At 67.7% G+C, this 66,491-nt stretch overlaps 4 protein-coding genes across 4 annotated transcripts; 2 read left to right on the forward strand and 2 right to left on the reverse strand.

The window, feature by feature from the left end:
• Nucleotides 1-27,459: 27,459 nt before the first annotated feature.
• On the forward strand, nt 27,460-28,143 carry BHLHE23 (basic helix-loop-helix family member e23). Its single transcript, XM_054577489.1, has one exon. The coding sequence runs from the start codon at nt 27,463-27,465 to the stop codon at nt 28,141-28,143; it is 681 nt and encodes a 226-aa protein (XP_054433464.1). The 5' UTR covers nt 27,460-27,462.
• A 12,706-nt stretch (nt 28,144-40,849) lies between these two features.
• On the reverse strand, nt 40,850-53,020 carry SLC17A9 (solute carrier family 17 member 9). The gene is made up of 13 exons (XM_054577490.1): nt 52,912-53,020; nt 48,631-48,828; nt 48,170-48,309; nt 46,345-46,444; nt 45,228-45,358; nt 44,651-44,747; nt 44,405-44,501; nt 44,120-44,207; nt 43,538-43,572; nt 43,105-43,220; nt 42,400-42,455; nt 42,210-42,239; nt 40,850-41,730 (listed from the first exon to the last, which is right to left on the reverse strand). The coding sequence occupies exons 1-13, from the start codon at nt 52,977-52,979 to the stop codon at nt 41,567-41,569; spliced, it is 1,320 nt and encodes a 439-aa protein (XP_054433465.1). The 5' UTR covers nt 52,980-53,020; the 3' UTR covers nt 40,850-41,566.
• A 2,693-nt stretch (nt 53,021-55,713) lies between these two features.
• On the reverse strand, nt 55,714-61,579 carry GID8 (GID complex subunit 8 homolog). The gene is made up of 5 exons (XM_054577491.1): nt 61,382-61,579; nt 58,918-59,048; nt 57,897-58,093; nt 57,454-57,651; nt 55,714-56,515 (listed from the first exon to the last, which is right to left on the reverse strand). Exons 2-5 carry the CDS (start codon nt 59,033-59,035, stop codon nt 56,342-56,344), a joined length of 687 nt encoding a protein of 228 aa, XP_054433466.1. The 5' UTR covers nt 59,036-59,048; nt 61,382-61,579; the 3' UTR covers nt 55,714-56,341.
• LOC129073877 (uncharacterized) lies at nt 61,104-64,629 on the forward strand. The gene is made up of 3 exons (XM_054577555.1): nt 61,104-61,160; nt 61,992-62,301; nt 62,431-64,629. Exons 1-3 carry the CDS (start codon nt 61,104-61,106, stop codon nt 62,958-62,960), a joined length of 897 nt encoding a protein of 298 aa, XP_054433530.1. The 3' UTR covers nt 62,961-64,629.
• The last annotated feature ends 1,862 nt before the right edge of the window (nt 64,630-66,491 follow it).

Here is a 66,491-nt window from a genome sequence, read left to right on the forward strand (position 1 = left end):
ACGAGGCTGACCGGGGCTTCCAGGGCCTGATTGGTGTGGCTCAGCGGGTTGGGTGTCATCCTGCAAAGCAAAAAGTCGCCGGTTCGATTCCCAGTCAGGGCCCAGGCCTGGGTTGCGGGCCAGGTCCCCAGCAGGGGGCACATGAGAGGCAACTGCACACGGATGTGTCTCTCCCTCCCTTTCTCCCTCCCTCCCCTCTGTCTAAAAATAAATAAGATCTTAAGAAAAAAAAGGAATGCATGTAAGGACATGACACCCACCAGAGCACATGGGGCCCAGCCCCCCACAGGCCGCCCCCTGCTGCCGGGACCCCACGCAGGCCACCCCGTGCCTGTGTCCATCCCAGGTGGCCCCATGAAGAGGGAGACGCCCTCCCAGGCGGGGGTGCCAGGCTCGGCTGAGACGTGTGTTTTGCAGGTGATAAAAGAGCCCTCAGGTTTATTTTTTCCAAAACAGGGGTGCGGACGGTGGAGGTGTCAAGAGACCCGGGGCTGCGTGTCTCCGGCACGTCTGGGTGTGTGTGACTTGCAGGGGCCGCCTTCGGTCTTCGGGGGCGGAGCTCGAGCCCTGTCCCCGGGAGTCGGGGTTGGTCCTCGCCCGGGACCTGCCAGCGCCTGGGAGGAAGCAGGAGTACCAGCCGGGGCTCAGGGCGGCGGGAGCGGCTGCCTGCGCCCCGGGTGGGCGTGGGGGCCGCGCTCTGCATTTCAGTGAGTTCTATGAATCCGCCTGCTCCCACACGCAAACCCCCTTCCGAGCTGCAAGGGACTCATTTAAGCCACGTCGGAAAGAAAAGAGAACAAGTGTTATTGTTGCTCTCAATTTACAGATGTTTGCCCCCCGCCCCCCCCAGTCTCACTGCTGTCTAGTCTGTGACGACGTAAATAGGACGTGTCTCCCGAGCCTTTGTGTTCTGGGACAGCAGCCTATTATGATGTCACACGGTGGGACAGTAATAACCAGCCCCCCACCCGACAGCCTTAACGCAGACTATGAAGGGAGCGCGGGGTGGGGGCAGGGGGCGGGAGCGGGTCCCGTGGGGGGAGAGCCCTGGGCCGCTGGTGTGGGCCCCGCCCCGAGCCCTCAGGACAGGCGGGGGCTCCGTGGCCACTCAGGGGGGTGCTGACACACCCCCTCATGCCCTTTAATTAAATTGCCCCCGATAAGCAGCAGCCGTTCTCAGAGAGGCTGCCCCCCCCGCCCCCTCCCCGGGCAGGAAGGCGCTGGCCGGGCGGTCCCCGCACTTCGGCTTCCAGAGCCCCAGCCTCTGCCCGCCCGCGGCTGCTGTCCCTGGCCGGGCTCCGCTGCAGAGCGCCCGCACGGCCACGTCGGTGCCTCAGCCCCCCATCGGTTCGGACCGGGGTCCGGGCGCGTGGGGCGCGGGAGGGGAGGCGGGCGCCAGGCCTGGGTGCCAGGCCTCGGGTGCCCCCGGGTCTGCTGTCCCCATTGCCAAGCCTCCTGGCTGTTCTCACCGGGGGCGGGGGGCCCTTGAGGACACCTACTCCCCCTTCCCCCCACCAGGGACGGTCCCTGAGCGTGGCCAGGAGCCGGGAAGAGGACAGTGGGTGCCAGGGACAGCTTTGCAATTGGGAGGCTGGACTTTGCGCCCGTGGTGCAGGGGGTGTGATAAGGAAACCGGAGCCACAATCTTTGGCTCCTTTTGTTCTCTTTGTTCTGAGCGGTGACAAGGGCCCCCAGGGGACGCAGAGTGCAGGCCGGCAGAGCCCCCACGCCCCGAGCCCAGGGCCGTGCCCGGCCCGGGAGACGGGGCCGCGGGCCGCGGGGCAGGTCAGGGCGCCGGGCCTGAGGGAAACAGAGAGATGGAGACAGAGACAGAGGCGGCAGGGGTCAGGGGGTGGAGAACCTGTATCCCCTTCCTCTCTGCCCCGGCCCCGTGGTGATCAGGGCCCTGAAGCGGGGCTTGCCCTGAGGGCCCCTCGGAAACGGGCAGCTCCCAGACACAGGCCCTGAGCCCACAGCTCAGGGTCCCCCACCCGGCCCCGGGCCCCACCCTCCAAGGGGCTCTGCCCCCACCCCCCACCCCACGTGCCCTCCCCCGCACCCCACGCCCGCATACCCCACCGCCGCGTGGTGGCGGCCCTCCCCCGGGGCGGATCAGCAGGGCCGGGCTGGGCGCAGCGCTCGGGCACGGCGGCGGGGCCTGGGAGGATGCCTGTCGGGGGCAGTGGAGGACCCCGCGTGGCGGAGGGTGCCCTGGGCGGAACAGTGGTGCCCAAAAGCTTGGCCCAGAGCCTGACCCCCAGAACCTGTGAACGGGACCTTATTTGGAAAAAGAGTCGCTCCAGACGGGCTCGCCCTGGGGTCAGGGCGGCCCCCACCTAGTGACCGTGTCCTTCTAAGAGACAGACAGGGGGACACGGAAGGACGGCCACGCGAGGATGGGCCAGCGGCGGGGGCGCCGGGTCCGCCGGGTCTGCAAGCCCAGGGTGGCCCTGGCCGTCAGGAGCTGGGAGAGGCCTGGAGCTGACTTTCGGGAGGAACCAACACCGCCCACACGTTGACCTTGCACTTCTGGCCTCCGAACGGAGGGACAATAAGTTCCTGTTTGCAGCCCCCAGGCTGCGGCCCTCGTCATGGCTGCTGCAGAGACCTGAGCCAGGCGCCAGGAGCGCGTGGGGGCGTGGGTGCTGGGGGACGTCACGCGAAGAACACAGACGGCCCTTCGGCTAGACACCACTCTGCGCCGCTAGCTCCTCGCCCCTTGAGAATTCCCAGCCACGGGAGCCCGTCCCAAAATGCTCCGAACGCCGTCCACCACGCACCATCGGAGGCGCCCTTGGCGGGCAGCCACGGGCCAGCCTGCTCCCGCCTGGCTCGCCCCAGCCCGTGGGAAGGACCCGTGGTTGGCGAGGTCCCCGATGCCACGGACAGCCTAACACCCCAGAGGTTTGTTTCCTTTTCTCTTTTTGCATTTAAATGGGATTCTGCTGGCACCCACGCAAGCCAGGTTACAGGAAGGGGGGCACCTTCTTTTCGTTCGATCCACGATCATTTATTAGCTCCTACTGCACCCCAACTCGGAGATTTGGGGTGAATGGCTGGTGTGGGTGTAGAGAGAGGCAAAAACAGGCTCCTGAGCAGACAGAGAAGACACCAGAAGGTGAACCGATGGCTCAGAGCAGGAAACGGCTGAGGACCCCGAGAAGCCTGCCCCGGTCCACGCCCAGGGGTGGGGGGAGCCAGCTCGGGTGTGGGCGCTCTGAGGGGCTCAAGCGGGCATGCTGGCCCCAGGAAAACCGCATCGGCTGCTGCTTTGTGCCACCCCCTCCCGTCTCTAACCTCCGACCCCCAAGAAAACAGCACACACACAGGGGACATGGCGGGCGCTGTCCGGGGTGCTGAACGGCGCCTCTCGGGAGCCCGCCCCGCGGGCCCCACGCCCGGCCTCCCTGGCCGCAGCCTCGCGGGGCCCTGGCCTGCCTCACTGCCCCCGTGCAGCCGCCTGCTCCCCCAGGCGCGCCCAGCAGGGCCGTGGGTTCCGCCCAGCGGGCTCCAGGAAACTTGCCAATTATTCTGCCCCCCGGGATGTGTGGGCACCGGCCCTTCACCGCACAGATGGAAACGGGAGGTGCACGGCCAAGGGCTGGAGGTTGGTGTGCGGCTGAAGTCTGCCTGGCTGTGGGCTACATGGAGGCTCAGGGGGAACCCCAGGGTTGGCCCCCACCCTTTGGAGCTCAGGGTGTCGTGGGACAGACAGATCTGCTGTTACATGAATGGGCACGACCACACCTACGGGGAAAGGGCACAGACGGGGCGCCTGGCCGGGCCCCTGTGCGGGGCCCCCTTGAGCAGGTGGCCTGGAGCTGAGGGGGCAGCCCCTTCCGGCACCTCCGTGGCGGCTGGGGGTGGACGGGGCGGGCGAGGCGCCGCCCGGCCCTGGGGAGGCGCTGCGGGCGCTGCTTTTTCACCATCGTTCTGAGAGCCTGGCTGGGCCAGCCCCGCGATTCCCGTTTCACAGACAACGGGGAGGGGTCCTCGGGGGTCCCATCGCTTCTGAGCAGCGTTGAGACCACGCCAGGTCCAGCCTGATGCTAAACCATTCATGGTGACCACCCGGCTGCGCCCCCCGTGCGCGTCAGTGTGCGTCTGTGCGACGCGTGAGCACGTGTGTGTAGAGCGGGAGGGCCCGGCCCGGCCGGCGCTGCGGAGGAGCTGGGTGGGGCGCTCCTGCTGGGCTTCGCCGGGGCCCCACCCCTCCGCGCTCGGACGTCTGCCGGGCGGTCCTGCCTGGAGGACCTGGGGCCTCGCGCCAAACCCCAACCCATGGCTTGCTGCTCGCCCAGGCTCTGCAGGGGCGTCACCGCAGCGAGGCTCGCTCCCCCGATGCCCCGCGAACAGCGTCCCGACGCCCGTGACTGAGGCCGACCGTGGCGGGAAGAAGAGACCGGAGTCCCCACAGAGGCAGGACCGCGCGCCAGCCTGCGGCCGCCGACCCCAGCACCTCCGCGGTGGACGCAGAGCCCCCTCGCTGCGCCCTGTGCGATGGCAGATGCTCACCTGCCGGCCGGCTCGGTGTCGCTGCTCCAGCGCTGCCCGCCCCCCGTCGCCGGCAGCCGCACCGGGACTCTCTCTGCCCCGGGGCGCTGGCGGGGCTCCCCCCTGACCGCGCCACCTCACTTGCCGGCCCCCACGTCCCCACACCCAACCAGATTTCCTAAGGTCGCCCCCAGGTAGCCGTGTGCGTGTGAGCGTGTGTCTGGGTGCGCAGGTTGCTGGGGACCCACAGTGGGAGGCAGGTCACAGGCGTCAGTCCCAAACGGGGTGGCGGGCCCTCTCCCAAAGCCTCGTCCCCGCTTTGAAAGCCCGGCCTCCCTAAACAAAGTGTCTCAGAGGTGAGCGGGCACCTTGTTTTATCCACTGGAAGGAAGGAAGGAGGGAAGGAGGGAGGGAGGGAGGGAAAGAGAGAGGGAGGAATAAGTCCGGGGGGAAGAGACGTGGACATTCACCTTGAAATTGTCAGCTCATTAATTACAATAAAACCCCTAGATCTACCTCTCCTGCGATGATTTTTGAAAAGAAGACTTTTTAGAGCCATTTTCGGTGCCCAGGTGGTTACTTTTGAGAGCAGCTTGGGGGGAGGAGGGACAAGCCACGGCATTCAAGTCAAACCGGACAGAGAGGGCGCTGGGGGGAGGTGGGGGCCGCAGCTCAGGGACCGGCAAAGCGAGGCTGAGCGCGGGGCGATTATGCCAAGCGTTTGCGGGGCCCCCACAGACCCCCGCCTGATGCACACTGGTGCAGTCGCGCCCATCTGGGGCCCGGCAGCTGCTGTCCATCCCGGGAGGGCGGGGTCCCCCCGGGCTCAGCAGCGCGGCCGCACAGGGGTCGCCGGTCGTGCCGTGAGTCTGCGGCGATGCCCAGGACACACCAGCTGGGGGCGCGTTGCCTCCCCGGCTCCCGGAGGCCCTGCTCGGCCGGTGTGACGGCCCGACTGTCTTTAGCACAAGAATGTCACAGCCTGTCCCCCGGTCTGCGGTGTGCACCCTGCTCCCCAGAAAGTGGGCTTCCCCGACACCGTATCCGTGCAGCATCGGGGGTCCGAGAAACCCCCAAGAGCCCCTGGAAGGCCCGCTTACGGGCAGCCAAGGGCCTCGCGCTGAAACGTGCACAGGTGCTGGCTGCGGGCCCTGCACTGGGCGTGCGCACGCTCGGCCGACCTGGAAGCCCTGGCTGTCCCGGCACCCACCCTGGGCTGGGCGCCGGGGGCCTGGCGGACACGCTGCCTTTGAGAACCGCTCCGTGCGGAGCCGAGCCCAGTCACCGGGGCAGAAATCAGCGTGACGGTGCTCGGAGAACACACCCCTCCGCCACGGGTCTGGGAGGAGACCGCCGCCGAGAATTGCTGTGCCCAGGGCTTCCAACGGCGGTGGCCCTGTGACTCTGGTTTATGGGGCTCAGGTTGGCCAGGGGGCATTTTTTGAGCCTCAAATTAACTTATTCAAAGACACAAAGGAGCCCTGGCCAGGTGGCCCCATTGGTTGGAGTGTCATCTTGTTCACCAAGAGGCTGTGGGTTCGCTCTCCAGTCAGGCTTGTGCAGAAGGCAACTGACCATTGTTTCTCATATTGATGTTTTTCTTTCTCTCCCTCTCTCTCCTCTCTCTAAAATAAATAAACATCCTTAGGTGAGGATTTTAAAAATAAGTAAATAAGTACAAAGACAGCCCTGGCTGGCGTGGCTCGGTGGATGGAGCACCAGCCTGTGAACCAAAGGGTCGCGGGTTCGATCCCCAGTCAGGGCACAGGCCTGGGTTGCGGGCTGGGTCCCCAGTGGGGGCACAAGAGAAGCAACCACACACTGATGTTTCTCTCCCTCTCTTTCTTCTTCCCTTCCCTTCTCTAAAGATAAATAAATGAAATCTAAACTAAAAATGAAAATAAATAAAGACACAAAGGGCTGGACACAAATAAACTAAGTATTCAACTCAAACACACCTATGGAAATTTGAAGGAAGAAAATAAATCAAGAGTTTATTGAGCAGAAAGCAAAGGAGCAACAGAGGGGAGGCAGGGGTTTCAGGAGCAGGTGTGGGAGTCGCGACGGCGCCTGTTGGCAGTTGCAGCCGAGGTTTTAAAAACCGAGAATCGCACCGAGCACGTCTATGCCGATGTATCTGGAAATGTGGATGAAATAATTTTACAGAGAAATGCTGGCAAAACCGACATGAAAATACAAAAGAAACTAACAAACCTATTCCCATTAAATACATTAAACCCGTGATGGAGCCGCCCGCCCCCCGCACCTCTGGACCCGAGTTTCACAGGCATAGCAAACGTTTCAGGAATAGCAAGTAGCCGTTTTAAAAAGCAGGTCGTGAAAAGGTAAGAAAATCACCCCCGTAGTTTTATGACATAGATAATCTTGATTTCAGAACAGGGCAAGGACCAGCAAAAGTGCCAGCAGGTCAAATGCACCAGCGTAAAACAGCCGGAATGCAGGGCTGGCTCGGCCCCTGGAAGCCTCCGGCGGAAGCGCGTGGACTGCAGAACAGAGAACCGCCGAGCGGCCGCGTCCACCCACGCGCAGCCCCCAGACCCGGCCTCCACGTCCCGCCGGCCAGCCGGGAAGACAGTGCGGGAAGACACAGCACATGTCCCGGGTTAGGAAAGGCGCCTCGGAGGCCTTGCCACCCTTCAAAATACCTGTTCCCACACTTCTGCTGGGTCTGTGTCGGCGATCCAAGCCAGAGAGCCAACGTAACAGGACAAAAGAAATTAGGAAAGAGACAAACAGCCCTGATTTGCATAAAACGCAACGCACAGAAGCTCAGCGAGCTGGGCACCTAAACGGAGGGCCCCGCCGGCCAGGCCGCAGGGGTGCCCGGCAGCCCAGGGGCCGCGGGAGGAGAGGGCCCGGGTCCCAGCTGCACCGGGCGGCGCCGCTGGTGACCCTGCAATTAAAGCCCGGCGCTGCCGCCTCGCGGAGAAGACGATTTACATAATTTAAAATTGAGGAAAATCTCTAAATACTTTAATTTTGATAGAAACTGTTTCCACGGCTGACATGTGTCTACACCTATAATTTCAGTTGATAAATTGCTGTAATTTCTCCTCCGTTTCGTGTTCTTTTGAACATTAATTGTCAGTTGCAGAGTCAGACGCTGCAGCCAAGACGGGGAGAGAACGGAGCCACGCCAGGCGCGCGCGCGCCCGAGACACCGCCGGGCCAGGCGGCGCCCGCAGATGCCCGTGGGGCGCCCGGCTCGCACGGAGCTGCGTGGTCGCCCCGCACAGAGATGCCGCGGTGGGCGCTGAGGTCCGGGCTCCGAGCCGCAGCCGCTGCCGCCCTGGCCCAGGGGTGGGGACTGACGTGCGTACACACACTGAGTCACGCTCGCTCACACGGGGGCCTGTGTGCGTGTGCAGAAGACACTGCCCGTCATCCAGGTGGGGATGGCCTGGCTGGCCCCGGCTGGGGGTGGCGGGGACCGCAGACAGCGGGCAGGGGCGCCCGCCCCCGCTCTCCGTGGGGGCCACGCCTGGGCCCTGGGTGCGGGCCCTGGGCTCCCGGCCGCCTGCCTGCCGGCCGAGGCCCCGCTGAGACCTGAGCGAGAACCCGTCTGCACACTCCGGCAGCAGGCGGTCCCTCCACCTTCCAGGTCAGCCTCCCATCGTACCCGTGCCCCCTGCGGCGGCGCCCGCCGGGCCACACTTGGGCCCCGAGGGGACCCCTGGCCCACGCTACGCCAGGCGGGGTCTCCACCCAGGATGATTGGACTCAGCAGGACGACCCCCGCGCGTGTATCCCTGTGACCTGCCTCCCTGGGGTTTCCCCACAGGCGGGGGCGGGACCGCTGTCAGAGCAGCAGAGGCTCCGCCCCCTGTCCCCCCCCCCCCCGCCCAGAGAGGCTTCCTCGCTCTTTAATGGACCCCTGTGCTCAGCCAGACAGCGCCTCTGGGCCTTGGGTGACTTGAAAGTTCCTGATTTCTGCCGGGGAGAGGAAGGCATGGGGGGAATTTGGAAATTAGGAAAATGAACGACATGCCCCTTCCTGGGGGGCGCAGGCTGTGAGCTCTGCCCCTCTTCCCGCTTGTGGGACAAATGGGCCGGCCAGGCAGGGCCAGGCCCCGCCTGCCGCTCTGGAGCTCCTCGGGGTTCGGTCCCCAGCCCCGCCCTCCGCCCACGAGGGCCCGGGAGCCCCTCGCCCCTGCAGACGGCTCTCCCCTGAACGGCGGTCCCGCCCTGTGCCCTGTGCCCTCCGCCCTCCGCCCTGACCCGTCGCCTCTGCCTCCTGCTGCGACCGCAAAGCCCACTCTCACCCGCGATGCCACATGGCGCCACCAAAGTATTCTATTAATTTATTATTCATGATGAAAAATTATTCTAATAACATTTTCCATGCTATTAATATTCCAAAGGCAAGCCGCTTCCAGCCCCTTCCTGCGGTCTGTTCCTGGCGAGCGCCCATCTATTTTTGACAACGTGTATTGAAATTAAAGAATTAAAATCTGCCCACGTGCCACGGGCTGAGTTTCAAAGCAGGTTTTAGGAGGAGGCAGGACGGGTGGGGGGAGGTGGCCGCAGGTTCTAAGGTCGGGGGTCCCTGTCCTCGGCGGGGGCTCGACCCAGCGCAGGCGCCAAGGGCCTGGCCTCACGGTTGGGCGGCCGAGCTGAGCAGGTGGAGACGCGGGGCTCCGGTCCGGCAGGGCCTCAGACGAGCGACGACGCCTGTTCCGGGGAAAGCAGATGTGGCAGAGCCTGCCCTGCGTTTCGGGGCCCCCTCAGCACCGTGCCCGCTCCTGACTGACACGGTGCGAAGAGGAGTTTCCCGCCAGAGAGAGGAGGGCGCGATGCCACCCTGCAGCCGGAGCGCGTGTGGTCCGTCCCCGAGGGGTTCGACGGATGAATGGACCCCAATGGCAGATGTGGCAGGTCCCTGCCGACCAGCGACTCGGACGCGCGTGTGCCCTGAGGACATGGGTCCCTCCAGCCCCGGGCTCGGAGCCTGCCCTTCGCCCTTGACTGAGACAGGCGACGCGGAGGGGACGCGGCCGCCCCGGGGTCCGGGAGGGGCTCTGAGCCTGGCGGCTCCTCCTCCCCGACAGGTCCCAGCGTCTGCGTTGACCTAGCGCTGCGAGGCCGGCCTGGGACAGCACCCCCATCCCGGCCCCCAGGCCGCCCCACCCCCACGCCTGGCTGTCGCACCTCCCAGCATGCGCCGCGCCCGCCGCTGGCCTCCTCCTGCCGCTGACGGGCCCAGGGCCAGCCGGCCAGGCGATGGCCCGCGCTTCCCGGGCCGAAGTGGAGAAGCGAGCGCGAGGCTGGCCCTGTCGGCTCCGAGCCCGGGTCCCTCCTGAGGGGGAGGATGGCGTGAGCCGCGCGGCCGCCATAACCACGGGGCCTGCCTGTCCCCCACAGCTGGTCCGTGTCACGGAATCGCCCAGAGGAGACGAGGGGCAGCGGAGAGCGGCCACCCTGCCTCTGCGCGTGGCTCGCCCAGCCTGGCGGCTCCCGAATGTTCCCAACGGAACTCCAGCAGAGCTCCGGCGCGTCCCCCACAGGGGACAGACACCGCAGCACCCTCGCCTGTACACGGTGGGTCCCCTCCCGCCGACCCGCAGGGTTTTCCCAAGAAGCGTCTTTGGCCCCCGATCCCCTAAGGAGTATCTGTGGGCGTTGTCCCCGCCAGGGACCCGCTGGGCCGCGCGGCTCGGAGTACAGCGTGGGGGCGCCTTCCCGGAGAACCGCGTCCCCCAAACTCTGCCCCTCGTGCAGGTTCAGTGAGCAATTAGGATTACTTTCTTCAGCAAGAGAGCAGAGCTATTTTTAAATTGTACGCCTGACGCATTAACAAAACGTTAGACAACTAACAGGCCACTTTTTAATTTTCTTCTGTCCTTTAAAATGCAGATTGAATCTCATTTGTTCCCCATGTGTCCTCATCGTCAGTGAAGGGACCGAGGCCGGGGGACCGGGTCGGGGAAGGGGACAGGGCGCAGGGACAGGGCACCGAACTGGAGGCGGCCCGCCCACGTCCAAGGCCGCCCGCAGCTGGCTCGCCCTGCTCACAGCAGCTTGCGGTTCAGGGAGAGGCCCCGTGCACCGCCCACGTCTCCCCCACAGCTGCCCTGCATTCCAGCGTTGCTGCGGCTGAGCCTCCGCCCTCCTGCCCAGCGGGACACCGTCTGCTCCTCTGGGACAGGGGACAGGGGACGGAGGACAAGGGGCCTTGGTTCTGGTTCTGTCTGCAGGTGGGAAAGGCCAGGCCTGGGGAGCTGAGGGGCCCAGACCTTCCGACCCTCAGGGCAGCGCTGGCTGCAGGGCTCGCGGGAGCCCCGGAGCCAGGCCGGCCGGGCCGCTGACCTGACCCCTCCTATCGGGACGCTTGTCATTGGATGTAGGGCCCACCCCAGTCCAGGGCCCAGACCCTTCACTATGTCTACAAAGACCTTTCCCCAAATAAAGCCCCCTCACGGGCTCCATGGGACGCACCTTCTGGGGGGGCCCCTCAACCCACCACGGGCTCAAATTCGGGGGCGAACACCACAACAAGAATCAGGCTAAATATTTTTTTAAGTATTTTTTAATTTTTATTTTTAGAGAGAGGGGAAGGGAGGGATGAAGAGTGGAGAGGAACATCCATGGGGTGGTTGCCTCTCGCACAACCCCCACTGGGGACCTGGCCCGCAGCCCAGGCCTGGGCCCTGACGGGGGATCAAACCCCCGACCCCTTGGTTCACAGGCTGGAGCTCAGTCCCCCGAGCCTCACCAGCCGGGGCAGAATTACGCTAAATGTTGTCAGAGCATTGGGAACGTGAACCAAACAGGACTCAGCACGCGCGGGCGCGGCCGGGACCCGGGGGAGCCGCCTTCACCGGCGAGGATGCACCGCGCTCGGGGGGACCCCAAAACACCCCCCAGCTGCTCGGCACCCTCCCCAGAAACCAGTCCCCTTCACGTGATGAAGGACAGAAAGAGAACAGTGCGGGGAGGCTCAGGTCAAGGGAAGGCAGAGCGTGAGAATCAGCCGGGGACGGGACAGGGCTCAGTCCGTGCCGCCTGACCCTGGCGACAGGGTCGCGGCCTGGAGACAGAGGGCAGCCTCTGCCCCTGCTGGTGGAAACCCCGCAGCCGGCCTGGGCCGGGGGCAGCGGGGGCGGGGGCGGGGGCGGGGCGCTGCCTCCCACCCCACGGGCCATGGAGGTGCCAGACGTCCGTCCTAGTCTCCTGACGGGACTTTCAAAACCTCAGCCATTAAAAAATGATGTATTGGGGCCAAATCCACATGATATAAAACGAAGCGTTTTAGGGTGTGCGGTTCAGTAGCATTTAGCACGGTCACGAAGCTGTGTGGTCGCCGCTGCTGTCTGGTTCGCAGACACCGAGACCCCGCCCCCGCCCCCGCTGGAGGCTCACGCGCTCCCGAGAGCGGAGCCTGAGCCTTGCGCGCGCGCGCACGGCTCCCGGAACCTGCCTGCTTGGACCGCCCCTCCGCCCACCCCCACCTTTCCATTTTCTCCAGCTGCTACACGGAGCCTCTCCCGTGTCCCTGGTGTGAAGGAAGGAGGTGGTTCGTCTCATTTAGGACAATAGTGATCTTTCCTTCTTGTCCTTTTCCTTGTGACTAAATTACAAGGTGCGGCTGGATGCGCCTTTCCCGGCGCAGTGCCTGGGGCCCCCGCCGTCGCCCACCTCGCCTCTGCCGCGAGTTTGATCATCGGCAGCCTGGCTGCTCGGGCCCAGGAGGGCGGGCCCGACATGGGTCTGTCCCCGGGACAAGCGGGTAGGGCTGCCCTGGGCCCCGACTGTCTGTCCACGCTGTTCCCCGGAGGCTGGGCGGGAGGGGCTGCGGGCCCCAGGGCAGCCCCCCAGCCCTGCTCCCCACTCCAGCCCCTGTGCTGGGGGCCGCTGACCCCACTGAGGACCCCACCGAGGACCCCCCTGTGTGCCCCCTCGGCCATGGCCCCGCTGTCCTCCCACGGAGTCCCCGAGCATGTCCAGGCTTGGGGCACACCCAGGGGTCCCCCCGGGGGCGACGCAGGCCAGCCGGACAGCCTGCCTCGGCTCAGGCTTTTCTGCTCCAGCCCTTGATGGGTGCCAGGTGTTCTCGCCCACTGATCAGCCCCCGCCCATCCGCCAGGTGAAAGCCTTGGAGACAGGATCCGCCTGGGGGAAGGGGCCCCCGCGCGGATGCGGCCTCCCCGAGGCCGGGCCGTGACGCCGGCTGCCAGCAGGACACACAGGTGCCGAGCCATGGGAGTGGGATCGAGCTTCCGGCCCCGTAAGCACAGTCGCCACGTCTTTAATCGGGGAGCTTCCTCTTCCGCCCTCTGGTGATGTCGCAGGGGCTGGACGAGCCCCCCGAAGGGCCCGGCCTGGCTGGGGGGCCCCGCTGAGTGGGCAGCGCCACAGCTGTGCTCCTAGGCCCTGCGCCGGGAGGCGTTTCCGGCGTTGGCGTCTCCAGGAAATGGAGCTGCTGAGCGGGCTCCCCCGGCCCGGCCCGAAACCCATAAATGCAGCAAAATTCAGAAAATTCAGCCCCTGAGCTAGCCCTGGAAGGTCATGTTCCCGTGTCTGCTGACTGCGGGGGTACAGCACCCACCGGGTGACCCCCTTTTCCGGTTGCGCTCAGGACGCCTTGGCCTGGAGATACGCAGCACTCTCGGGGCACCGCTGCGCACCCCGGGGCCACAGGCGGGGCCTGTGTGGCTGTCTGGAGGGGCACGGGGTTGGGCCTGGTGCCCCGTTCCAGTGTGAGCAGGCTGCAGAAGCATCTCCCCAAATGACAAAGGTCCCCCTGGCCGGCCTGCGAGGGGGCGGGCGCCCTGGGAAGGACTTCAGCCGCAGCGGAGAGGTGCCCTGTCCTGCCAGAGGAGGGACAGGGAGCAGGCCCTTCGTGTCTGTGGCCTCGAAGTCCTCAGAGGAGCCGGGAGAGGAGAGGGCAGGGCCTGCTGGGACAGGCCCCGGTGGCGTCCCTGGCTGAAAGGGCCCCTCGGAGACACAGCTCCTTGCTCAGTGCCCCCCCCCCCGCCGGAGTGCCGGCCGAGCAGGATGGCCGCGCGGGCCGCTCCTGGGGGTGCAGAGCTGCAGGCAGGGGGACCGGAGGCCCGGCACCCCAGTTCTCAGTGGCTGCCGGCTGCTGTGTCGTTCTCGTCACGGTCACTGTTGTCACCCACAGCCGCCCTGAAGAAGGTGACGTGGCAGAAGTGATCGACTTCCAGAGATCCAAGGGCCCGAGTCCTGTCCCGGCCCCCCGGGCTCCGGACGTGGACCAGGGACCATCCCCTCCGGCTTTAGGATGAGGTGCTTGTGGCCCTGAGGACCTGCGTTCTTTAAAATAACAGGCGAGCGCATGGGCTTGGAGCAGGACAGGGCACAAGGTGCGGCTTTTTCCTCCCCGTCTGCAAAGCCTTTGTCTAAAGTAGAGACAGGGGGAATGCTCGAAGCGTCGCGTCGCCTCCGAGTTCCTTCGACTCAGAACTGCCCACCTGACTTCCGCAGGTGGAGCCAAGACGAAACAGAAGCGCCGTTTTAATTTGGGTTTGAGCCAGGTGTGCGCACACGCCAGCCACCCCGCGATGCGGCCGCTGCGCCCGCCCGGCGGGAATGCACGCGGCTCATTCCGGGGCCTCCCCTGCAGGCTCTGCACATGCCCAGGGGCGCCCCTGCTGCCAGGGGGGCCTCACACCACCAAGCCCCCTCTCAGGTGGGACCGGAGCAGTGGCAGCCTCTTCTCCTGGAGATCCGGGCGCCCCCTCCCACTGCGGTGGTATCTCCGACCCTCGGCCCTCCGCCCCCAGATAGGGCCCCCCTACATCTCGTGGGCCTGCCCCCCCAGTCCCCACGGCAGCCCCTGCCCCCGGGCCCAGGACCCCCGGAGCCCCTGGGTGGTCCCGGCTCAGAGCCTCTTGCGAAGGACAGAAGACGGGGGCAGGGCCGCCGGGGCGGGAGCGCGTGTGGCCCGGGTGATCGGCAGCAACGCTGCCGTCATCGTGCCGCTAATTAATTCCCAGCTTCATTGCATTTCCTGCAGCTCATTTGGGCTCCGGCTGATTTGATTAAACTCATCTCTATGCTAATAACCGCGTCTCCATTTGTCTTCGCGGCTGAAGGAACCGGGTCCCCTATTTACATATTTTGACGTTTATGGGAGAAACCGGAGCATCCGAGCTGATTCCTTGGTTCCTAAGTTTGTGGGGAGGATCGGGGGTCGGGTGCTTCCCGCGGGAGGGCCGTCCTGCGGTGGCCAGGCCCGGGGCCCCGTGGGGCCTCCCCACCCCCGTCCCCACCGCCGCCTCTGTGGGGAGTCGAGGTGCCCCCATGTCTCCACTGCCGAGCAGTGTGTTTCCGGGGACAGGACGACCCCGGGTCTCGCACCCCCGACCCCGGGCGGGGAACCGGGAGTGGCCCCATTTCCCTTCACTGGCCTCCTCTCCACTCCGGCCCCGTGGCCCCCAGCTCCCCCCGCCCCCTGGCCTCCGTGGGCCGCCGCACAGCCCCGTGTGCGCCCTCACATCGCCAGCACCTCCGGCGCCCACGCGGCCCCTCCTGGCGCTGCCCCGCACCGGCGGGGGGTCCCACGGGGCTGACGAGGCCCGGAGCTGAGCGGGCACGGGGGCCGGGGGAGAAGTGGCGCCTCCCTGTGGTCATTCCCGCCAGGACCCATGGGAGAGCCCTGCCCGGCTTCAGGCTCATCGGTGGCTCAGGGCCAAGGGACAAGCCGTGGACTCCGGATGCCGTGTCCCCGCCCTGCCCCCCGAGTCTCGGGAAATGCCACCAGGGCCCCTGCACCCCGTCCCTCTCTCACGGGCGGATGTCCCCGCCCGCCTCTGAGAAGGGCACAGAGGCCGCCCCCTTTCCTGATGGGAGGTGGACCCCGCCCCCCAAGGGCGCTGTGGCCCCGCCCCCGCCCTGCGCCGCGGCTCTGCAAGGGCTACGAGAGGGCGCACAGTGCCCCTCGTCCTCGTGCCCGGACACGCGCTCCCCGCTGAGGTTGCCCTCGCGCCCCGGCCCGGGGGCCGGAGCTGAGAGCAACGCGTCCTGGTCCTGTGGCCACTTCACAGACAGAGACACTGAGAACCCGCTCGGACCCAGGCAGCCCGCCCCACAGTGCGCCTGTCCCCTCCGTAACAGGGACGGCGGCGGGAAGCCGTGACGGCCGAGGGCTGGGCTCAGGCACACGCTCGGCACACGTGCAGGACCGGCCAGGCGGCAGAACCCATCGCCGGCAGAGCCGGTCTCTCTGCCCTCGGGCCGCGGGGGAAGCCCCGGGTCTAGGCGAGTGGCCTTGTGTCGGCTCCCAAACATGTGCAAATAGTTGCTCAGCTAAGAATTTTGCTTCATTACGTGGGACATGGGTGAGGGGATGGGTCTACCCCCGAGGCTCCGATCGCAGCCTGACTTCAGCGCCAGGCCCGTCAATGGGCCAGGGACGCGGGCTTCCTCCTCGAGTCGGCGCTTGGGGGTCCGAGTGCCCCGGGGCATCCGCTCTGCCCGCCTGCCTGAGCCCCAGCTGTCAGGCTTAGGAGGAACTGGAAACTTCCAAATCACTTTCTCAAGGGACCGAGCAAGGGAAGGGTGTCCTTCCCTGTCCCCTCGGGTCACTGCTGTGAGGAGGGAGAGGAGAGAGGAGGCGGGACAGGAGGGGAGGAAGGGAGGGGCCGAGTCGGGGGCGAGGTGAGAAGATTCAAGGTCCGGTCGAGGTTAATGAACAGACTCGGGTCCCCAAGACACGCGGGCAGGATGGTCCCTCACGGTGGGCGGGAGGGCAGCCCCCGGAGCGTCCGCAGCGCCGTGTCTTCAGCACCGCGGAGAGCGCCCAGGCCCGGGAGAGCCTGACCGGGCCGCGCACCGCGGGCCAGGGGCCGGGCCCCTCCGCACCGGCCCGTGGGCACTGCCGCCCTCGCCAGGCGGGGCTGAGGCAGGCTTTGCCCACGGCCAGGCAAGGACAGGCCTGCCCTCCAAGCTGCCGGCCGAGCTGCGGTGGCTCAGCTCCCTTGGGGTGACCAGGGGCCTCCCGGGCCAGGCGTTTAAATTGGCCTCGCACCAGGGGTTGTCCAGGTGCCGCTGCCTCGGGGTGCGGGGCGGGAGGAGCACAGGGAGGACACGGCACTGTGAACGCGGGTGTCCTTGCGGAGCCTCCCTGCCCTTCTCGCCGGCACACGACCGTCCCCGGCCCCGGACGAGGCCTGTCAGCGCACAGCTGCTTCAGCCGCGTGAGCAGCGATTCCCCAAAATACATGAGCGCGAGAGGAGGGGAAACAAGGGGCATCCGAGGAAAAACAGGCGCCTCGCAGATGAGCAGCGCGCGCCACGCAGGCGGCCCCTCCAGGAGGAATGGGGGAGTCAGGAGGCAAAGCTGCCTGCCAGGGCCGCGGGGGCATGAGATCTGGGGGAGCCCCCTCGTCCTGACCCCAGACCCGCCCCGTGCAGGTGCACCCCCAGATGGGGCCCCAGTGGGAAGGGAACCCCGGAGTCAGGCGACCGGGAACAGGAGTGAGCAGGGCACCCCGGCCGTCAGAGGAGCAACAGAATGGGCAGCGGGGGGCCCCACGTTAAACGCCAGCGCGAGGAGAGCCCTCCTGTGCCCCCGCCCACCTCCCGGGGGTCTCACTGCTCCCCAGGCCCAAAGAAAGCCTCCGACCCCACAGAGGGGGCGCGACGAGGTCGGGGCGGCTGCCTCAGGAGCGCGGGGGCCGCCCTGCGGAGCGGGCGCCGCGGGGTCCGGTCCCGGGTCTATTTCTGTCCGTCCCTGCCGTCCGCTGGCGGAGTTATTTTCGCATCTCTGACGACGGTTCAGGGCTTGTTTTTAACCAGGAGCGGCAGAGCTGGCGATGAACAATAGCTTCTAAAATTATTTCCGTGCCGGCAGTCTGCGGAGGAGCGGCCGCCCCGGAGGAGACACAAAGGCACCCAGACCCGCGTTTCCTCGTCTTCGCTTCGAGCCGCCGCTGATCTCCCCGGAGACACCCGCGGCGCCCCTGGCGGAGGCCCGGCCAGGCCCTGCCCTCCCACAGTCTGAGCCGTGTGCGCGCCGGCAGGCGGCTCAGCAGCAGGACAGCGGCCACGTCCACACAGGTGCCAGACGCGGGTGGCCACGCCCAAGGGCGGCAGGAAGTGGCCTCGCCCAGCGCACACTGAAACCTGGGTCAAGCTCCCCAGGGGCCCCTCGGGTCCCGCCGAGCGGGGGACCAGCGGGGGGACCCGCTCTTCTCTCGCGCACCCCCTATGTCTGGGAGCTGATGTGGACGGTCCCTCCCACCGACGTAGCTGCTTTGACGTCCTTTCTAAAGGGCCATTTTAATTCTCACAAACGGCATTGCGCACCCCCCCCCGCGCCCCCGCCCCCGTGACCGCGCACCTGCCTCCGAGGGCAGACAGGATGAGGGGCGGCTTCTAAGCCACACCTGACGCGGAAGCAGCTCCCGGACAGGAGCTGACGCGAGGCGCCCCCGGCCTCCCGTTTGAGGAGACACTGAGAGTGTTGCAGCCCCTCTCCCGCGCCCGCGCGGAGGCGGAGAGGGGAGTCCGGGCGGGCGCTCACAGGCGCGTCCGGACGAGGTGAACAGCACACGGGCTGTGTCGGCCTCCGGCAGGAAACCCCGCGGACGCGCGAGGGGCACGTGCCCCCACAGGGGCGCGGCGCCTGCCCGGGGCCCACGCCTGCCCTCACAGGAAGACGGGGACGTGGCGAGAGCGTGTCTCTGGGAGGCACCTGTCTCCCAGGGCTGGGCTAGGCACGGTCCCCAAACCAGCCCCACCTGCGCTGGCTTCCAGAAGCTTCCCGCCCGGGCCCCACCCCCAGGGCGCGGCCGCTGTGACCTCCAGCCCTCGCGCAGGGCCCGGCCTCTCAGCTCTGAGGGCTGAGGGGTCCCAGGCCGCAGCTCCATGCAGGTCAGGCCACCAACGCCGGGCACAGCCTCCAGTTCTGAAGGCGCCGCTCCCAGCTGAGCCCCAGGCCTGCGGCCTCCGCGGGGAGCTCGGCCCAGCCTGCACCACCCCCGCCGAGCTGGGGCGGGCCAGGGTAGGAGGCCCCGCCCAGCGCTCGGCCCAACAGTCCCGCCCCGGGTCCGGTCCCGGGCTCCTTCGCGGGAGGGCAGGCGGCAACTCGGCCTCGCACCTGCATCTCCCCGCTCCCCTCTGCCCCCCAGACCCAGGGCAGGGTTGGGGGCTGTCGTCTGGACCCCAGCCGCCGGGGAGGCGGGCGGTTGGCCCTGTGCTGCCCCCGCCCCCACCCCGTGGCTCCGCTGGGGCTGCTAGAATGTTCTCCAGGTGCCTGCGGTCCCCCGGGGGAGGGTGGGCCTGCAGCCCCGGACTGCTGAGTGGGTCCCCTTCCTTCCGGCAATTTCTCCCCTTTCAGGGCCGGATGGGTGCCTTCAGGTGGAGGGAGCCTCGCAGGAAGGCTTCTCTCCCTGTAGCTAAGGTGTGAGACTAGCCGCCCGCAGGCGGGGCGGGCGCTGGCTCTGCCCGGAGGGAAGGCCCCCGGCATGGCCAAGAAGGGAGCGGCGAACGGACAGGCGAGGCCGGGAGTGAGGGCAAGCGCCGGCCGGGGGCCCCGCGGGGCGGGCCGTAAAGGCGGACACGCCCGCTAAAGGCTGCCCCCGGCCTGCGGTGCCCTCTGCAGGGCGCCGGCCTGCAGCCTTTGCGGGGAACACGGGGACCCCGAATGGCAGGGCCCATGCCCAGCGAGGCCCGCCCTCTGCGCCCAGCCGAGCGCCGACCCGCCGCTGCCCTCTGCTGGCCGCACCGCTCCCCGCGCTCCCAGCTGGGGGCGGGGAAAAAACGAGGGGCGGGTGTCAGCTCCCGGCGGCGGCACCGAGCCCTGGTTGCCGTGGCGACAGGAGGGTGGGGGTGGAGGGGCTGCGGAGAGCCGTCTGGAAAGCAGGGAATGTGCCGTCCCCAGCTAGAGCCAAATTCCTCACACTCTGCCTCCCCATCGCGGCCCACGTGACCACCCAGGCCCGGGGCGGGGGCGGGGGCGGGGACGCCGACGGCCCCCACCCCGGGGCAGCACCAGGCGCCCCAGCAGCCTGGCCCTGCTTGGGACACGGTCACCCTCACGCTTCTTCCTCCTCTCCGGGTGGCCCGTGTCCCCTGAGCATCCTTGAAGGCCACATCCCCTCCAGCGGCCCTGGAGGACGTTGGGGTGGTCACCTGCAGGGGTCACTTAGGACCCCCACCCCGGCCCAGTCACCAGGAGGATCGGGGCCTCGGCCGGAAGCAGAGCGGAGGAGGCGGGCGCGGAGCGGGGCCCCTGACCCCGGCCTTTCCCTGAGGCGGCTGCAGGGCACCCTCAGAGAGGCGGCCGTGGCAGCCGGGACCCGGGGAGGGTGCCTGCCCCACGCATGGGCCACACAGCCGCCTTCGGGCATCACGGGCACCGAACCCACCAGCCAGGAGCAGGGGCCAGGCCGCGGAGCTTGGGGCTGGCGTCTGTGTGGCCCGGAAGCCGCGACCCTGGGCACCGCCTAGGGTGCCCGCGTCCCCCACGGTTCTGCCGCAGGAGGTGGCGCCCGGCTCCCTGGTTTCCCAGTCAACAAGCAGGACTTCCTGGCCCCAGTGAAGGTATTTGTGCAAATTAATATATCACATTCTCTCCTGCAACCGAGTGACAGCCTCCGGAGGCTTCACGTGGGACCCACGTAGGGTAGAACTGTCATTTGCATATGCAGATATGTCTAATTATTCAACCTGCAATTAAAGGCTTGTGTGTCAGCAAATGAGACTAATTAGATACATTTATCTGTGATAATCAGCTTTTTACAAACAAAATAGATCCCTCTTCTCAGCCTTCCCAGGGCAGTGGGGCCGGGGCCCTGGCCGGCGGCCAAAGGAGGGGCCTGCCACACCCTCTGCCCAGCTGGCCTGGGACGCAGGCCCGCCGGCTGCCTGGCCTTGGTCGCAGAGGGTCCCGGGGATGCAGTGTGAACGGAGGGGGAGGCGAAGGTCCCAGCCTTGCAGGGCTGGGGGGCCGGGCGGGCAGAGAGGGCAGCCTCCGGGCCGGAGGAGGTCAGGGGACGTCCAGAGAGACACTTGGTCCGGGGGCGGGAGGGGGGGGGCTTCTGTGCCCTGGAAGGAAAGGCAGGTGCGTCCCCATGGGAGGGGGCGGGCCCGCAGGGGTGCTGTGGGCGTGGCGTCCTGGGGTCTGGAACCTCACACCCGGCCGTGTCCGGGGCCCTGACTTTGATCCCTGAGATCTTTCTGGACTCGGGGAGGGTCCCTCTCGAGGGGCCAACAGGCAGGGCCTGCCGTGCTGGGACCAGAACCCCCGCCCCCTGCCCCGCCCCAGCCCCCCATTGTGGGTGGGGCTCATCAGAGCCTCAGCCACCAGCAGCAGCACAGCGCGGACGGCAGCCAACCCCCAAGTCACAGGCACGCACCGCGCAGCCCCCCGACTGCCACATGCCCGTGCACCTCCCCTGGCTCCCAGCCGCCTGTCTGCCTGCCTCCTGTCCCCGCTGAACACGGGCTACAAGCAGGACGGGACCCGGGACTGGAGAGCCGCCCTTTGGGCCCAGGTTCGGGGTGAAGGAGGCCCGCATAGGCGCGGCTCTGCCAGGCCGTGTCCGGTGTCCAGTGTCCGGTGTCCGGTGGGGCACCAGGCCCCGCGCGGAGGCACCGCCCCGCAGGCTCCTGGGACGGGAGCTACGCCGTTGACGCCCGGAGGACCCCCGGGAGCTCTCGCCGCCTCCCTTTCCTGGTGCCTCTTCAGAGCCGTTCACCTCAGAGCAACGGAAACCTTGATTTGGAAAAGACACGACACCCGGTTTCCTCAGCTGAGTGGCTTTTTAAGCTGCAAATTACCAGCAGTTGTGAGAGGAGCCATGAGAGTGTCTCGGCCCAGCCCGAAGGTGGGCCTCCCTTCTCCACCTCTTGCCCAGGGCACCGGGGCGGGGGGCGGGTGCACAGACGCTGGGTCCCCGACGGCCCCACCCACCTGCCTCCCTGCAAACCCCAGCTCGGCCCCCGGTTCAGCGGCTGCGGCTGTGGCGGGCTAGACGCTGCCTCAGCAGGCCCCCTGGGGCTGGCGGAGATCTAATTAGGCGGCGGCCTGGCGCTGAGTGTCCTCATTTCCCCAGTGCCGAGGGACGCGAGCGTCTCTTCACTGCTGGGGCTCCCAGGCCCGCCGGCCGCGCACCCTTGTTTTCCAAGCCGACCTGTGGTCACGTCAGGGATGATGCCCACGGGAACCCCTAATTGTTTTCAGGACCCCTGATTAATTAGGCATCGTGGAAGGCGCTCACAGCAGAGCCTGGCAGAGCAAACCCAGGGCCTTCCCCGCCCACGCCCTGCGCCCAGGATGGGAGACGCTCCTCTCCGGAGAGCAAATCCCGCGACACCCAGCAAAGCGGCGGGAGCGCGGCCACCCAGGGGACAGTGCGGAGCACCCACGGCCCCGCCAGGGTGGGGCTCGGCTTCCCAGCGGCCGATCCCCCATCGCAAAGGCCTCGTGAAGCAGGGCTCCTGCCCTCCCACGGCCATGGCGCAGAGGGAGGGGGTCTGGCCTGTGAGTTATATCATTGCTTTTTGGCACTGCAGCCACCGGTTTTTCTGTTTTGATGCTAAATGTGGTAAAACTTTAAATTGGGGTCATGCAAGAATTTGCTGTAAGATGACGCAGTAGCAAACACCTCCCACTCCACTCCCTGCCCCCGCGAGGCCCAGTCGGGGTCCTGTGTGGACTCTGTCGTGGGGAGAGTGCGTTGTGCCGGCGCGAGCCGAGCCGCAGCCCTGCCCTCGGGCCTCTGGTCTCCAAGTCCCACGTCAGCCGGGCTCAGCCCTGGGGTCGGGCCGGCGGCTGCTTCACTCCGCCCAGCAGAGCAGAGCCTGGCGGGCCGGGGCTTCCCGCGCTGGGAGCCTTGGCAGGTGCCGGTGCCAAGGGGGTGGGATGGGAGCCAAGCTGCACGTCTCTGCTCGTCCCTTCTCAGGGACCCCCAGCCTGCGGGGACAGCCACGCCCGGAGTTCAGGCTGAAGGGGCTGCACACGCCCCCTCTCTCTCCCTGCTTCCCCTCCTGCGTCACCCCCCCCCCCCCCCCCGCTCAGGCACAGTCTCTGGATGTCCCTCCTCTCTCCTGGCAGCTAAATGCCCTGGTCCGGAGCTTTCAGACGGCGAGAGCCCCCAGGAAAACCCACCGAGGGGCAGAGGAGCGACCAAGAGCAGCCCAGGGAACAGAGGAGAGCCCCCCAGAATTAACTGGTGGCAAACAGGCACCCAGGCCTCCTGATCCGCCTCCCAAAGGCAGCTCCACCTGTGGCCTGGGCCGTGGGCGCAGGTGGAGCCTCCCGCGCCCGCCGGGTCCAGCTGGGAGCACAGAACTCAGCCCTGACCATCCAGTTAGGAAGTGGTGTCGGCGGAGCTGGACGAGCTGCAGAGACAAATGGGGTCGGGGGCGGGGGGGAGGGAGCCACACCCCCACCCCCGCCTGGGGCTGAGGGCCAGGGACACCGGCTCCCCACAGGAGTGGCGCGGCCTGCGGATGGCATGCGGCCCTCAGCTGGGCAGGGCCCCGGTGGGGCCGTGCAGGCGCTCCTTGTCCTGGGCTGCGTCCAGGGCTGAGAGCCGAGGGGGGTGCCCCTCGGAGGGAAGGCCGCCCAGCCTCCAAGGGGCCTGTCCCCGCTGCGCCCGTGCTCCACGCCCCGGCTGCTCCTCACGCGGCCCCCGGGGCCACACAGGGCAGCGCCGGGAGCCCTGGGGGTCCTGCCTGGCCCGCACGGCTGAGGTGGCCTCTGGGGGATGTGCGATCTTTTTGGGGTCCCTTTGGAGGCCATGATCACGGAGGTGCTGGCAGGCAGCTGGAAGCCCCCCGGGGAGGTAGGGACAGTGCGAAGGGCCGGACCACAGGAGGAGCCGGCCGGAGGGGCAGGCCCTGGTCCAGCTCCACACCTGAGGGGGCGCTGCCGTGCCATCTGGATTGGACCAGCCGCTCACCCGGCCACAGCCCAGCCGGTCTGACCCAGGAGGGGCAGGGAGGCCCCAAAGCCGCACGCAGCCGGTCGCCGCGGCTCCTCCAGCAGAGGTTCCCGGCCTGTGGCCCCTTCCCGGGACCAGGAAGGATGGTGGAGGCCTCGGTGGTTTGCACACATGTCCCGCTCGTGGCGCCCCGTGTTCGCACGTGTTGCTGGCTGCCCCGTCGGCCCTCGGGGTCTCACTCCGGGCATGGGGGCTGGCGGCCTTCCCCCAGGGCTTTGCTTCTTTCTTCTCTGTCATTTCTCAGGGCAGGATCTTAGTGTCAAAACAAAAGTTGCTCAAAACAATGCCAGGCACCACGGCACAAAATCCGGCACCTGACCCCAAACCACACCCCACGCTCTGGGCTCTTGGGTTTCACGACTGAGCCTCCTTTCTGCCCGAGTCCACATGCAGAAACGGCGTCTGTCCTGGCAGATGTGCACTGCTGTCTGCCTCTGCCTGGACGTGGTCTGATTCCTGAGGCCCGTGTGGGGCACGGGGCAGGCTGTGACCAGACATGGCTGTCACCGCGGGACACTCCCTGCCTGGAATGAGGACAAGCCAACCCTCTGGGCCAGAGCATCGCCTGTCCAGCCTTCCCAGCCCCCCACCCTGGCCGCCCCGGAGAGACGGGGAGGTGGGCGAGGGGCGTTTATTTTGCCCTTTTCCCTGCTAGGAAACACGTGCAGTTTATAAGCCACGTTTGCACTTTCCGCCTGCTGCCTGCAATGACTCTGCTGGGACGCATGTCCCAAATACCAACGTGACATTTCATGGCTGGGCGTCTGATTGGCTAACCATTCTCAGCAGCCTGAGGCTGTGGGCAGCAGAGGTTGCTGAACACAAGACAATTCCACGGGGCCCTCAGGGACCAGGCATCGGGGCTGCCCGGCCACACTGTGCCCCCCCCCCCGCCTGCCCTGTGGACAGCGTGGACGGTCCGAGCGGCCGGGTGGCCTCAGCCTCCCCTTCCTCACACTCGCCCCCCCCCCCAGTACACAGCAGGTCCACCCCTCCTCGGAGGACTTCCATTCGTGGCTGGGGATGCTCAGAGCACCTCATTCTGGAGCCACAGCCTCTGCAGAACACGTGACAGAATTCTGCTTCCCACCGTTTTTAAATCCTCACATTTGCCTAATTTGGAAACTCGGGGCAGAGTCGACTGTAACTGCCTGGCATTCCCACCTGGTGGCGTCAGCGCTGCCTGCTGCCCGGGGTCCCCGCCGCCCCCCCGGCCCCCGGGCCACACCTGCTGGGGCCGCACCTCCTCCTGGCGGCCCTGCCGGCTCCACGTTGGAAGGTTCCAGCCCTCTCGTGCACACACGTGTACAGCCCTCACTCCTCGCTGAGCAGAACTTGGGTTGACAGAGTGTTTGTCTGGTCGGCACTATTCCATCCACTGGGACGGACCAGGGGAAGGGCGGGCACAACAGAAAAGTCCCCAGTGCCAGCGGGACGGAGGCGAAAGAGAGAGGCATTGAGCCCAGATGCGGAGTGGGGCTCAGCCCAGCCCCGTCCCTGAGGTGGCCCAGGGTGCGGGGGGTGCGTCGAGGGGGACGGGGAGCTGGAGGCGCGGCAGAGCCCACGCAAACCTGGCTGAATGGCACCTCCAGTCCCTGCCAGGTCTGACGGAAGACGGGGGCGAGCCTGTGCCACTCTGGCCCCCTGGAAGTGGGAGACATGGCGGCAAGACGGCAGCCGCTGGCTCCGGCAGATGCCGCCCAGAGCAGCCTCCCCCAGAGCCTTCCAGAAGGCAGCCCACCTGGTTCCCCCCACCCCCCACTACCCGCCCGGATTGGCCTGAGGGGCCTGCAGAGAGAGGGGGAACCCCCAGGTAGATGAGGGTATTCGAGGGACCAGCCTCTTGTGGGAGGTGGAGGCGCTTCTGATGTCGGGGTGCCTGTCCGTGGAGTCGGGGGGTGGCCACCCAAACCACAAGGGCCAAGAGTCAAGCCTGCGACCCAGGACAGAAATTTCCAGGCTGAGAGAGTGCAGGTGCTGGGGGGAACTGAGGTGCCTGCCTCCTCGGGGGAGCCGAGCTGCCAGGACGCACGCCTGTGTCAGGCTGGGGCAGCCCAGGACGCAGCCGAGCCGAGGGATGGAGGCGCGCCAGTCCCCACACCGCCCCCAGGCGCCAGGTCCAGCTGTGCCTGACGCCGTCCTGGGGTCACGTCACCGAAGGCTCTGGCGGTGCCTCTCCTTTCAGATGAGTGTGACGCAGTCAGGATTCCTTCTGCACGTGGGGCCCCAGCAGGTCGCGGCTCCAAGGAAGCCAGGCGGACAAGGAGTCGTCGCTGGGGAGCAGGGTCCCCGCCGAGGCACTGCCCTGAACACCGGTCCCTGGGCCTGGCACCCCCACGTGGCTCCGCAGCGGGAGTGGAGGAGGGGCAGCGAGTGCTGTCGGGGGCCGAACCTCAGGCTGGAGGCTCCGGCGGGAGCAGGGACCTTTGGTCCACCTGCCCTTGATCAACAAAAACGCCAGCAGGGCCATCCCTCCTCCAGACCCGCAGGAGTCCAGCCCACAAGGAGGCTCCTAGCCGGCGTCACTCACGTCTCTTAACGTTGCCACGGCCGTCGTTCAGGGCCTGGAGCACCTCCTTTTAAATTTTATATGCACTCGTCTTTTCATCAAAACCGTGAACACAGCCGTTTGTGCAGGGACGCGAGCCGCAGCCGAATGAGGACCCGCAGCAGGCAGGCTCCGTGCGCTCTCCCTGCGCCCCCGGGGTCCCCGGGACACCGCGCGCGCGGGCGGCCGTCATCTCGCCGGCAGCCAGCAGGGGGCGGCATCCGACCGCAAACCGCGTTCCCCGGCCGGTGCCGGGTTCCCACCCACAGCGGCCCCCGCGCCCACCGCGCCGCGCGCCAGCCCTGCTCGGAGGCGATGAAGGCCGTTCGGTTCGGGAGCTGGTCCCGGCTTTTGCTCACGGCCCGGAGCTTAGACATCCCCGTGGCCAGGCCCGCCCCACGCTGACCGTCGCTGGGCTGAGCGCCACAAACTGGATTGATTTAATCTCCGCGGAGTGACGCTGGGGCTCTGCTCCGGCGGCGCATCGTGCCTGTGACCCCCGACATCTCCAAGTCCCCACGAACGGCGCCGCACGCCTCGCTCCCGGGGTGGTCCAAGTGCCCCTGCTCAGTGTGACCACAGCGTGCCCTCCCCTCAACCCTCGCGCGAGGCCACTGGACCGCAGCCCCCCGGCAGCCCCAGCAGCCCGTGCTGCCCGGGGCACCCGCGGCGTTGTCCCACCGCTCGCCACGCCCCCTCCCACCCCCGCGGCTCGACCAGGTCCGCAGGTGCCTCCAGGAGGGACCGCCCCCAGCCCCGGCCCCCCCATAGAAAGTCCTTCCCTCCGAGGGTGAAGGGCCTCGCGGGGGGCGGGGGGAGGGGAGGCGCAGGGTCAGGGGCGCGCGGTTCGCCCCTCGGGTTACCTGGCTGTGCAGCCGCTGGGCGCCCAAGACCGCGGAGAGGATCTCCGTTGGGCGCCCCGCCCACGCTTGCGCCTGGAGGTCGGATGTCCTCGGTGCGCCGCGCGAGGCCGGAGGCGGCTCCCGCCGGAGGGACCGAGGGCCGGACGGACTGAAGAGGGTGTCCACAGAAGAGCGCTTCAGGGTGGCACCCCCAGGGTGGCAGGAGGCAGCAGAAGGCGCGCAGCCGAGAAGCCAGCAACGCGCTGGCGGGTCCCCCGCCCCCACCCCATCTCCGTCCAGACCCCCAGCCCCTCCGCCCCTGCGCTGCCCCCGCCCCTGCCCGTCGGTCTGCGGCGCCGGCGGAGCCGGGCTTGGAAGGGACGGTCGCTAGGCCCGCTCTGATTGGACGGCCGCGAAGTCCCCGCGGGCGCCCCACACCTTAAAGCGCGAGTGAGGCGCGTGGGCGCTGGAGCCCGCCTCCGGGCCCGCGGCGCGGAGCGGGAGGCGGGGCGGGGGCGGGCCGGGGGCGGGCTGGAGAGGCCCCGTGCGCGGAGGCTCAGGGACCTACAGGCAGCCGGACGGACGCGTGCAGCCGGGAGCAGCACTGCGGCAGCGGCCGGCTCGGGCGGGCCTCGGCGCGGCCATGGCCGAACTTAGGTCGCTGTCGGGGGACGCGTACCTGGCGCTGCGCCAAGGCTACGCGGCCGCGGCCGCTGGCCTCGCCCTCGGGGCGGCCCGGGGGCCCGAGGCGGCCCGCGGCTACAGCGCGCCCGACCTGAGCGGCGACCTCCCCGCGGGGCCCGCGCCCCGCATCCCGGTCGCCGCGGCCGAGAGCAGCGGCGAGCAGAGCGGAGACGAGGACGACGCCTTCGAGCAACGGCGGCGGCGCGCCGGGCCGGGGGGCGCGGCGGACGGGCGGCGGCGGCCCCGGGAGCAGCGCTCGCTGCGGCTCAGCATCAACGCGCGCGAGCGGCGGCGCATGCACGACCTCAACGACGCGCTGGACGGGCTGCGCGCCGTCATCCCCTACGCGCACAGCCCGTCGGTGCGCAAGCTCTCCAAGATCGCCACGCTGCTGCTGGCCAAGAACTACATCCTCATGCAGGCGCAGGCCCTGGACGAGATGCGGCGCCTCGTGGCCTACCTCCACCAGGGCCAGGGCCAGGGCCCGGCCGTGCCCGTGGCCGCCGCGCCCCTCACGCCCTTCGGCCAGGCCGCCGGGTACCCCTTCCCCGCCGCCGCGGCGCTGCCATGCCCGGACAAGTGCGCCGCCTTCTCGGGGCCGCCCTCCGCGCTTTGCAAACACTGTCACGAGAAGCCCTAAAGGCCCGGGGCCGCCCCCTCCCTCCGCGCTCGACCTGGATTTCCCGACGCCGGCGATGGCTGTGTCACCCGCTTCGGCCCGACCCCCACCTGGCTCCCAGCCCGTGCACGCTGAACAGCTTGGAGCCACGGGGGAGGCACCACCCGTCCGGACCCGGGATTGAGCTTTGAGGGCGGCCTGGAATCCTCACCCGGGAGCCCGAAGCGCCCTCCGGGCACCTTCCCAACGCCCCCAGCCGCGGAGTATGGGGGCGGGGGCGGGGTGGTCTGCAGTGCCTTGGGGGCGGCGCTGCTCACCTTCAGAAAGAGAACCAGGGCCACGGCGGGAGGGGCACTGCCGCGACCCTGCGCGGATGGTCCCTCCGGGCAGCTGCCCGCCGACTGGCGGAGCGCAGGGACGTAGCGCAGCCCGCTTAGCGGGTGGTGGCGCTCGCGTTGGGGAGCGTCCTCGTCCCCGTCTGCCGCTCTTACCCGGCTGCGGGGCTGCGCTCTGCCGGGCGGGGGGCGGGGGGGTGTCACGGGCTCCCGAAGCCGCGGGGCTCCCGGCACCACCCACCCTTGCCGGCTGCACGGCCCTGAGCCTCCGGAACCCATGCACCCCGGCTTGGCCCAGCAACCAGCAACTGTCGCTTGCTGGACAAGGAGCTGGACGTCGGAGGCAAGGAGCCGGTCCGGCTTTTGGGCTCTCCCAGGCCTGAGTGTGTGTTTTCTGCCTAATGGGAGGCGCTAACCTCTAGAGCCTCGGGGACACTGGCGCCCGCTACCTCCAAACCGGCGGGGTCTGTGCGCTCGGCAGGCAGGGGCGGCCCCGGGGCAGTTAAATGGACACTGTGGGGCCCCCCCTGCACCCAGGCGGCTGCTCGGAGCAGGGCCCGCCCCACCTGCCCTCGCACTCGGCCGCGGGGAGTCGAGGGAGGGACCGGCAGAGCCTCCTCCCCACCAACACCCGCTGGCTTTGGGGGGAAGGGGAAGGGCGAGGCGTGAGTACCTGGGGGGCCTGCCCCCGCAGTGAATGAGGAGCGGGGTCTGTCTCTTTCAGTCGGTGTGCAGCGCAAAATCCTGGCCCCTTCGGCGTCCAGGCGGGCACCCAACCGGCCCGCCGGCGCCTGCGGCAGCAGGGGTTGCGCGGCGGAGCGGCTGCTCTGCTGCAGTCTCCTCTGCCTGTATTACCCCGCTCCCGGCTGTCGCTAACGCTGTGCAGACTGAGGGGCCGGCGCCCTCAGGAGCACCCTGTCTATAGCATTTACCTTTAATCAATACATTGCAGAGGCCCTTTGGTATTTGCAAAACGCAGCGTGTGGTTAGGTTTCCTTCGTAAAGACGTTTGCCTGCTACCGTTCTCCGCGCTCCTGTTCTCATCTTTTCACGGTCTTTCCCCCCAGCAGGCTCGTCTGTCGGTTTAGCGCATTCACAGAGCTGAGGGTTGGAAACTGTTCCAAATCCCCTCCGGAGAGGGGCAGACTCAAGGTCGTTCCGGGGGGGGGGGGAGCCCCGTCAAAGGGGCCCTGACCTGCTTCCGGTCTCCCACGGTCGGAACCGGGGCTGCGAATCCTGGGGCCGGCCACTCGTGTTCACCGCCCCGTTTGTATTCAGAATAAAGTATTTGATTTCAACGTATCTGTTTAAATATGATTACATTGTCCTATCAAGCCGCTGTGTGTTTGTGACAGCTCTTCGTTGCAGACATGCTTCCAAACCAGAGTCTCGAACGTTCCTGAGGTGTGGACGTGGACCCGTAAACAACAAATATGTGAGATAATCAGGAAAAGCAAAGGGGGAAAAAAAGTCTGTTGGGTGAAAAATAATTGTTAAGAAAACTGTTTGATCAGAAAGCCTTCTAATAACTTCCTTCAAGTAAAAGTTAAATTAAAACAAAAGGCTTTTTCCGTTGCCGAGCTGTGTACCTACGCCCCCAGAGGCGGCGTGCCCTTCCCTGGGGTTCCGCCGGGCGCCTCCCCACAGTGAAACCGGGCGGGCTTCTCCGCGGCGCCGCTCACCAAGCAGGCGGGTGCGTCCACTAAGTGTCACGTGGCCTGTCCCAGGCCAGCTCCCCCATTGTGCGTTCTCAGACAACGCAGGCGTCGGAGCACTCTCAGCACCAAAGGCCTGTCCGGGAAGCCACCGTTGTCCTGGGTTCATGGCTGCGTGCGTGCGACTGAAGTGCCCCACCGAGCCGCTCAGCCCCCGCGCCGCCGGCCACAGCCCCCGGCGGAGCCACCCCGGGACCGGGAGGCGCTCCTGACCCCCAGTGGCAGCTCAGCGATCAGCCCGGTGCTGAGGACACCTCTCGGATGAGGCTGTGATTACATTTCCTCATATAATGACCCTAAGTCACTCTTGGCAATTTTCCTTTTGCAGAGATTTAATATCAATCATGGCCCTGGCGTTGGCTCCCGCTTTAATCCACAGTCGCTCGCTGAGGGGAGACGAGCAGACGTGGGCGGGCGAGGCCTGTGGGCTGAGCTGCGGGCTGGACAGCCCGCCCGCGGCCCAGATGGACGGGGCCGGCCTCGTTCTCTGATGGGCTAAGCAGGGGTCCTGACCTGCTTCTCTGCAAGCTGGTGCATTGGAGCCACCAGAACCCTGGGCATGGCAAAGCCCACAGACCCCCTCCCCAGAAGCCTCGGCACCCAGAGCCGGCCGGGGGTGGATGCGGTGACCCTGTGCCCTCCTGTCCGTCCCCCCACGGAAGCGGCCACACCCCAGGTTCGCCGCGGCCACAGCCGGGCCGTGCCCACTGACAGATCCCACCCGGAAACCGCTAGGCTCCCCCGCCCGCCCAGCAGACACTCCCAGCTGGTGTTGCCAAGCCTGCGCTGATTGGACGGCCACGAAGTCCCACCAGGCACCTTCAAGCGGAAAGAAAGAAGAAAAAAAAAGCTGCCAGTATGGCTCTGCCCCAAATATTGCAAAGGACGTATTTACACCGAGGACGTGTTTGCTGTCTGTGTGAAATTCCGATTTAACAGCGTCCCGTGTCATCATTTGCTGAATGTGGCCGCCGTCCCCAGCCCCTGCGCCCTTAGTGGCTGTGGACCCCGTCCTGGGAACCCTTCCCCCCAAGACCCCACGGGTTTCCGGGGCACAGGACTGGCTGTAGGATTTGGAGTCCCAAAGTAGAAGGAAAGCATGGGTCCTCGTTCAAAGGAACAGAGAGTGACAGCCCAGCATTGGGCCAAGCGCAGGGCCGTGAAGCCAGGAGGAGGGTGGGGCCTGGCCCCCGGCGGCCAGGACAGCCCCCCTTCCCACAGTCCCCCTCCTCCTCCTCCTCCTCCTCCTCCTCCGTCCCTCGAGGCACCGCCCCTCCCCCCACACCCGGTCCCCCAGCGCCTGAGACAGCACACCGGAGTGTGCCACCCGGCCTCAGACCCTGGCCTCCTGAACGCCGGCAGAAAGTTTGTTGCCTCAGCCCCAGCTCATGGATACAAAGTATCAAAGTGTGGCACTTCTCCTGTACATTCTATTTGTCCTAAAACTTTAGAGCCTGGTAGATACAAAGTATCAAGGCCCCCACCGGCCTCCCCAGGCAGGTTCCTTCCTGCTTTGGGCCCCTCAAGTCTCCCCTGTGAGTTTGTTTTCAGGAGGGACAAAGGACAGGGTCTCCACTCCCAAAGACAGCACAGCCTTGGAGCGGGGGGCAGCTTCCGGCTCAGACCTGCCAGGGTCCTGCTTCCGGCTCCCGGGCGCTGTCTTCAGGTGCTCCTGTCCCCGCATCCTCCCCCGGCGGCCGCCAGGAGCCGGTCTCTGGACAGTGCAGGCCGCCCTGGCTCTAGCCACCAGTGAGTCGCAAATGCACCCCAGACGCTGGTCTGTGTGGCAAGGAACCGTGTCCTGCCGTCCACAACGGCGCCATCACTGGGAATGGATCCTCCATCCACTGCCAAGGGACCCCAAGCGGGTCATCAGCAGGAGGCGCTGCACCTGCCTGCGTGTCTGCTGAGCCCAAAGGTGGCAGGTGCGCATGTCGCCTACAAGCTGGGAGTCTCAACGCCTGTCCCACAGAGCAGCACCCTGGGGTTTGGGGTGGTCGGTGGCTTGTCCGGGCCTCTGGCCGCCGCAATGCCAGCGGAGGCCGGGCACCGGGCTGGGGTCTGAGTGCCTTTCCAGCACCCAAGGGCAGCTCGGGTGGGAGGCCCCTGGAATGTTCTAGCACGACCCCCGCTCCCTTTCAGAGTAATGGAAACTTAATGGAAAAGCCACAGAGGCAATTTTATTATTGAGGTTTTATGTGGGACCCAGGGTGGCGAAGTCCTCGCTGCTGCTGACCCCACCCCATTGACGAGCAAGGGCATTTTTGGGGGTGGCATCGGCGGGCTGCCGGGGCCCTTGTGCCTGCACGTTCCGCTCCGGAGGGCTCGGCAGGGACGACTCGGCCAGATGCCGCACTGAAGGTGGGGAAGGGCGGCCTCCCCACTCCCCAGGGCCACCTCTACCCGGCGCTGGAGACGCGGCCACATCGGGGGGCCTCGGGGGACCGGTGTGGCCCAGGGGCCAGAGGTCACCGTCCTCGAGGACAGCCAGCAAAGACCCACAGAGGGAGGGACCAGTTTGCTCTTGAAATGGGGGCGCCCCCTACGGACGCTGTGAGGACACCTGCCTGGGGCTGAGCGGGGGGCCCAGCGCTCGGCTCTCAGGAGCCCGCGTCGGAGGCTGCATTCAGCCCCGGGACCCCGTGATGGTTTGTGGGGATGCTTTTTAAATAAATTTTTTAAAAATATCTTATTTGTTTATTTTTAGAGAGAGGAGAAGGGAGGGGGAAGGAGAGGGAGAGAAACGTCCATGTGCGGTTGCCTCTCGCGCGCCCTCTGCTGGGGGCCTGGCCCGCACCCCAGGCCTGGGCCCTGCCTGGGGACCGAACTGGAGACCCTTTGGTTTGCAGGCCGGCGCTCGATCCACTGAGCTGCACCAGCCGGGGCATGTTTGTGGGGACACTTTTATATGTAAGAGGGGTATCTTTGGGGGACTGCCTTTTAACCCCTGCAAGCAAATCCCCTTAGTGTGGTGGCTTTAAACGTACCTGAGGCCGGGCTTTCGGCTAATTCCGACAGGTCTCCTGCCTGCATGTCCTCAGCTCGCCCCCCCGCCACACACACACACTCCCCCGCTCCAGGCCTCCTCTCCCGCTCAGTCTGGAGAGAGGCCAGCCTTCCCGGGGGCCTGGCTGACCTGTCCCTCAGCCCAGGTGAGCACCCTGGCCTCTGGGTCCCTGCATGGGTCCCTGTGTGGCTCCCAGATGCGCCCGCAGCCTCGGGAGGCAGAGTCGGCCAGGAAACAGCCAGACTCCAGCCGCCAAAGCGGAGAGCCGCGGCTGCCGCTGCCTGCAAGCCAGCGGCCCAGCCGTGGATGCGGACAGCGCCTCCTTTGTGACTGGCCGCTGCGGAGCGGCGCGTTCAGAGGCCCCCCAGCTTTGCTGAGCGTCGGGACGCACGGCGGCGCCAGATGGACGCGCGCTGCCCAGCCTCCAAGCCCACGGCCGCACAAAGGAGCCCGGGAGGGTTTTTGCTCGCCTCGAGGCGCTGGCTTTTCATCAGCCAGATGCCTTAAGCACTCTGTCAACTTGGACATCTGGTTGCACATTTGAAATATTTTTATTTGCTGAAATATTTAACAGTGTGGCAGGGGCTTTGCTGGAGAGCCGGGCGCCCACGGCACACACGGATGGACACCCGCCGCTCCCACGAAGAGCCACAGACGCGGCTCTCGGGGCGGACTGGGTGGCCGCAGTCGCCAGGCACTGTCCTGGCAGAGCAGCTGAGTCCTGGCGGGGGGTTAGAACGTGCCCCTCTTGGGACCAGGGAGCACTTGGCTGTCACCCTCCCCAGGCCGTGACCACTGGGGGCCGGGGGAGGGTCCGTGGTCGCCTAAGACAGACGCGGAGCCTTGCCCGCCCCGCCCGCAGCTGCCCCGTGCTGCTGGGCGGGCAACTCCGTGCTGTTCAACTCTGAAGAGCCACAGAGGTGGAAATGACCCCCCGTCGCCAGCTAGTGAAGGGTCCACACACCGGGGTCTGTCCGCACTGGAGTGTCACTCGTCCGTGACAAGGAGAGACGCGCCGGCCTTCACTGGGGCATGGACAAACCCCGAGCACAGGGTCAGGGAGGGCGGCCCCTGGCGAAGCCTTTGCAGCCCCCGGGGGCAGAGCCCGAGCCTGGCCCACAGCTCCTGTCTGGGCCCCGAGGAGCCCCCTCCCAGGGGGGTGGGAGGCAGCAGCCTGCCAGGCGAGGACCCTGGGACGGCCCCCCGGGGGGCCCCGCGGCAGGTTGGCTGCAGCGCCTCTGCCTCCCCGATGTCTCCCCGGCCCCATGCCAGGGCTCTCTGGGGAGCTGGGGGAGTGAGGGACAGGAGATTCTGGAACCTTCCATGGAGCCAACGTGCCCCAAAGATCGCTCCCTAGCCCTGGCGGGTGCGGCTCAGTGGACTGAGCGCCAGCCTGCGAACCAAAGGGTCGCCGGTTCGATTCCCAGTCGGGGCGCAGGCCTGGGTTGCAGGCCAGGTCCCCAGTAGGAGGCGCGCGAGAGGCAGCCGCACAGGGATGTTTCTACCCCTCTCTTTCTCCCTCCCTTCCCCACTGTCTAAAAATAAATAAAATCTTAAAAAAAAATAAGATCGCTCCCAGACTGGTTCCCAGAGCCCAAACAGCGACGAGGTCACCGGCAGCCCCACTCGCGCAGGCCTTGGCACAGCTGGTCCCAGAGCCCCGAGTGCCCATCACCCATTTCTCCCGTCTCGCCCACCTGATCCCTGTCGGATGCCACCTCCTCCAGGAAGCCGCCCTGACTTCCCCTGGCCCAGCCAGCCCCATGTCTCCATCCCACCAGAATTCCCAGCCTCCTCCCTGAGCTGGGCAAGACTGAGTCGGGTGATGCCACAGGTCAGCACCTCGGACGGGGCCCAAGAGCCCAGCCAGGATACCGGGGGGTCCTGCAGTTGTCGCCCCAACTGCTCGTGGAGACAGCAGCCCGATGTGACTTACCCACCCACGGAGCGGGGAGGCCCCACGTGGCTGGGCCAGAGGGAGAGACAGGGAGGCGGGCCGGGGTCACCGGCATCACGGCCCCGCGAGAGGCTGCGTCCCCGTCATCGGCTCTTCAAAGGGAGCACGTGGTTCCTCTGGTGGAGGCCGGCTCTCCTTCCCCATCTTCCGCGGGAGCTTTTATGTCCCTGCAGAGGCGCCGAGTTGACATGAAACGCGCCTGCCTGCCACCCACCTTCCCGCTCTCCTGTGGCTGTGTCTCGGGCTGGCCCTGGTCACCTGCGTCGCCCCACCTGTCTGCCCGCCTGGTGCCTGGGCCCCCTCCCAGCAGCCCCCTGTGGGCCTGGGCCCCGAGGCCGCCACCGCAGCCGCAACGCCAGGACCCGAGATTCTGTTGTTCCTCTTACCTTTAGATGTGCAACAGCATGAATATTCTTATTTTTTATTTAAAACTAATTTGGAGTTCTCGCTCTCCAAGGGGCTTCTAATCACCACCAAGCGCCTCCGGCAAGAGCTGATTGACAGGCAGCCGTGGCCTCTTCTGAAGAACAAATTGGCCATCGTTGGGGCCGCAGACAAAGGGAAGCGCCAGGGGCTGGTTATTTATGAGCCGTTGGGGGGTGCTGTTAGCACCTGCTCCCCACGCAGCCAAACACCTGTCAGACGTCAGGAGGTGGCCGCGTGTGCCCGCTTGAGAGTCACTTTGTTTTAAAAGTCATTAGAACGGGGTGTCAGCTAAAACTTAGGGAAGCGTGTATTCGTGAAACACTTTGGAATCTCGCTGTTAGGGAGGCACCACTGCTCTGCCTGAGACAAAGGCGCGAGTTTGTAAACAAGGAGAGGGCGGCCCAGAGAGAGTGCGCCCAAGGGGAAGGGCATGGTCAGGACCCCGGGTGGTGCCCGCCCGGGCTGGGTGGGGGTGGCCCTCCCGCCTTGGGGACCTGGGCCCTGTCCCGCCCTTCGCTCTTCTGCAAATGAACTGGATGCTCTCGCCAAGCCTAGACAGCAGCAGCCTGTCCCCAGGGTGTGCCCACCGGCCCGACAATGTCCCCACCGCACACTGACCACAGATGAGGCCGCCCCCCCGCCCGTCCGGAGGAGGCAGCTGCGGGCCCTTGTGTTCATCTCGCGGAGAGCGGCTGGGAAGATGCCAATTAGGGCTGATCCCGGAGGCGGGTCCATGATGGGAGCCTACGGGCCAGATGGGGCCAGGGCAGGGTGCTAATTAGGGAGTCCGAGCAGGGCCAGGGCCCTCGGAGGGGTCCCCTGCTTCCCAAGTCCCCCTGCTCCCAAACAACAGACGCACCCAGGCACGAAGTCGGCTCTGGCCGCGTGCGGCCCCACCCCGGGTGCAGGCAGACAGGGCGTGGAGGGCGCAGGAAGTCCGCCTCCCCGGTGGACCTCAGGGCCGGGGCTCCCCGCTGAGGCCGGTGCCGGCAGAAACGGGAGCCGCACTACCGTGGCTGAGCTGTGCCCCCCGCCTCCGTGCGCTGAAGTGCCCAGGCCCCCAGAGTGCGGCTGGGTTTGGAACCAGGGCCTTTCCAGAGGGAACGAAGGCAGAACTTGCCACTGTGTCAGCGCCCTTGTCAGAAGAGATGAGGACACAGGCACACACAGAGCGACCACGCGTAGACACAGGGCGAAGGGGCCGGCGGTCAGAGCTGGGGGGACGCTGCGGGGAGAGCCGGCCTGCCGGCCCCTTGACCTGGGGCTCCCGGCCCCTCGCCCGGGAGACAACCTGCTTCGGTGGTTCAAGCTGCCTGGGCACCCGCACTTCATCCCCACAGCCCTGGAAGTGGAGGCACCTGTGTCGGACCCCTCGCGAGGGCACGGGCTGGTCGTAAAGCTGCTGGATTCTCCTTCGAAGTGCTCCTGGGGGCTAAACAGAAGGGGGACCCAAAACTATGCCATGGCTCCGCTGGGTGCGGCGGGCGCTGGGTGGGGGCAGCCTGCAGGCTGGCCCGTGGGGACCCAGCCCCCAGGCCCCCGTCCCTGGCGTGGCTGCCAAGGCCCTCCAAGCCGGACGGCGTGTCGAGCCTGGCAGGTCCGCAGGCCGGCTGTCCACGCCGATGCGTTCGTGGCTTCGTTGGACAGGTCGTAGTCCACGCCCCGCGTTCCCGGCTCGTTCTCCGCCCCCAGAGCGGATGCTCTCCTGCTTCATTCCTGAAGCAGCCCCGGGGTAAAGGCAGGACGCTGCCTGGGAGCGGCAGGGAGTCCGCTTCTGTGAATCCCTCCGCGCAATGACGGTGAGCCAGGCAGGGACGGCCCCAAGCGGCCGTGGACTCTGGAGGGGGCGCCGAGCTGGTGTCCCCGCCACCGGGCCCTTCATGCCCGCGGCCCCTGCCGCCAGCGGGTCCCCCCTGGGACTGTTCTCCCCAGGCGAACAGCCCCTGGTCTCCCACCAGCCCACCCTAGGCCGGCCCAGACCCCCGCCCCAGCGCCCACCCAGGTCGGGGCGCCCGAGCCCCGCCCGTGTCCCTGTGGGCGCCTCCCGGCCACGCTCTGTGGGCCGAGCACCCGGCTCGCTTCTGTGGCAGGAAGGGGACTGGGACTGGGGAGGACCCCAAGGACCCCACAAGAGTCAGCACAGCTGCTGCAGGGGCTGGGGTCCCCGAGCCCCTCACCAGGATGGGGAGACAAGGAGGAGAGCCACTGGCAGGCAGCGTCCAGCGGCAGGGCGAGCCTCCTACCCGCGTTGCCGGGTGGGGCTCCGTGCGGGCAGCTGTCGCAAAGCCGGGGGTGGGGTGGAGGCTCGGGGACAGCGTTGCGGTGGGGACGTCTGTCCTGCCTCTGACCTCAGGGGGCCGCACCCAGCTTCTAGCCCCTACCGACAGGACATTACAGGCCAGGCTCCAGGGCAGCCGGTCAGGAACAGCAGCAGCTACTGGGGCTGCGACCCCACGTGACTCCCTCATGGCCTCTGGCCACAGCGGGGCCGGCAGCTGGACTCTGAGGGGGACCTGCCAGGAAGCTCGGCTCTGGAAGGTCAGGGGGCCCCAGCCTCCACGCCAGCTCCTTTGGAAGCTGGGGGTGTCTTCTGAATTCCAAAGGCTGAGGGGGTGAGCTTGCCTTTAATTAAAATGCACGTCCTTTAATTAAAAGCCCCATCACACACGAAGGACATCCACTGAAATACGACGTGTGACACCCTCATTTTCCTGCTGTTAATTACTAATTAATGAAGCTATTTCAATTAATAGCTTCCTCTCCCCCCCATGGCCCACACGGGGAAGGTCCGTCCCCCCCCCCCCCCCCCGCCGCCGCCGCTGCACTGAATATTCATGTTGCCACCTCCAGCTCCTCTATTAACGTGAGAAAGTGTGTCCCAGTCGGAAACGTCCCCAAAGCACAGCCCGTGTCCGGCTCCCTTGCCGGCAGCCAGCCCAGGCAGAGGGGCTCTGCGGCAGACTGCGGGGAGGGACCGTGGCCACGGTCCCCAGAGGCGCCCTGGCCAAGGGCACCTGCACCCCTAGGTGGCTTCCCTGTGTCCCACCAGCTCTGAGGGGCAGTGGCCCGAGGGCACAGATAAGCAGGAGGCCCCAGGGGGCAGGTGGGGACCCCCAGGGCTCTGCGGTCCCACAGCTGAAGGACAAAGCCAGAAATGGGGGGCAGGGAAGACAGCCCGGAGAGTGGAGGGGCCATTAACATGCTAATTACGAGTAATAGGTGGTCATTAAAGATCCTGCATTAAAGGAAGGATAGAAAAGTGTCGCTTATGGCCACAGGGAGGGGACAACCCTGCCTGTGAGCAGGAGCCTGGGGGAGGGCACCCAGGGAGGGCTGGGGGCTGGGGGGCTGGGGACAGGGCCTGGGGGAGGCTGGACAGGGCACAGCGCTGCACCGCCGGACACTGACCAGGAGCCGCCCTGAGCCCGGCCACCCTTTTCTGGTTGCCTACCTGCCCCCGGGAGGGGAAAGCCCCACCACCAGGACCCCCTGGGGAGGGGACAGAGGGAACGGCCCCAGGTCCCCCCCCCCGTGTCCCTGTCCTCACCGTGGGCGCCCAGCCTCGAGCCCTCCCCCCCACTGGCACGCCTCCCACCCGCCCCCTCCCTCCGGGGCTGCGGGGCTCCAGCACCCGGACACAGGCAGCTCCCGCGGTCCTGGAAGGAGTCTGGGGCCGGGGGGCGGGGCAGGAGTGGGCGGAGCCCCCTCGGCCAGCTGCGGCGTGACAGCAGCCTCGCCCTCCTGAGGGGCCTCCTGGCTGTGGGCCCCGCGGGTGCACGTGGGGCACACCCACCCGCCGCCCGGGGCGCCGAGCCCCTCCCTCAGGAGCGGAGGGACAGGCGCGGTTCGGGTCTGGTGTTGGCACCCTGCCGCCCCGTGTGCTGCCGCCGCTGGCCGTTGGGGTGTGTGGGCTGCGGGGGAGGTGGGGGCGTGCCCGAGCCTGACCGCGCCAGATAAAACGGGGCGGGCGGGCGGCCGGGCCAGCGCGCCCATCGCCCGTGGGAACACCCGGCACCTGCGCCCTCGCTGCCGGCAAACAGGCCCCAGGTGCCACGGAGCCCTGTCCTGGGGCTCCGCATCGGCCTGGGGAGGGGTCGGGAGTCCGCGCCCAATCCAGGGTGGCCTTCCGGACCCACTGCTGTCTGGGCCCCGCGCCCCCAAACCCCACCGACGCGGGGGCCAGGGCCAGAGTGTCCGCACACGTGCCTTCGCTCCCCCTTCTGCACAGAGCCCACGCCCCCCTCTGGGCCTCTGGGTTCCTGCGGGGCAGGGAAGGGGTGCCTCTGTCAAAGGGCTAACAGTGTGCCGTGGGTTAAACACTAAGGGGTGGCACGCACCCCCCGCTCACGGAGGCGTCACTCACAGCAGCCGGGAGCCGGGGGCGGCCGCCGCGTCCTCGCGGGGAAGGGTAAGCGCTCCGCGTGGCGGGCTGCCCTCAGCGTCCCAAAGGAGGGACACGCGGACCCCGGCTACAGCAGAGGCGGGCCCGGGGGACGTTAGCTCGTCACGAACACCCGTCACGGAAGGACACACGCCATGGGACTCCACTTAAACAAGGTGCTCGGAGTCTGTCGTCAGAATCGGAGAGCAGAACAGCGGGTGCCCGTGCCCGGGGGGCAGCGAGTGTTTTCTGGGGACAGAGCGTCCGGACGTCTGGGAAGACGGGACGCCCTAGAGAAGGGAGGTGGCAGCGGCCGCACTCCCGCCGCTGAGCCGCACACGTCCACACGGTCACGGGGATGGCCCGCCCGCGCGTGTCCTGGGCGGCGTCCCAGGCCGGGCTCCCAGCTCGGGGCAGCAGGTCGCAGGCGGCCACCACCCGAGGCCGCTTGCGACAGCCCGGCCGGCCGAGCAGCCGAGGGCCCCAGCGGGAACCGGACGGCCTTCCCGCCCCTCTGCGCACAGGCCACTGCGCTCTGTGATCAAGAACCTTCTTTCAGATTATTTTTCCTCCAAAGAGGGGCGGCCGTGGGGAAAGTCTGCGCCTCCATGGGAGGGACAAGCTGTCCCTGTCTGGGTTGCGTGAGCGGCAGGCGGGCCCTGCGGGGAGCTGGTAGCGGTGCCCCTCCCGCCCCGATCCGAAGCCCAGTGTCCACGCCCGTCCCGTGTGCCCAGAGGGGGGAGTGCAGCGCCACGTCCCCGTGCAGTGTGCCGGCAGCCACTCTGTCTGTTCCTGGAGCTGTCCCCGGACCTGTTTGTAACACTTGGCTGGGTCCCTGGTGAACGAATTCAATAAACTTTAACAAGTACGTATTCTTTAAAACTGTGTTAGTGAAGTAACAGTCTTCTTTTAAATAGTTTAATAGTCACCATTTAAATAAGGCTTTGCTGTGGTTTTCCACATTTTTGTGCCGCTTTTCTCCCCGCGGACGCGTGGCAACACGCCCGACAGAGTCAGGGGCGGGGGGCTCCTCTGTATAAACAGGGGAGGCGGGGTCGTCTGGCTCCAGGGAACGTTGAGGGCGGGGCGGTGCCCAGGAGCCAAGGACGCAGAGCTGAGTGCCAGTGTCCAGGGATCCACAGGAGGGGGGCGTAGGGGGTGGGGATCCCCAAGGGTGGCAGCTGCTCTGGGGACACTTGGCGATACCAGGAGACAGAGTAACCGCTGAACACCCCCCTCCCCATGCACAGCACGGCCCCCCCGAGAGACCGATCCACCTCAAGGCCCAGAAGGAAAGCAGAGTGGGTTTAGGGGAGACTGTGCGTCCGGGCAGGCTGGAGGCAGGGGCGCGTCTGGCCCCGCCTGGAGGCCGTCTCCGGAAGGGAGCGCTGACTCCACCCGCCGGGGGACAGTCCCACTGAGGCCAAGCGCGGGGCGCGGCGCCCCACTGGCGGAGGGGACACTGAGGCCCAGCCAAGGCCAGGCGCCGGCGCCACCTCCCGCTCGGCCGGGCTCCGTCTCCTCGGTCACACGTCTGGGGTCAAGAGCAAGAGGCCCTGACACAGGGCCCTTCACCCCGAGGCTGGTGGTGCTGGGTCTGCGTCGGGCCGGCGGGCGGGGCGGCTAGAGGTCCTCGCGGGCGGGGCCCAGGTCCACCCTCTGGGCCTGCCCGAACATCAGGAAGGGGCCCAGCCCCAGGCCGCCGGCAGCAGCCACCAGCTGGAACAGCGGCACCCAGGAGCCGGTGGTCTCGACCAGGTAGCCGCCCAGGCCCACGCCCACAACACCTGCAGCCGAGAGAGGGGACAGGCGGCTGAGGGACGGGCGGCCCCCAGGGCAGCCTGGGGAGGGGCGGGTTGGGGGAGCCGGCGCCGAGGCCAGCCTCTGTCCGGTCGCTGGAGCGCCCCCCGCCCCCGGCCGGCCAGGACGCCGCCCGCCGCTGCCGCGCCCTCCCGGGAACAGGGGCAGCAGCCGGAGGGGCCCAGCTGCGGGGTGAGCCCAGAACCGTCTCCCCGCCACCCGGGCCCGTGACCTCCGGGGACCCTGGGCCACGAGGACCTGACTCGCCCTTCGGGGGGCGGAGGCGAGCCCTACAGGAGTCAGCTCTGCCTCTCCCTGGACCAGCTCTGAGGTCTGCGTGTCCCGCACATGGATCTCATGCTGTTGGACCCCCCCCCACCCGGCAGAACCAGAGGGTGGCAGGAGGACACAGGGGGCGGCCGGGGGCACCCCGGCAGCTCGGGCAGGGGACCCGCTTGCCTCTCACCTGCCAAGGCCCCCGCTGTGTTGGCCACACCTGTGAACCGGGCAGGGCGAGGGAGGATCGGTCAGCAGAGCCCCCGGCCACCCTCCCGCGGCCTCCCACGCCCCTGCGGGCTCGGGGCTGGGGACGCGGCTGCGTGAGCAGCGCCCTGGCCGGGGCAGCCGCGCCCCGTTCACACCGGCCGGGTCCTCACCGAACAGAAGGCCAGCGCAGGACGGGGCCAGGTCCTGGATGTTAACGGAGATGCCGCTGTGGGGGGAGGAAAGGACAGGGGCAGGTGACCCCGGGGCAGCTGCCGCCCAGGACACCAACGTCGGTCCTCTGAGCGCCCGGAGCAGGAGGCCATCCAGGGGGCGCCCGGCCACACGCAGGCACCCCGCGCCCCCGACCCTGGCTCTCCCATCTTGAGGGTGACCCAGCGCGGGACCCGCGCCCTGGAGGACGCACGGGGAGGCAAGCTGGCACCAGCGCACACTCCTTTGCTGTCCACGAATTGTTTTTAAAAAAACCTTCAATGGCCAATTCTCAAAACGACACCCTGTGACGTTTTCCTGGTTAAATGGGGCTGAGGCTGGGCCCTGGGGGCGACGGGGACTCCAAGAACGCAAGAGAGCCCGCTGGCGCCTCGCGGCTCAGACCGGAGACGGAGACGCTGCCCCGCCATTGCGATCACGGCCTCCCCTCCGGGCCCCGCCCCCAGCCCAGCGTGTGTTTCTCCGAAAGGCCCAGGGCCACGCCAGCCGACACCCGGACAAACCTTTGCCTCTGCAGCTCCGCGAGGGGACCCGCCAGCCGCACGCCCCTGGGCGAGGAGGCTGCCTCCGAGCGCCCGGCCTCGGGGTGCGAAGGGGCGCAGGGGCAGGCGGGGCGGTTCGGGGGGCTGGGCGCACAGCCTCACCTGTGGTTGAAGGTCTGGAGGCCGATGGAGGCCGAAGCAAAGAACACGGACTTGCAAAAGCTCGAGGTGTGGCCCACACCCAGGGCACAGATGCTGGACAGGCCCAGGCCCATCACCTGCGGGGCGGACACCGGTGTCAGGCGAGGGCTGGGACGGCCAGCAGGGGTCGAGGGGCACATGGGGGACAGGCTCCGTGAGAAGCCGCCTCTGCTGGTGGAGCCGAAACACTCCATTAGATGGCAGCGACCCCAGAAATGGGCGCTGGGGCTCAGGTGGCCGCGGCGGGCCACGCACACAGCTCGGAGAAGGGCGGCCACGCCCCCGACTGCCCTGCTGCGCTGGCCGCCTTCTGGGTCGGGGACTTGGGGACACGGCCCTCGGGCCCCAGGAGCAAACAGGATGCCCTGAGAGAGCCGTCATGTGACCTCCCTACCTGCATGAACTTCCGCACGGTGATGGTTCTGTAACCTGGACAAAAGGAGAGGAGAGCGTGTTCCCCGCCGGCTGGCGGGCGCTGGCCGCCCGCCCGCCCCCGATGGTGCCCACAGTGGGGTCCCCGCGGGGCTGTCCGAGGTCCGCCCGCTCCCCCGGGGCCCGAGGCCGAGGCCGAGGTTGGGCAGTAAGGCCACAAACATGCACTCGGGTCCCAGGCTTGCCCCTGCCTGCGACCTCTGACCCCTCCAGGGGCCCTTTCCACGTCTGAAGAGGGCTGGGGACGGCCTCCAGCCCTTGGGAGGTAGCTCCCCTGTCCCGGGGACGGGGGTCCTCTCACTGCACCCCAAGCCCGCCCTGAATGGGGAAACGGAGGCCGGGGGCGTCGCCCACGGAGTGGCTCCTATGGCCCCCCCTCCCCCATGCGGGCTCTGAAGGGCCGGGTGTCGCTCTCCCAGCTTGGTCTTCCAGGGGCATGGCCCCTTCCCGCCGCTGTAGCTGCCCCCAGGAGGGGTGCCTCCCGCCCCCCAGGGCGAGGGGAGGCCCAGGCATGGCCCCGGCGCGTCCCCTCCACAGAGCTCACCCTGACGGATGAGATGGTCCGAGAGAAACCCGCTGAGCAGGCTGGCCGGGATCGCCACCAGCCAGGGCACCACGTTGAAGACCCAGCCCTGCAGGGAGCGAGGAGGGCGTCGCGGCGCCAGGCCGGCCACCAGGGCCCACCCCGCCCCCCGGGCAGGCCTCCTGAGCCCTCACGCCTCCGCCCAGCGCCGGCCCCCTGCCTTCCTGACCGGCACCAGAGCCCTGCGTGTTGGGGGACCCCTCAGGGCCCCTCGCTACAGGGGTCGGGACCTCCAGGGAGCGGCACCTGGGAGCTGGGGTAGGTGTCCTTGAAGAAGGCGGGCAGCCAGGACAGCAGGGTGAAGAAGGAGCAGGCCGAGGCGAGCTGGGAGAAGATGGCCGCCCTGCGGGGACAGGCGCCGCTCAGGGCCACGGTCCCCAGCACCCGGGCGACCGAGGCCGCGGGGGACCCCGGCGCTATGATCAGTCAGCACCGGGGACACGCACGGGCCCTGCCCCTGCCCCACGAGGGGGCCCCGTGCGGCCGGCTCACCAGACAGAAGGCTTCCGGAAGAGCTGTCTCCAGGGGACCCTGGTGCGCCTGGCCATCCGCAGGCCTTGAGCCGACATGTCCAAGGACAGGACGAGATCTGGGGGGAGCAAGGCGGGCCCGTGTGACAGCTGTTCGGAGCCAGGGGGCCGGGGCCGCGGGGAGGGTCCGGTGATCGGAGCCCGGCTCCCTTGGCCCAGCACCCCTCCCCCTCTCCGCTGCCTCTGGTGCCTTCAAGGACCTGCGTTTGTGTTGGGTTTGAACAAACTCTCTTGACGCTCCCCCTCCCGAGCCCCGAGGCCCCCAGCCCCCCTCCCACCTTTCAACTCACAGCGCCCCCCCCCCCCGCCTCTGCCTTGTCCCTGGCAGACCACTCAGCACCAAACGTGGCGGAAACCACAGCCCAGAGCCCAGCACGGGCTTGTTCCCCAGCCTGAGGCCGAGCTGCAGCCCCCGGCACCCGGGGCTGGGGCGGCTCTGTGACCTTCGTGGTCGGTGGCGGCCGGAGGGGTCCCAGCTCTAGGCTCTCGCCCCTCCCGGGCAGCGCATGTGCTGGCCGCGCCCACCCGGCCGCGGTTACCTTGTTCGCTCAGCAGGTACCTGTACACGTAACACACCCACAGAAGGGTGAGACCGCCGGAGACGTAGAAGACGCTCGGCCAGCCGTACCGGTCCAGGAGCAGGGAGCCCGCCGCCCCCGTCACCAGCGTCCTGGGACAACAGACGAGTGTGGCCTGACCCCCGGCCTCACTCCGGCAACGAGGCGCCTGGACAATCCCACCCAGGTGGCTAGAAGGCGGGGCGTCCCTGTCCCACGAACTGGTTCAAGTCCCAGCGCTCCGGGACAGGCTCCGGGTGCCACATGGCCACGGCGCACCCGGGCTCAGGCGCGTGGCCGAGACACGGCACAGGGGCCCTGCGTGGCATGAATGGCCTGCTCCCTGGCCTTCAGGGGGCCTGCCGTTGTGGGGGGGCCTTGCTGCAATAAACCCCAAATACCTCCCATGTCACCGGCCGGTCCATTTGGGGGCTGCTTTCCCCTTCCCCCATCTGCCAGGAGACATTAACAGAGGAAACACCTGGGCCCCGATCGAGGCCACAGGGCCCGGGGTGGCTTCCCCCTTTCCCTGACCCCGCCACGGGCCCAGGACACCTGGGGGGGATGGAATTCCAGGTGAGCCCGAATGTTCCCGGGCGGCCCACGCTGCTTCTCTGAAGGCCGCGCGGCACCGGGCAGCGTGGGTTCTAACTGGGTGCTCCCGCCCACCCACGGGCACCCCCCACACCCCTAATTCTTGCCTAGACCTTGGAGCAGTGACCTGCGGGCCCCGAGCTGGGGGTCCTGAAGGCTCTTTGGACGGAGAGGTGTCCTTCCACACGGGGCACCCGGGGCGGCCAGGCCAGGAAGGGCCCCGGGCTTCACGCCCAGAACGCGACCCGAGCACGGGCCGCCTCCCCCATCGGGACCCCCCCCGGCCCCTGCACCCCTGGGCCCACCCCCACAGAAGGAAGGGCGGTCGATGAAGCGGCCGCTGCCCCAGCCCCTGTCGCCTGCCACCGGCACCTTTGCAAATCACAGACCCAGCTGGGCCCACGCCGCCCTGAGCGGCAGGTGCGCCCGCGCGGCTGCCCCCACCTATGGGCTCCGCCAGGGCCGCCCGTGCGGCCTCCCCTGCGCCCCTGAGGCTGGCACTTACCCGACCTGGGAGCCGGCGCCCACGGTGCTGTAGGTGAAGGCCCGCTCGCCCTCCCGGACCTTCTGCGACAGCAGGCTGGTCAGCGCAGGGAAGTGGACCCCTGGGGCGGGCAGAGAGCGTGGGTCTGCGTGGCGCCAGGGCCCCGGGCCAGAGCGGCCGGCGGGGGCGGGCCGCCAGGGGCGAGCCGGCCGGGGGCTCCCGATCGGGGGTTACTCGGCCTGCGGCGTCCTCCACACCCACATCGCCCCAGGGACCAGCAGGGACACTCGGCCAAGGAGACACTCAGCGGAAGCCAGTGCCACCGCCGTCCCCTGGCTTCCGGCGCCGCACCAGCCCGGGAGTCCTGGCACACACGTGACGCATCCTCGTGGACACGCGCACATGCTGCCACAGACACACACACTGTCGCACACACATGCACACACTGCCACACGTGCACACACCGCCACACGTGCACACACCACAGCATGCACATGTGCTATCACACATATGCACACACTACCACACACCGCCACACGTGCACGTGTTGTAACATGTGCACAGGCGGACCGCACCGCACACGCTGCCACACACGCACACACCGCCACACATGCACATGCCACAGCGCACACACGTGCCATCACACATGTGCACGCACCATCACACACTGCCGCACGCGCACGCGCTGTCACACACGCCCACGGCGCAGGGACAGCCAGCGAGCCCTGGAGAGCCTGTGGGACCGTGGAGCGGGGTGCTGGGTGTCGCACTGCCCCGTGGCTGCTGACATGTCCCCACAGGGAGGCGGGAGGGAGCACAGAACTTCCCTGTGTGTTCCTTTGCAACTTCCTGTGACTCTATAATTATTTCAAAACCTAGTTTTAAAAAAACCTGCTTTGGGGACTTCCGCTCTTGCCTGCTGTGCTTTTCTCCAAACCACCCGGGGGAATAAGAGGCAGGGGACCGGGGCAGGACTCGGTCCCGGCCTTCCCCTCGGGGCCCTGGGCCTGGCCACGCAGAGTGCCGGCCCCCCAGGGCGACAGCCACTCCTGGAGCCCCGGCTGCCCCTCATAACGGGCCACAGGCCAGCGACACACAGAGGGCCTTGTGCCTCCCAGAAGGACGCGGAGAAGCAGCTTGAGCCCCACAGCCCGGCCCTGGGGCCTTCGTCTGCCGGGCCGCGAGCACCAGCCACGGCCACACGGGGACCACGGAGGGTGGGCCCACAGGAGCACAGAGGCCGGTCCGCCAGGACCGCCCATGGCCCGGACCAGTGGGGCTGGCCAGAAAACAGGCACAGGCCAATCCTGGGAGACCCGGGGACCCCAGGATCTGAAGGGGTCACCAGTGAGGGGTCCTTTCCAGAGCAGGCGGGGCAACGTGGCGTGGAAGGGCCAGGACCCACGCGCTCGGATCACGTCCGGGAGACGGAGGCTGTGAGGCTCCAGGCTGGGCAGGCGGGAGCTCGGGGCCCATCCGTTCCCTGGAGGGGGCTGTGCGCCACCTGCCGCCGGCTCTCCTGGGCTGCCGGGGCCTTTGAGGGGCTCTCCCCAGAAGTCTAGAGTCCCCGCCACGCCTGTCAGCCACGTGGTGCTGCCTGACGGTGGTCACACAGCGGCCTCGTTGCCACCGGCTCCCCGGAGCAGCCCTTCTGGCCCGGGGGACACCTGACGTTAGAATGGGCCAGACCGCGAGCTCATTCCAGAAATGGAAGTTGCTCAGGGGCCACGGCATCGGCAGGCCGAGTTGCCCACACGCCACACTCACAGCACACGCGGGCGGGCGCACACTCCTGGGGCGGGGGGCCGAGGGCCGGCCGCCCGGCGGAGGCCCCTGGGGAGCCTACCTTGCAGCAAGCCCGTGAGGACGCGCGAGAAGGTCACGAAGGCCAGGTGGGCGCCGCCCAGGCGCGCGAGCAGCGGGGTGGCGGCCGTGATGAGGCCCCAGGCGGAGGCCGACAGGAGGATGACCTTCTCACCCCCGACCCTGGGGGGCAAGAGGGCAGCGATGGGGGGCCCGGCGCCAGGGCGACCCGCGGTCCTGCCGCGCAGGCACGCGCCCGGGACGGGTGGGAGGCTGGGCCCTCCCTCCCTCCCTGGAGCGACCCCGTCTGTCCGTCCACCCCATGCCCCAAGAGTGCTCACCGGGACCCCGAGCCCCGACGCAGAGCGGTGCACCCCCTCCGCCCTCCCGGGGCCTCAGGCCTCCCCGCTCCGGCTTCCTCGCGCGGGGGGGCTCTCCCCGCAGGAACTTCCCAGGAGGACCCCTAAGAGTGCGCCAGCCCAGCACGGGGAGCGGGGTGCTCACCGGTCCCCCAGGTGGCCGCCCACGATCTGAGTCAGGCAGTAGCCCCAGAAGAAGCTGCTGAGCACCACCCCGGCTTCCTTCTTGCTCCAGCCGAAGTCCTGGCTCATGGAGACGGTGCAGATGGGCACACTCACGCGGGCGCAGTACAGCAGGCACGTGCCCAGCAGCAGGGCCCCCGTCCATGCCTGGCACTCGGGCCTGCGGGCAGGGGCGGGTCAGCCCCGGGGCGGGCGGAGGTGGCGGAGGCCCGCGGCCACCTCCCGAGCGCCCGGCTGCCCCTGGGGACTCCCAGACAGACGCGGGGGACGGCGCTCCTGGCAGCAGCGGCCGGGAGCAGCCCGCGTGGTCGGCTGCGGTGTGGCCGCATCCGCCGTGGCCGGGAGGCCGGGAGCAGCCCGCGGGGGGCCGGGGTCCTGCCTGCACCAGGACTCGTCCACCTGCCTGGGGTCGGGGCAGGAGACCAGGTCCTCCCCGGGGAGAGACCTCAGGCTGTTGGGAGGGGCCTGGCCCAGCACACGACGTGGGCAGAGGCATCAGTGCCCCAGGGAGGTCCCAGGAGGAGAGGGTCAAAGGTGAGAGGCCAGGGTGCCAGACAGACTCCCCACCCCCATCACCCAGGAACGTGGCGGGACTCAGCGGGGAGAGGAAGGCCGGGCGGGAAGACAGGAACCAAAGCAGCCGGGGAGGGCGTCCGGGAGGGCCCGGCAGGGGCCTCGGGGGCAGTTGTCCGAGCAGAGCAGAGACGGAGGCCTGGGAGGAGGGGGGCCGTGGACGGCCCCCTCGCTTCCCTCACCCCTGTTCAGGCCTCTGTCCGGACCTGGCTGGGGGCTGCGGGGGGCGGGGCGCCCGTGGTCTGCCAGAGAGCAGACTGGGCCTGGGAGGCGGGCGGGGGCTCGACCTGCGGCAGACGCGGGGCGGGCTTCCCACCTGCTGCCCTCCCAGGCTCGTGCTGCGGGGACGGCTGGGGGGGCAGTCCGGGGGGGCCGGGAGCTGCGGACAAGGCTACAGGGCGTGGGACCTGCGGCGGGCCGCCTGGCCTCCTCGGGCCTCCGTTTCCCCAGCGAAGAAGAGCCCAGGACCCCTGCCTCCCTCGTGGTCCAGGAAGCCACAGAGTGACCCGCAGGCTCCTGGCGCCCTCACAAGAAGCCATTGTGACCGGCCTGGAGGAGGCATGGCGGCTGCGTCAGCTCCTGCACGGGGGTCAGCGGCGCCTTTCCAGCGTGGGGAGCAAGACAGGAGAGGGCAGCCCCCCCGGGTCTCCGCGGGCACACACTCCCCGCTGTGTCCCCACGGGGGCTGCTGCACCCCAGCAGAGGCAGCTGATTCCAGGTTCGAGACCACCCCGCTAGGGCTTTGGGGTGAATGGATCCACGTCCCAAACGGCTGCCTGCTGTCCCCAAACCGATCCGTGTCTGCAGGCCGGCCGGTCCGCAGTCGGGGAGCGCTGTCTGTCTGCCCGGCTCCTGCCGGAGCGTGTGGTCCCCTGCATGGGGCAGCCGTCTGGGCCCTGGCACAACCCAAGAACCCGTCCCTTCCTGGGCCTCAGTTTCCCCATGGGCACAGTGAAGAGGTCGCACTGGACCTTGGATTTCAAGCTGGGTCTCTGGGTGCTCGGCGGGGTCCCTCTGCCGCTACCTGCTTCACGTGTCAGAACTCCCCCCACCCCGGGTCCTGTCCCCACAGCCCTGGGGTGCAGGATCCCCGCCTGGCCGTGCCTCACAGAGGCATGGCAGCGCTGTCCTGGAAAGGGCCCCGGGGCCGCTCAGCCTCTGCTAGGAAGGGGCCCTGGCTGTCCTGCCCCCACCCTACTTCCTGGTCCTTAAAATGCTCCGGGAAGTCAGGCGCCTGGAACGGCCTCACAGGGGCAGGTGGGACGGGCCCTGGGGCCTCCCGCGCCTGAGAGGCGGGTGGGGCGGACCCCCACCGACTGGTGTTCACAGAGCAAAGGCTGCGAGGTGGTGGGCGGGGGCCGGGCGTCCGCAAGGCCCCGGAGCCCCGAGCAGTGCTCGGCCGGCGCCCGTCTGCATGGAACGCAGGAGCTGCGGGGGCTGCGGGCCCCTCGGGGGCTCCAGCCGACCATGGGGATCACGCCTGGACGTCTCCCCGAGGCCGCCCCCCATCCCCAGATCGGACGAAGCTTGCGCGGGGTGCACAGCCCACGCTCCAGCGCCCGGCGTCTGGCCCCAGGGCTGCGGGCCAGTCAGGACTTTGCTCCCTCTGCGCAAACAGTCCCGCCGGGCTCAGCAGCGACACACAGTCCCGCCGTCCTAGCTGCCACCCAGGGAGCCGGCAGAGGACACCGTGCGCGCGCCCGGTCCCCAGCAGGGCTGAGGTCCCCAGGCACACGTCCTGGCGGGACCACGCAGGACCACGGTTCTGGTTTTCACTGCTGGCCAGACAAGGGGAGCAGAGGGCACGGGAGCAAGGCCGTCGCCCCCCAAAAGGGCCGCAGTCCAAGGTGCCTCCGAAAGGGGCTTCGTTCCTTGACGTGGTCGGGGCAGCGCGGGCTCGCCCGCGCCCCGCAGGCCCGACCCCGTCGCCCCGGCAGCCTGGCTCTCAGGTGCCGTCGCTCTCCCGGGGGCGCGGGAGGCCGCACCCTGAGCTGGCAGGCAGTGTCGGCTGGGTGAGCCGAGGGCTGCCCTTCAAGCTGCCAGGGACACAGCGCGAGGACGTCTCATCTGCCTGGAGGTGTGACCCAGACGCCGCCCGCTGGTGAGGACGCTCAGTCCACAGCGGGCGAGGCCCGAGAGCGTCGTCCCGCCGCCTGGGCGGCCCGAGCCTCCGCCGGTGCCCCCCCCACCTCGAGCCGTCCCCCGGGCAGCTCTACGCGCCTGCGCTTCCTGCCGCGGCCCCCGTGCCCGGAGCACAACCCTGGCTGAGCAAACCTGCGGTCGGTCACATGGCCCCCGGATTCAGAAAAGGGAACTGAGCGGGCGGGCGCCGTGGGCCAGGGAGCGGCAGGCCGAGGGGACACGTGGGTCCTGGGCCGCGGGCGCCCGCCACCCGGGATGCGGCGGGAGGGGGCCGGCGGGCCGACCGGCAGCGCGGGCAGCGGGCGCTCAGGCCCCGTGAACAGCAGCGGCTGTTGTTGTTATTAGTGTCACCCACTCAGGGGCGAGAACGACCTCCGACCTCCTCCCCCCGAGCACGGCCGCACTCAGGGCCCGCGGGTCCCTCCAGGACACCCGCCTGCCCTGCCCGTCGCCGTCCTGGGGCGCACGTGCGGCTCTCACACCGAGCGGAGGGCAAAGCCTGGCCAGGCGATTAAGCCGCCACCTGAGAGGAAGTTTGCAGAGTGTTCCATGGCCCCGGGCCACAGCCTGCGGCCCAGCCCACTGCCCAGCCGGCTGCCACCTGGCACAGGCTGGGAGCAAGGCTCCGCCCCATAACCAGCAGGATGCGACGGGGGAGGGAGCAAGGGGGGCAGCGAGGGCGCCCCTGGCCCCCGCACGCCCCTCACAATCCCCGGTCGCCCCGGGGCGGCCAGGCTGCGACCGCCTGAGCTTTGCGGTCACGCTCGCGCTGCCGCCAGCCCTCGCTCCCTGCTCCCTGTCGCGACCCCAACACTAGGGACTGTCCCGCGGGGCCCCGGCCACCCCCTGCTGGGGGCAGGGGGCCACGAGGGCGCGCTCCCTGGGGACCGAAGCCGGAGGTGAGCAGCCCTGGGCCCAGGGCCTGGCGAGCGTCCTCAGCCCACAGAGCCCGTGCCCGGCTGAGCCGCCCAGGGGGCTCCCCTGGGGCTCTGTCCTGGCTCCCGACCAGCGCACAGGAAAAGGAGTTGGGGACTTGCCAGGGCCCTTCCTGCCCCGGGGCCCTCGCTCACAGCACGCGCGGAGCACGCGTGGAGCACAAGGCGGCGGGACGGGGCGACCGGTCAGCCGCAGGCCCAGTGCGTGCCCCGCAGCCCGACTGCCCCGCGGGTGACTCGGAAGCGCCCCGCCGCACCCTCAGGTCCGGTCCGGTGGTGCTGCCCTCCCTGGCAGGGTCAGTTCCGGGCCGCGCGCGGTCCCTCCGCCCCAACCGGACGACGCCCCCTACCCCGGGCAGGCCTCCCGGCTCCTGGGACCCCAGCTGCCTGGAGGGGCTCAGGGGACACTGGGCCCTGGGCTGGGTGGAAGGTTGGAGGGACCTGTGGGCTCCTGCCCCGCGGGGTCTGGGGCAGGGGCTGCTCCGGGTGGAGCAAAAGAGGCCCTGCCGCGGGACTCTCAGGACTTTGGGGACGTGCCCACCGGGCGCGCTGCTCCTCCCCTTGCCCCTCCCCCGGCCCCCCGGGCGCCCCACCTGGACCACTGGGCGTCCTCCGCCGCCTCCTGGCGGGCCTGCTCCGGGGGCGACCGTCCGGGCTGCATCACGCACAGAGAGTGCGGAGCCGGCTCCCGCCAGCGGCCCACGCGGGCAGCACCGCCCAAGTCCACGTGTCAGTCCCAGCGGCGCTTCCGTCTGGCGCTCCCAGGAACGTGTCGCCCCCAGACGGTCCGCCACCGCGGCGGCGGCGGGGGCGGGGGCGGTGGGGGCGGGGGAGCGGGCGGGGCACCCCTCTCGGTCCCCGCCCCAGGCCGGGCACGCCCCTGGGTACAGCCCGCCCGGCCTCCCCGCCGCTCGGCCCGGCTGCGAGCAAGGCCGGCTGCCCTCTGCTGCCACCGCGCCCCACACCCTCTGGCGGTGGCTCGGGCTCCCCTGCAGCGTGCGGCGCAGATGTGGCTTTGGACACGTGGCTGAGCCCGGGGAGCCTGCTGCCCATCCATAGATGGGGGTCCCCGCCTCACAGGGCTGCGAGCCCATCCAAGGAAAGTCAGGGCCGTCTTTCCAGGTGCAGGGGCCGTCAGGCTCCCGTGCAACCCAGTGTTCAAATAGGTCTCGGAAGGGCTCCAGCCCGTGACCTCGAACCAGGCGCCCACCCGGCAGGTGCTCGCGGACCCGGCCTGCGCCCTCTGCGGAGGCGGCTGGGCTTGCAGCCCGAGCCGGCCCTGAGATGCCGGCCAGGGTGGGCCCGCTGGGACGCAGCGGCCGTGGCTGGTTTCTGGCCACGCTCTGCCGTTTCCAGGAGCCGCCGCCTCCTCACACAGCGTCCGTCTGTCAGCTCTGTCCGTCCTCCACGCAGCAGCTGGGTGCCGGGCCCCAGGGGCTGCTCCCCGCACACAGGTCGAGCCGACCGTCCCGCACCCCAGAGCACCCCCTGGGGCCCTCCCGCCTAGGTCCTGCGCCGGGAGCAGCCCGCCCAGCGTCGCCACCCTGGCTCCCGCCTGCCCCGGAGCTCCCCACGCCTGCCCGGCTCCAGCTGCGCTTGCCGACCCGGGGCTCCTTCCGTCCGCGTCTGGTGGTCAGCGGCGGAGAAGGATGGCGGCGGAGGGAGGGCGGAGGCCGCTTCCCCCAGGGATCCCTCGCCTCCCGCCAAGGAGTTGGAGAGTTGTTGCTGAACCTGGTGCCCACGGCGCCCCATCCCCTGCCTGGTCGTTCACCTGCGCCCATCACCCCGGCTCTCTGACGGTCGTGCTCTACAAAGCCCCGCGGCCACCCTGGTGGACGCTGTGGGACTGCTCAGCCTCCCTCCCCCAGGGGCTGGTGCTGTGGGAAGAGTAAAGGGGGGCGGGGGAGCATTGTTTTGGGAGGTGGCTGGGCTGGGCGCTGCCCCTGAAATGGTGTGCCTGAAGGCTCTCCTCGCGGAGGGGGGCCCGCCGCCGGGGGGCGGAGGGGCAGCTCGCTGAGGTGCGGGGGGCCTGGAGCCGCCAGGGCCGCTGGGGAACGCGGTGGGGGACGCAGTGGGGTCAGGGCCAGCCCCACAGGCCTGCAAGGCCCCGCAGCCTTCTGAGGGTGGGAGCCGCCAGAGGGTCCCGGTCACGGATCACCTGGCTGCTCAGGGTGCGATCAGCTCAGGGCCGCCAGGGTGGAGGTGGGGAGGCCGGGGCCCCGGCCAGGGCGGACGGCGGGCCGCGCGGGGGCCGAGCGCTCGCGGTGGGATGTGTGACAGCGAGGGCCCGGGGCGAGCGCCGGACCCCTCTCGGACCCTGAGCTTGGCAGGGCCTCGGGCCCTCAGGCCGAGTGTCTTGATCGAGTGTCACATTCCAGAGGAAGCTAGAAACACTGGGCGCCGGCCGTGTGGGCGCCGGCTCCCGGCTGGTGGCTGACCCTGGAAGCCACTCCAGGGGAGTCGGCTGGCACCCCGTGTGCCAAAGGAGGGTGGGTGCTGGTGACACAGCCGTCCCTGCAGGGTGCTGGTCCCACCTCCTCATTTGGGACCCGCCCCTTTCCAAGGGGGAAAGGTTATGGCCCAGGGCCGCTCCCAGCGTGGCTTCCTGTGAACGGCAGAGCCAGCAGGCCAGGGCCTGGGCCTCCCGGGCCTCCCGCTCACCACCTCTGCCCCCTTCGCAACCCAGCAAGGACAGCGCCCCCTCCTGAAGGTGACAGACGCCCCACATCGCTGCAGGTGAACGTAGGCAGGGAGGGTTGGTCTCTGGATACAATTTGTGGGAACTGGGGTGGGGTGGGGGGTGCCCGCCTTTGGAGCCGAGAGGAACGAGGTCGTAACTGTGCGCAACGTCAGCGGAAACCAGAACGACACAGTTCACGCTGAGACATGGGTCCGGCGTTACTATGGGTTCCGGACGTGGGTCCCAGGGTCTGCAGCAGCGCATCCCAGGGCTGCCAGGCCGCGACCGCCTCACACCGAGGACACCGCCGCCGAGCCGAGAGGGTGTGGCCGCAAGGGCACCTGCGCCCTGTCCCACCCCCACCGCCGCCTCCCTGAGGGGCCCTCCTGCCCAGGAGCGGGACTCCTCTGCGTTGGGAGCAGGACCGCCAGACACCGCGGTCCGCTGCCTGCGGCCCGTCTGCAGAGTGACGTCACAGCCAGGCGGGCCCGCGCCCCTCCCTGGTCACCAGGCTCAAGGCCCGCGCGCGGCCCGCTCTGGAGCCTGCAGCGCTCGAGGGTCCCCGGCCGGCCCCGCGGCCCTCCCGGCGATGGCACCGCCACCGCCACCGCCACGGGGAAGCCCTCCACACGCCAGGCTTGTCCCAGATGACGACTGAAGCCTTGTCTAGAGGCCACTTCACTGGTCCTTGAAATCAAAGCGAAACCTTTATTTCCCACAGAACTGCCCAGGAGAGATGGGCCGTCGATCTCCCCGGGAGCGTCTCTGACCACGTACAGCACCAAAATATGTATTTGAAAAATTAAAAAACACACCGCCCGCCCCTCACACACACGTGTGCCCCCAAAGCCACACAGCCCAGACCGAAGGGAAAACAAACCAGAGTCGGTGGCCTCGCACACACACGTCTTTGAGTCAGGATTTACAAATTTATAGTCTTTGCTATGAAGAAACAAAACAAACAAAACCCGGGGGAGGGGCAGCTCGCGCACGGAGACCCAGGAGGGCGAGGAGAGCGAGTCGCCTGCCCGCAGCAGGACAGCGGCCAGCGCTTCTCGGGGGCTCTGGGGGCCGGGGGGCCACGGCGCCCCCACAGACGGCGCAGCAGCCGGGCACCGCCTCCCCCGGGACACGCCGTGCGCGGTCGGCACCAGGCTTCCGGAGACACGCGTCTTTCGCTGCGAGCTTTCTGGCGCTTGTAGGGGCCACTTTTTCCTTTAAAAGAGGTGCCAGGTGAGAAAGAAGTAAAGGGGAGAGTCTCCACTGCAGTAAGAACCCCTCAGTCCAGCCAGACGTCCTGGCGAGACCCACGCGGCGCCGCGCAGGACCCCGGGCGCACAGGTCTACTTGGGCTCCTCGATGACGCCTTTGCTGAGGTCTGTCATTTTGGGGTACTTGACTTTCTTCTGGTCCAGCTCATTCTGAGCCCAAAGGAGGAGCTTCAGCAACTTCGCCAGCTTGGGCGTCGACTCACGATTCTCGTAATCCAGGACGGCCTGGTTGACCTCGCTCCACACCTAGAAGACACACAGCCAGTGAGACGCCGCGCACCGGGCGCCGGCCCAGGCGTCGCTACGCCACATGCTTCCTGCCTCTCAGAGGCCAGGTCCCCGCGAGGAGCCTGTCATCACTGAGACTCACGCGAAGCTCACGGCAGGCGTGAACCCAGGGTCTTGACCAGAAGGGGCTCCTGGTCTGTCGGCAGCGGCCCCACCTGGGCTGGGCGGCAGGGCAGCCGTGAGCCAGGCTGGAGGGAGGAGCAGAGCAGGGCGACAAGCTCCACCCTCCAAGCTGCAAGGGGACCTGCCGTGGCCTGAAGGACCGTGGAGGGGGGACAGGGAGCTGCCTCGGGGGGCGTGACCGACGCCACACCCCTGGAACACAGGACCGGCAGTGAGGGCAGGGAGCTTCAGAAGCAAGTCTGGGAGTTTAAATAAAACACTCTCAGGACACCTGCTTCCCAGAGTCTCCAGGTAAACAGGAAGACGGTTAAGACAAATGAGAAAAATTGGCAGAGGCTCGCACACAGCTGAGCGCTGAGCAACACAGGTTTGAGCCGTGCGGGTCCACCACACGTGGATTTTCCCTCTGCAGCCTCGGACTTCACACCCACCGCGGGGGATGCACGGGCTGGGGGGCCGGCTGCAGGCACTGCCACGCCAGGCACACAGGGGCTGGACCTCCGCGGGCCCCAGCACCCCCATCGGACGCCCAGCAACCCGGCTCCGCGGGACCGAGGAGCTGCCCGCGGCCCGGCTCTCGGGGAGCCGGGGCCACACGTGGTGCCCAGAAACCCCGCGCTGTCCGTGGGCCGCCCGGCGGCCGGGTGAAGCCACAGCACTCTGCTCCTGACCCCTCGAAGAGGGACGGGCCGCCCGGGAAGCCCCGGCCGCAGGCAGGCACAGACCGGGAACGCTCTGCCCGGGAGGCGCCACGTGGTACGCGGCGCCCCTACCTTCTGCCGCTGCATCATGTTCAGCAGGTCCCCGAAGGGCGAGTCCTCAGGGTTGTCGAAGGCCAGCAGGGCCAGCGTGCGCTCCATCTCCGTCAGGCACTCCCTGCTCTCCTCCCCCTGCTCCGCCAGCTGCGTCTGCGCGAACTCCAGCGCCGCCTCCGTCTCCCGCTGGCGGATCAGCTCGATCAGGTGCTGCTGCTGCTCCGGGGCCGAGGGGCACAGGCTCAGACGCCCGCAGGGGCACGCGGCCCCAGCCGCGCCGCGCTCCACCCCAAAAGGCCCCCCGGGCCCGGGTGAGCGCGCTTCCGTTCCCAGGCCAGCCCAAACCCCTTCCCCACGCGAAGGGGACGTCGCTCCGTGAGCAGATTCACCCGTCGCCTCTAGGCCCGCGCAGGCTGCCTGCCGAGGCCCCCGCAGCAGGCGCCCCTGCCCCCCACACCCACCTGCAGGTGGAAGTGCAGGTGGCGGTTGGTGTCCAGCAGCTCGGGGTGGAGGCTGTTGATCAAGGCGACGGCCTCCTGGATCCGCCCCTTCAGGATCATCTCGCGGATTTTGATCCGCTCGTCGAGGGTTTCTAGATCCACGCTAGGCTCGATCCCGGATTCCATCCGGAACTTCTCCGCGGCCTCCTTGAAGCCCTCTGGAAGCGAAAGCCAGGCCGTCACCGCCGGAGGGCCGGCCGGACGTCCATGCAGAGACTGCGTCACTCTAAGCCCCTCTGCCCTGAGTAAGTAGTCCCATGGGGACTGCACTTCCTCAGGGGTCAGCGTTCGCATCTCTGCCCTAGAAACGCAGGAAATGAAGCCAGGCCCAGGCTGGCGGGGGGTCCCTGAAGGCGGCTGCAGCCCCAAGGCAGCCCCAGAGCCTCCGGGGCCTGGCCACGCCCACCTCCCAGCACCAAAGCAGCCTCTGTGCCCCTCCTTATACGCCCCACACAGCCACCACCTCACGCTCCCTCCTCACCCACCAAAAAAAAAAAAGTCTCAACAGAGACTACCCAGGCGGGGGCGGAGGATGGCACTCAGACCCCACGGCAGAAGACCCAGCCCTTTGGAAACGCGTGGGCGTCCGGCCACGGGCAGGATCCCCCTTCTCCTTTCCACCGTCACAGAGCCCTCCACTGCCCTCCTGCGCTCCGCCCTGCCCGCGCAGCCTCGGACAGACAGCCCCGCCAGACGCAGTGGGCTGGCCAGGAGCACGCCGCCCGGCCCACTCGCGCGCCACGACGTCCTCGGCGGTGGTGGTTGGCCACCGACACATCAGGAGCCTGGAAACGGGATCTGCCTCGAGGCGCAGAGCCTGGTAGGCCGGCGCTGCGTGCTCACAATGCCGGAGCCGACCTCCCGCACCTGGAGCTCAGAGGCTTGGAGCGCGCACACCGCGGGGGGGAGCCCGCAGCACCCGGCTGCAGGCCGCTGCCTTTGACCAGGCTGTTAGTGACCTGTGACCAGGTAGCTAATTTACCTGTGACCAGGTAGTTCATGATGAGGCGGTTCATGTCTGCTCGCTGCACATGCAAATTATTGAGCTTTTCCATCCACTCATCTTTCGTAATTTCGTCGGGTTTTTCTGTGTAACTCATTCTGACTTGACTTCTACGGGAGAAAAAGAGGCGAGGAATCGGTGGGGGGGTCCTCGAACAGCTGTGATCGTTTCGGAGACAAACACAGCGACGCAGCGAAAGGCACTGCGAGCAGGACAGTGCGCGAGATCTGGAGCAGAGCCTGCCACCGGGAGACGGCTGGGCGACCGGAAGGTAGGACAGATGCAAGAAAGAGCCAGGGCCAAAGCACGGAGAGGTCCTGAGGTCGGCCGGGGTCAGACTGCGCGAGGCCCTCCCGGCTGAGGAGGAGTCGCCTCAGATTCCCCCCAAGCACGAGGGCCGGAGGGGCGGCCCGAGAACCACACGCCGTGATGCCCGCGCTCAAAAGGAGCTCGCCACCAGCCACCGGCCCGACAGCCTCAGAAGTGCCACCACCGCGTGACAGGCCCGGGACGGCCAGGCGCTCGCTGCAGCCCTCCTGAGAGCGCCCGCACGGGCAGCTACGGCCCCGCAGGGCCGCGACCCTGCACTCACCCCCGCCACCAGGCAGACAGGCACAGAAACACTGTTCCAGACGGCGGGACGTGGAAGCCACCCGCCAGACGTCCCCCTGAGCGGTGCACGACCCACGATGGGGGCAGGCGCGTGTCAGGATCCAGAACTTTCCAGACCACGCAACGACGCCGTGGCACAAGCTACACTGTGTTACTCGACGTCCCTGCGGGGCCAAGGGCGGCCCCATGATCCAGTCTCGACTCTTCTGTGAAATGGGCGAGTACTTGTGTTGAGTGGGACAGAGGCCATTAAATGCCTCTGCCAGCTCGGGTTTTGCCACTGAACAGGTTAAAAAACAAATGCTCGGTTCTCAGAGCTTGTCGGATGTTAGGCTGCTGAGATGGGACGGTGCGTGTGTTCACGCGGCAGAATGCGCTAACGCAGTCACGGCCATCGAGCACGGCCACACGGGCGACTCTCAGAAACTGGCCGCTGATACAGCAGCTTGCGGCCAAGGCTCAAGTGAGGCAGGCTGTCTAGTAAAGAAAACCAAGGCAGGCAAGGCAAACTATGTAACGTGTGCGTTACATGTAAACACACACGAAATAGGAAACTCAGGAGGTGCGGCTGAGGAAGGAGGGGCGGACAGGGGCCGGCCCAGGAGGACCGCCTGAGCTCCGGAGATGGGCCAGCCCACCACGGCCCACCTGGTTCTATCCTTCACGTTGACAGTCCCCGTTCAGGACACTACTTTACACACAGCGAAGCCCATGCTCGACGCTTCAATAAATTTTAAAATTAAAAGACGGTGAGTGATGTGGGGTGGTGAGGCCTGAGCAGAATCAGTAAGGACCACCAGACAAGGGGAACCGGGGGCAGAAGAGCTGGGGACGCCCGCGAGCCTAGCGGCTGGACCAAGCGTGGAGGGGTCAGAGGACAAGTGGAGGGTTCAAGCTGCGCCCGTGAAGGACAGAACTGCAGATGAAGGGGCCGGACTGAGACAGGAACAGGTTTGGGGAGCAGGGCCAGTTTGGGCTGCCCGTCAGCGCACAGCTGAGGTCCAGCAGGCACCTGGATTATTGCTGGCAGGCTCAGCGCTGGGAACATTAATTAAGGAAACATCCGCCAGGAAGCATGGACAGCCAAGAGCCAGCCACAGGTCACCCAGGGAGAGTGGGGAGGGGTGCACAGGGGCACGAGGCACAGTTCTGGGCTCGTGGAAGATGCCGACCCTCAGAGCACAGCAGAGGACGACGGGCACCTAAGACAGAACCAAGAGGCGCCGTTCCTCAAACACACGCCCATCCTTCCTGGCCGCTGCCAACTGCGCAACTCAGGTCAAAGGCGCGTTCCCCCACGCGCCAAAAAGGCACCTTTCCTCAGTTCCCGCTGAGCCGCCACACTGGCTGCACCACTCCCCGCCGGCGAGAGCGACTTTCCAAAGCCACCGCTTTGGAGAAGTCCGCGGTTCAGCATCAGCGGACGCAGAATCCCACTTCCCAGCTCCGAAGAGGGCGCTGGCTTCCCCGGCAGCAGTTTACGCCCTCGCCAGGGCGGTCCCGCTGGAAGCAGTGGCTCTAAAAACCGACCTCTTGGCAGAGACAAACGTGCCATGTCTCGGGACTCGGGTTCGCGACCACTTCCGAACGCAGAGCCGCTCCTGGCGGTGGTGCCACGGTGGGGATCGCTGCGCCCGGCTCCGCTTCGGCTGGGAGCGACCGGCAGTTTGACTTGCAAAACCAGGGGGCGCCGCCGCCACTCGGGAACAAGCCCCGACCAGACATCTGTTCGGACTGCGACCCCCTGAGACCCGGTGCGGGTCCGGCCCCCTCCCCGCCCCGCCGCGCTCCCGCTCGGGCCGATCGCCTGGGCCCGCCGCGGCCATCTTACCGTGCGGATCCCGCCTCCCGCGCTGCGCAGTCTCCGCGGCCGCTCGGGGGGCCGGGCCGGGTGGGGAGGGGGCACGATGGCGTCGGGCAGGGGGAGGTGGAGGCGGGGGCCGCGGCAGAGGCGGGGGCGGGGTACGGGAGGGCAGACGCACCGGCGGCCGCCCCCTCGGTCTCTTCCCGCGAGATAGAGAGATCGTGAGCCGTCAGCCAATGAAGTGCTCCCGCGAGGGGGCGGCACACGGCGATCACCCGGAAGCGCGGAACTACAGCTTCCGTCCTTGCGCAGAACGCCCTTCGCGCTCCCTCACTCTACGGGTTGGCGCGAGAGTCAAAGAGCGTCGTCCGTCGCCGGGCAAAATGGCGTCCGTGGAGGCGTCGCTCTGGGGGAACTTCGCGCGGGGAATGCGGCAGCTAGATTGAGTCCGAGGCGAAGGTCCCAGCGTCCCTTCCGTCGTTTGTGTGAGCCCAGAGGGCACGGGGCGGGGGTGGGGCCTGGCGCCGGGACTCCGCGCCGCCCCGAGGCGCCGGCCCGGGAAGAGCGCCCGGTTCCCTGGGTGGGGCGGCGCGGGGTCCCGGCCGTGTTGGTGAGCGCACTGCAGCTCGCTCCGCAGGGGGCAGCTCCCGCCGGGGCCAGGCGCTGCGGCGCGGCTCGCACCCGGTCCCTGGCGCGCTTTGCCCGTCGCACCCGTCTGCTCGAGAAGAAGGCGCACTCCGAGCGGAGCTCGGGCTCCTGTCCCCCAGAGGGCGGTGTAGCGACTTCCAGTGCTTCGGGAGGGCGTGGCGGGCAGCTTCGTTCGCGACCCTCGCGAATCCACGGCTCCGTAAGGTCGCAGTCGGAGGCCCGTGGCTCCGCGCGGGCGCTCCCGGGGGCGCTGGCCGCACAAGCGGCGCCGGACTCCTCGCAGAAAGCCTCGTGGGCAGGTAGGCTCGACCATGACGGCGGCCCCGCGAATCGAGGGAGCGAACCCGTGGGGTGCGGATCTGTTTAAAACGCAGGTGCACTTATACCTGTCATTGATGCTTTGCAACTACTTTTAACCCCATAACCAGTTTCAGGAGTCGGCCGAAGGCGAGTGACGGCCGTGCAGAACTTTGCAATTGTTTTTAACGCCAGTGCCCTGAGGATAACGGCCCATTCCGGTACCGAAAGGCTCCAGCTGCGGGTCACAGGCGCGCGGCCCCGCCCCCGGCAGCCCACCGGTTACGGAGTCGGCAGATTCAGTTCCTGCCCGGTGGCCTCTGCTCGGGGTCGCCCCTCCCCGGGGACCTGCCAGCTGCCGTCTGAAGCCCGCCCAGCAGGCCGGGCGGTCTCCTTGCCCCTGACCCGTGCACACCCGTCCGAGACGCCGCGTTGCCTCTGCAAAGCGCGCGCAGCTGAGAGCCTGGCCGCCCTTGCCCGTGGCCTCTGCTCCAGCCATCCAGCCTGCTGGGGGCTCGCGCATAGCTTGCTCCTGGGCTTGTGGAGGACGTCCCTGAACCAAGCGGGATGCAGTGTCTCCTTCGGCTCACAGGGTACCCACACACTCCCTTTGTGGCTTGCGCTCCCTGGTCTGTCACTGTCACCTGACGGTACCTCGTGACGGACCACAAGCGCCAGCTTCCCGAGAGCTGAAGCGTCCGGTGCGCCGTGCGGGTTCCACAGCCGCTTGTTGGAAGCGTGAAGGAACTGGAGGGACGCCGAGGACCTTCCCTGGAAGCACTCTCAGCAGAAGGAGCCGGGACTGAGGAGAGAGCGACCGCAGAGCTCACTGAGAAAGTCTGGACTGATGGACACCCCGAAGTGGAGCCCGGTTGGTGGGGCTGCTGCTGGTGGCACCAGCCGAGCAAGAGCTTTCTGAGCGGAAGAGAGGAGGGAAGGGGATGCGCCCAGCCTGGGCCTTGGTGACCTGGCGGGGCTGAGAGCAGGCGCTCAGGGACAGCCCGCGGAGGGGGAGGGTGGAGAGGTCCGCGATCCGGGAGGATGGCAGCGTGGAGCCAGGAGCCCCTGCTGCCCAGGGAGCGCACAGAGGACACAGCCGCGGTGGCCTGGCGAGGTCCGGGGCTGCGCAGGCGCAGAGTTGCTAGGAGACGTGATTAGCAGCCCCGTGTGCAGCAAGGCGCTGTCCAGCATGGCGTTCCCCAGAAATGATGCACTTGGCAGTCGCGGGGGACGAGCAAGCGCGGTGGCTGGGCGGGGGTGGAACACGGTAGATGGGAGCGAGCTGAGCGGAGGGTGCAGGTGAGGTGGAGGCAGCTAGGCTGCCCGAACGCGCTCCGGAGGGATTCGGGCCGTGCCGTAGGGGGGCATCAAGCGGCGGCAGGAGGGGAACAGGTGAGTGGCTGACGGGGGAAGGACGGCGGTAGAGGTAAGCCCCGGCAGGCGTGCCCGGCGCCCCTGTGGAGGCTCTACGGAGGGAGGTAGAGCCCTGGGCCAGAGCCCCGAAGAGTCCAGCACTCAGCGAGGCACCTGGGGCCAGCAAGGAGGTGGTGGGTGCAGGGCCACCGGTGCCCTCTGGGGCAGCGGCCAGGTCGGCCCAGGTTTCAGCCAGGTGGCACCACTACCTGCTGAGCTGCTTGATGGGGGGGGGGGGGTCTGTGGGAGGAGGAGCCAGAGGCTCTTCGAGCCCAGGTGGGGCCTCCATTGGACAGATTGGCCTTTCTCTGAAGGGAGCTGTTAACAGCTTATTGGTTTTAAAAGAGAGTTGAAGAACTTTTTAAAGGGTAATAAATTGAGAATAAAATGCAGGCGACCTCCTTTCCTGAAGTCCTGGTCATGTGGAGCAGCCAGGTCCTACCCACCCACAGCCTTTCTGTGGCTGCTTTTGTCTCGCTCTCAAAACCCAGCAGCAAAAATGAAACCCCCACTCACTGAGGTGCCCCCCACCCAAAGCCTTGACTCCAGGTCCGGCTGCTGCTTGGCCTCACAACCACAAGTGGGCAGCAAACACCGGGAGTCGGGGCCGCGGCCTTTGCCGTCCCCAGGTGCGGGGCCGCGAGGGAGAGCTGCGCCGCTGGCTGGCTGTGCACAGGCTCCGGTGCCCTGCAGCCCGGCTGAACAGAGTCCCGTGAGGCGAGCTGAAAGGGGGCGGTCCGGTGGGGTCGCCCTACCCAGCACCGGCACCTGCACGCGCTCCTGTTGGGACTGCGGCTGCGTCCCAGCGCACGGAGCATCCTAAGTTCATTGGCTGGGTGAAACAACAGGAACGCTTTCCCTGATTACTTTTTTAAAAGATTTTATTTATTTTTAGACACAGGGCAAGGGAAGGAGAAAGAGAGGGAAAGAAACATCCATGTGGGGTTGCTCTTGTGCACCCCCTACTGGGGGCCTGGCCCGCAACCCAGGCCTGTGTCCTGACTGGGAATCGAACTGGCGACCCTTTGGTTCGCAGGCCGGCGCTCAGTCCACGCAACCGCCCCCGCCGGGGCCTGATTCCTTTTTCAGTGTTTCATTCCTGCTGAGCTTATAACTGCGTCCAGCGTACGGCCCCCTGAGATGCGTGGCGTGCCCGGGGCGGGCGGCCTTGCTGCAGCGGGCTGGCGGGGGTGCAGGCGCCGCCCCGGGTGGCGCTCAGCGTTTGTTTGGCCCAGAGTTTGAGGTACATAGACTGGTTTGGGCGTCAACCCTTCTTTTCTGTTTTTTCCAATTTAAAAGGTTGACGTGTGTATATGTAAACACGCATAACATAATATGTTCATAGTCACATCAGTCTGTGCTCTAAGGGTTTTTTTGTTTTTTGTTTTTTTTGTTGTTGTTTTCCATGACCCCGATGTTTCCAGATGTCGTAAATGGATGTCTGGTTGGAGGTAGAAGCGCTGAATGAAGATGAGACATTTTTTGATGAATGTTCACGTTTTCCTTTTTTAAAACACTTGCGAAATTTCTTTTTTGATTTCAAAGTCCTCTCCCTTCAGGCTTTAAATGCTTGCTTTGTGTTGGAGCAAAGGAAACTGTCCGAAGAGCCCTGAGGGTCTCATTCCTCTGCGCACCAGAGGGACCGCTTTGGGGGCTCTTGTGTCTCCTCAGGTGTCTCGATTTTAGAAGTTGGTTCGATCTGGAACTCAGAAACATCCTGCTGCGGAAGGGCAGTGTGTAGGTGTTGGCTGTGCTGTTCAAAGACAGAACGGGCTGTGTGGGTGTCCCTCCAAAATCCCTACCAGCCCCGCCCTGCCCCCCGTGGCGTCTCCCTCAGGCTCACCCTTCTCGCTTTCCCCGTGGTGTTTGAGGGAGCCCGGCGAGAGCAGGCGTGGGTTTAGACTGTTTTCTGCTCTGGACAAATCCCGGAGGCGGCTGTGAGACCTGGCTTGAGCTAGTCTCGCTTTGTACATATTTTCTTTTGGGGAAAAAAAATCTCAGAGTGTATCCTGAGCAACAGTAGCTGTGACCCGGAGGGCAGAAGACGGGGGAACTGCCGCATCGGACGGGCCGCCCCGCCCCGCCCCTCGGAGGTCCCGCAGCCGCCCCGCGCGCGGGGCCGGCCCCCCTGCCTCCGTTGCACACGGAGAGGAGCCCCGGAGGCACTGCCGCTTCACTCTCCAAGGGCCTTTCCCCCAGCGGGGCCGGCGTGACCTCCCCGCTGCCCGCGGGGCCGTGCTCGGCTGTGGCTGTCAGGTGCCTGCTGGGGGTGGAGGGGGGGGAGCTAGCCTTGGGAATTAATTCATCCAGAGGCTGACTATGGATGAATTGTCACTGAATTCAGAGGGAAACTTGGGCGTCTCGGTCCCAGGGACCATCCAGAGGCGGGGGACGGAGCCGCGCTGGGCCATGCAGAGGTGTTGCTGCTTCCGCTTCGCCCTTCTGTCTGAGGGTCTCTGCAAGCCGCAGGACGGAGGCTCCTAGGTCCAGCGCCCTGACTTCTCTGCGGTGCTGGCCTCCTGTTGGCTACTCCTCCCGCTGCTGAGTGGTCGACCCACGTCCCCGCGGTCTCCCGCGCTCAGGCATGACACTGCCCAATGCAGCAGCTGCCGTCGGTGCAGGAAAGTCACTCGGCAGGAACCTGGGCACTCCCCGCCGCCCGCCCTCCTTCCCTCACCCTCCCCTCGTCTTCGCTGGTATTTATCCTTTGACCTGAAAGACAAGACTGCAGTGACTCCCGTTTGCTCCTCTAAACAGGTCTCAGCCCACAGCTCGCTTT

This window comes from Pteronotus mesoamericanus, unplaced genomic scaffold (assembly GCF_021234165.1).
Source record: "Pteronotus mesoamericanus isolate MK-2021 breed Mesoamerican mustached bat unplaced genomic scaffold, CSHL_Meso_final contig_436, whole genome shotgun sequence".
NCBI lineage: Eukaryota > Metazoa > Chordata > Mammalia > Chiroptera > Mormoopidae > Pteronotus > Pteronotus mesoamericanus.

Bases quoted from the DNA above. Each gene is read 5' to 3' on its own strand.
- LOC129073877 (XM_054577555.1), top strand. From the start codon at position 61,104: ATGTCTCGGGACTCGGGTTCGCGACCACTTCCGAACGCAGAGCCGCTC. The intron at 61,161-61,991 runs GTGCCACGGTGG...CTCGCTCCGCAG, and splicing joins CAGAGCCGCTCCTGGCGGTG to GGGGCAGCTCCCGCCGGGGC. The intron at 62,302-62,430 runs GTAGGCTCGACC...CCCCATAACCAG, and splicing joins GCAGAAAGCCTCGTGGGCAG to TTTCAGGAGTCGGCCGAAGG.
- SLC17A9 (XM_054577490.1), bottom strand. From the start codon at position 52,979: ATGCAGCCCGGACGGTCGCCCCCGGAGCAGGCCCGCCAGGAGGCGGCG. The intron at 44,208-44,404 runs GTGCCGCTCCCT...CGCTCCCTGCAG, and splicing joins ACACCTACCCCAGCTCCCAG to GGCTGGGTCTTCAACGTGGT. The intron at 42,240-42,399 runs GTGAGGACCCGG...CCCGGTTCACAG, and splicing joins CTGCGCTGGCCTTCTGTTCG to GTGTGGCCAACACAGCGGGG.
- GID8 (XM_054577491.1), bottom strand. From the start codon at position 59,035: ATGAGTTACACAGAAAAACCCGACGAAATTACGAAAGATGAGTGGATG. The intron at 58,094-58,917 runs GTAAATTAGCTA...TTTCGCTTCCAG, and splicing joins CATGAACTACCTGGTCACAG to AGGGCTTCAAGGAGGCCGCG. The intron at 57,652-57,896 runs GTGGGTGTGGGG...GCCCCGGAGCAG, and splicing joins ACCTGCACTTCCACCTGCAG to CAGCAGCACCTGATCGAGCT.
- BHLHE23 (XM_054577489.1), top strand. From the start codon at position 27,463: ATGGCCGAACTTAGGTCGCTGTCGGGGGACGCGTACCTGGCGCTGCGC.